We start from the raw sequence: 72089 nt of genomic DNA on the forward strand, positions 1-72089 counted from the left end.
GTACTAGCAGCTAGCAGCATGTACTGAGGAATGGCGTGTCCTTGGTCCTTGGCTCCTTGCCAAATGAATCAAATCTTATCGGATTATTGAAGTCGATATACAGAGGCATGTGCTGCCGGCGTGCGGCATATGCCATTGCTACCACCAACCACAAAGGATCTGATCTTTTCCTTCGGTTGAGGTCACTCTGGTCTCCAGGACAGGGTGCACGGTTTAAGAAGATAACAGATGAGCGTCTTATAATAAGATACACGCTCAGATAGCTAGGGTTCTTACTGTGGAAGAAACTGGTATGGATAGTAAACACTGCACTCAAACACTGAGATTTTTCTTGAGAGGGAAAAAACACAACTAGATCCAAACACTTTTCAGAGAACAAATTGAGTATGATTCAAATGTTTTTTTTTAAAGGCCATGACATTAGTTTGGGCCATACCTGGAGACACAGCCCAACACAAAAGTCCAGCCTAGTGGGCGTGATGTTTAAGCCTGGCCTGCCTTTAAGCAAAGCACGTACGGTGTGGGCTGGGCTGGCGAGGCCAGCTCATGTGCATGCATTTATCGGTCTATCGCATCCTTGTATCGTGTATGGGCTTCAAATGAACCGACACAGGTCCTGAATAATTTTCTTCCTGTGGGGATTCACAAGAGTGGAGTTAAGATAAAAGCTCCAATTTTGATGCTCATTGTTTAGCTAGGAGCTATGTTAATTTTTTGATAAGCAGATATATTTGGTTTAGTTCGCCTTTTGATAGAGTCTGTAAAAAATTTCATCTGGTATATGATAAAGGATGATTCTTTTGCTAAAAAAGGAAAGTTGGCAACGGTACAGCAAGGAGGACAGGAGTTTCCTTGCGGTTGCGGCGTCCCTGCACAGAAAGTAAGACCCGCGAAGAATTCCAGTACGGCTGTTTCGGGAGACTACTGTTCACTACTACAGAAAAGGCTTGTAGCAATGGCTCAATTTTTTTTAGGGGTGACTGGGGATGGAGGCGCCCCTACAGTGGACGTGCTCGGGACCCACGAGACCAGCCGCCCCTACAAATGGCACAGTAGGGCGGCTGGTGATACGAGTCGTCCCCTAAAAATGGGTCGATTTGTAGGGGCGGCCTCACTCACCAGCCGCCCCCGGTGTTGTGATTTGTAGGAACGGCTCAATCACCAGCCGCCCCTACAAATGCTGCACGTACAAAAGGCTGCAGCCCCTTGAGGTCATAAAATTTCTAGAGAGGAAAAAAAGAAAAAGAAAAAGAGATCCACGATTTCTAGTTCGGCCCAAGATTTTCAGTCCGTTGATCCACGATCGGGTGGATGAGATCTGCGTAAAACTCAAACCTAACTTCTTATCCCCTCCCCCGGCACTGCGAGTCGCCTCACGGCCCCACTGCGCGCCCCCCTGCCGCGAGCACGCCTCCCTCCCCCAACCTCCAGCGCGAGCGTGCCGCCCGTGCGCGACGACATCCTTCCCACAGCCCTGCACCGTGCCCTCTCCCCATAGCCCCGCACCGCCGCACCAGGCCCGCCCAGTGCCGCGATCCAGCGAGCCTCGAGGCGCGGGCAGCTGATGCCACGACGCGAGCAACAGGCCAGCCTCGACGCGATGACGCCCTAGTGATGATGCGATCGCCGGATCTCGTTGAGGAGGATGTGGGTCGTCTTCCGCTGGGGCTGCGTCGATCTATGAACTGCGGTGGCATCAAGGTATGAGTAGTCCAGATCTACGGTGACCTCTCTCCCTCACTTGCTTCCTCTCCGGCCACCGCGCATGCACCCCTCTCTCTGTCGCTTGCCTCACTTGATTCCTCTCCGAGCCGCTGGCTGCATGCCGCGCCATGGCCGTGTCCGTGCTCGCTGCGTTAGGTTGCTGCGATTTACAGGGCATAGCACTGATGCGGTGAGCTCCTACTTCTCATGGATGAATGCGTGAATCAAATTTGGGTATATTGACTGGAGATATGGGGTTAGGGTTGCTGATCAGTTCCGTTTTAGTGTTGGAACGCGGTCATATCTGTAGTCTTCTCCTTGAAATTTTAGCTGTCGTACGTAGTTTTGGGTATAATGATTGGGGATCTTGACTAATGGAATATACATTAATCCTGCATAATTGCTCTTGACTTCATGAAATATCTATGTTACACACTAGTACTTGGCTGTTATATCTATGTTTATATATACTGATGGTTTTTGTAGCCTTCAATTGCATGGAGCTCACCTATTTCATAAATTTATTGTTTATTTAGATATGAACGTCTGATCAAAATGCTTCTCGGACGTGCTTGTTACTATCTTGTTGACAACAAACTAATCAAAGTGCTGATGGAGGCCAATTCTCTAATTTTATTTTTCTATTGCTCTCAGATAACTTGAGTACCTAGCTAGAGAGTACTAAATCCAACTGTATAACTTGGTTTGATGATCAAAGCATCTTTCTTGTATGTAGTAATGATGGGAACAAAGTACTTCTGTCTCAGTCCAGCCACCAGTTCCAGTATACATCCGATCTCTAGCTTAAGCTGAATTATAACTGCTGCTGCCCTTAAATATATATGTGATGTGTGACATGCTGAATTACGACAAGTTAATTAAATATTTTTTGTCCAATCAAATGTTCTCAATTCTATGCATACTAGAGCTAGAAAACTATCAAATGTCCTCGACCGTGCCGGCTGCGCCAATAGCCCATGCCGATGGTGGTGACGGGGCTGCGTTCTCGGTAGGTCGGAGGACCTAAATCGCAAACGGAGAAGACGGAGGATCTGCTGACGGCGCGTCATCTTCGCTGCCACAAGCAAGCAGGTGCAGGCCACCGTCATGGCCACTGCCAGTAGCAGTCAGTAGACTAGTGAGTACCACTTGTTCGCTTCAGTTTCTACAGATTACGAATTCCATTTGCAGTCTGCTTTAGTGCTACATTGACATGATGTGTGACTGCAACTCTGCAAGTGGAAGGATTATTATAAGCTTCTGATTTTGTGATGTTCGATTGCTAGATCTGAGTGCCATTGATTTTGTTATTCTGTGATCTTTCACATAAAAATCATAGTCACCGTGAAATGTTATTACGATTACTGGAAAGTTTAATAGATGAAATTTGTTGTTTCATTTATCTGGACTAAACTGTCCACCTAAAAGTCATGGAATATTTATTATAATCTGATATAAATAAATGTGTATTGTCAGTTGAGTTTCAGTACAATCGCAGAAGAAGATAAGTCATGATGGAGTTGTGCATGAAAAATATATGTTCTGGTCGAATTTGAATTGTAAATTTAATTTTTTTGGTGAAAAAATGTACTATAGGGACGGTTCTAGACTGAACCGCTCCTACAAACAGGTATTATAGGGGCGGCTGGTACTACGACCGCCCCTACAAATCAATTTGTAAGGACGGCTGATAACACCATCCGCCTCTACAAATTGATTTATAGATGTGCAGCCTAGGAAATCGCCCCTATAAATACATGATTTATAAAGACGGTATGGTAGAGGACGGCTAGTCGAGCTGTCTCTACGGATCATCGTCAGCCATACCTACAAATATTTATTGGAGTAGTGGTTGACCCTTCCAAGGAGGGAATTGGAATCCCAGTTCGCTTTCTCCCGCCAGAGTCACGAGCTGCTGCTGCGGTTGCTTCCTTTGTGAGAGGCGTCAAAGCTTCTGGGTTCCGGCTCACGGAGTCACCGCACAAAACATCCGTGGAGAGGAAGACGAAGATAACCATTGACAAACGTGCGACAATCTAACAGCGAAACATCTCATAGCCACAAGTTCGTCGGCATTTTTGCTTTTGAAGAGCGAAGACTGTCCGCGTTCTGGCCTCATATAAATATGACCACGCCCATCCATTATATCATATAATAATGTCAATGGAGAAGAACAACATATACAGCACTTCCCACGACTAGAACTGGTCGCCGTGGTCATGCGTAGTAGTGCTAGAACTTATACTCTGAGTTAGACGAAGCGTACACCCAAAAACAAGAGAAGGAAAATACAACTCTTTAAGGAGTCTAGTTGAAATCTGAAGGAAATATACTGAGCCTAGTTGAAATCTGAAGGAAATATGTAAAAAAGTACATATGAAATACTTCCTAATAATTGTTTGTAGTAGTCGTTTCTTAGCGTATGGCTCAGCTATCGTACGCTAAACTAAATTAATCGAAAGGAAACTGTCATGTTTATTATCTCATTCTATAGAGAAAAAGAAAAAAAAATTAACAACAAAATGAGGATTTATGAAAAATACCTACACATGAAGGACTAGTTGAGCGTACGCAACACATCACAATTTAGCAACACATCACAATTTAGCTGCCTGTGAGCTGCATAATCAATAAGAAATAAGCACAATAGGTTAAATTGCGAAGTAAGTAGACAAACCCTCTTCACCAACGGTATTATAGGGGAAAGTAACCCTAAAATTACCTGAAAAAACAACTGAATCCAACCTAAATAAAATAGGTACACAAAACGGTTGCTAGGGTTTCATTGAACAGCACAACACACTGCATCTCCCTCTAGGACGTGGCCTGACACGACGAGGACAAACGATGCTGCCAGGAGGTTGAAGGGGTGGAGCCCTTCCCCAGCGACGAAGACCAGGAAGCGCCGATCTACACCGTCTCCGATGCCAGCAAGGGAAGGGGAAGGGGAAGGTGAAGGGGTAGAGGAAGAGGATGAAGAGAGACAACAGCACCTTTATTGTCGGAGGCCTCCCGAGCCAAGGACGGTTGCGCCCGTGCCACCGCGCTGGGGCTTACCGGTCTCGGGAGGGGTGGAGAGGCGGCGACGGCGGTGGGGAGAGGCGGCGACGGAGCTGGGAAGGGGAGGAGCACCGGCGCTGGGAGGGACTGGCGGCGGAGTCGGGCGAGCGGAGGCGTCGAGAGAAGGCGGTGTCTGCGCTGATGCTTCCGGAGGAAGGGGGGACGGGAACAGATATTTTAGACGATTACACATTAGAAATCGATGGGAGCCCGTACATCTTGAAATCTAACGGTGGAAAGAATTTAAGATGACAGTGTCCCATCTCCCTCTTGCGGTTAAACCTTAGGATTGTAGGGGCTAAATGAAGGATGATTCTTTTGCAGAAAGAAAGTTGGTAACGGGACAAGCAAGAAGGCGGCCAGGAGTTTCCTTGCGGTTGCGGCGTCCCCGCACGGAAAGTAAGGCCCTGTTTGGTTCCATGGACTAGAGACTAGAGACTAAAAGAAGACTAAAAGAGGGACTAAATAACATGTTTGGTTTCAGGGACTAAAAGAGACTAAAGAGGTTGTTCTTCTTCCTTTGGAAAGAGGTAAGGGAGGAGAGAGAGGAGGGATAAGGACCTGTAAAGTTGATACATTAGCCCTAAAAAGCCTCTCACAAGGAACTAGTGGACTAGAGACTAAAAGTCCCTCTAATAGTCCCTCTTATTTAGTTAAAAGAGACTAAAAAGTAGTGTCTAATCTCTAGTCCCATGCAAACAAACCGGCCCTAACACCCGCGAAGAATTCCAGTACGGCTGTTTCTAGAGACTACTGTTGACCCTTCCAAGAGCGAATTGGAAGCCCAGTTTGTCACGAGCTGCTGCTGCGGTTGCTTCCTTTGTGAGAGGCGTCAAAGCTTCTGGATTCCGGCTCACGGAGTCACCGCACAAAACATCCGTGGAGAAGGAGACGAAGATAACCATTGACAAACGTGCGACAATCAACAGCGAAACATCTCATAGCCACAAGTTCGTCGCCATTTTTGCTTTTGAAGAGCGAAGCCTGTCCGCGATCTGGCCTCATATAAATATGACCACGCCCATCCATTATATCATATAATAATGTCAATGGAGAAGAACAACATATACAGCACTTCCCACAGCTAGAACTGGTCGTCGTGGTCATCGCACGCTCCACCATCACCGCCGCTTCACCACAGGAACCATGGAGGGATTCTACTACGTCGCCGTGGTCACCTCCGTGCTCCTCGTCTTGCTCCACCACCTCTTGATGAGGCGCAAGAAGCAGCAACGGCTGCCACCTGGCCCGCGGTTCGCGTTCCCCATCCTCGGCCACCTCCCCTTGCTCAAGAAGCCGCTCCAGACCTCGCTCGCCGGCCTCGTGTCGCGCCACGGCCCAGGTTGTCCACCTGCGCCTCGGCGGCCGCCACGCCGTCGTCATCGGCTCGGCGGCGCTGGCCAAGGAGTGCTTCTCCGGAGAGCTCGACGTCACGATCGCCAACCGCCCGCACTTCCCGTCCGCGCGTGAGGTCTCCTTCGACTACTCGGTGCTCACCGTCGCCAACTACGGCGCGCTCTGGCGCACCATGCGCCGCGTCTCCACCGTGCACCTCCTCTCGGCGCACCGCGTCAACATCATGTCCGACACCGTAATCGCCCGCGAGCTGCGCTCCATGCTGCGCCGCCTTGCCCGCGCCTCCGCCTCCGCCTCCGCCGCCAGGGTCGAGCTGAAGCGGAGGCTGTTTGACCTCTCCCACAGCGTCCTCATGGAGATCATGGCGCAGACCAGGAACACCTACTCCGACGACGCGGACGAGGACATGTCCAAGGAGGCGCGGGAGATGAAGGAGATCATCGAGGAGATCATCCCGCTTGTTGGTGTGGCCAACCAGTGGGACTACATGCCCCTGCTGCGGTGGCTCGATGTGTACGGCGCGAAGAGGAAGCTCGCGGACGTGGTTAAGCGAAGGAACTTGTTCTTTGACAAGATGATCGATGCAGAGAGGCAGAAGCTGAAGCAGCTGGAACGCAAGAAAGGCGAGGCCGATGCCGGCGATTCGGACGAGAAGATGGGCATGATCGGCGTCATGCTGTCACTGCAGAAAACAGAGCCTGATGTCTACACGGACACCTTTATCCGCGCTCTCGTGCCAGTGAGTAGCACTACGCATGTTTCCATGTCATTAAATAATTCTACTTCTGTGCAGCTAATTATCATGCTTTCTTTCACTGATGCTTTTTTCCTGGTATCGTATCTGGATTGAAGAATCTGCTCGGCGTCGGCACAGAGACCTCCTCAACGACTATGGAATGGGCAATGTCGCTCCTGCTTAACCACCCAGATGTGCTGAAAAGGGCGCAAGAAGAAATCGAGTTGAACGTCGGAGGGGGTCGTCTTCTCGACAAGAACGACCTTCCCCGTCTGCCGTACCTCCACTGCATCATCAGCGAGACACTTCGCCTCTACCCGGCCGCGCCGATGCTACTGCCGCACGAGGCGTCCGCCGACTGCAAGATCCACGGGTACGACGTCCCGGCAGGGTCGATGATCCTTGTCAATGCGTACGCCATCCACAGGGATCCGGCGATATGGGAGGACCCGGAGGAGTTCAGGCCGGAGAGGTTCGAGCACGGCAGAGCAGAGGGCAAGTTTATGATGCCATTTGGGATGGGGAGGCGCAGGTGTCCCGGTGAGAATCTCGCAATGCGAACCATGGGTCTCGTCCTGGGGGTGCTGCTCCAATGCTTCGATTGGACCGGGATTGGGGATGCAGAAGTTGACATGGCAACAGCCACTGGCACCATCATGTCTAAGGCTGTCCCCCTCGAAGCTCTGTGCAAGCCACGAGCGAACATGTCTGCTGTTCTTCAGAAAATCTAGACTGGAATTGTGAATTTGTAGGTACAAATAAACAATAAACTACGTAATGTTTAGATACTCTGTATAGCAGTTTCTTCATTCTAAAGTTGTCTCCAAAACAAGTAGTTTCATAGGTTGTCTCATGTATTACTATTTTTTATGACACGAAGGAGAGAAAGAGGTGATAGAAAGAAATGACTGTTTCGCAAGTCATGAGCTAAATTTTTAGAATTATATGAGACAATTTATACACTACTCTCTCCGTCCAAAAAAATACAATTATAGAATAGTGTTATATTAAAGTATGTTAAGTTTGGCCAAATTTATATAAAGTATTAATACTTGTCATACTAAATAGGTATCATTAAATTTTATCCTATTTTAACACTTAGATACTGTGTATAGCAGTTCTTCGTTCTAAAGTTGTAACACTGCACATGTGTGTATATATATTACATTATATTATATTTCTTTGGGGGTTTATCAATCCAATTTAGAGGGAACTAGCTTCGACTCGTGTTCTATCACGATCTGGAATCTTATACCCCGTCTAGTCTTAAAAAAAATGATGTTTTAGTTTTGTATTTAGTCAAACTATTTAAAGTTTAACCAAATTCAAATACTAAAATACTAATGCTTTATATTATCAAATAAGTATCATTAGATTCGTCATGCAATATATTTTAATAATATATCTATTTGATGTCATAAATGTTAGCAAACTTTTCTATGGATTTAGTTAAACTTAATATAGTTTGACTTGAAAAAAAATTCGAAACATAAGTTTTTTTTAACGAAGGAAGTATTACATTAGAATTTAGGTGTTGTTTGTTTCTGCTTTGTAAACGCCAACATAAATAGGATCACGTCACGGCGCTATTTGTTCCACGTATTTGATACCCTTGATTTGTTTGTTTCGCGCAAGGGAGGCAAGCCTGTTCGTTTGGCTATGGCTTGTCGTAAATGATCGTAAATTTTCAGTCGGAACAGTATTTTTCTCTCACACAGATCAGTCAGCAATACTTCTTCACGAACCAACAACGATACGAACCTGTCAACCAAACAGGTTGGGGATCCGTTAGCGCCGGATGGTGGGCGGGATCACGACGCTTTTGTACGGGCCCGTAACGGTTGACACCGGTATCAATTACGGACTACGTGAACCAAACACGAGGAGGTGCATTAGATTGCGGCGTCAACTGTTTACGGGGTGAGAACCTCAAACCAAACAACACCTTAGTGAACGAATTTATTACATATGACTACTAAAAATAGGGTCGGACGTGGGCTTGAGGCCTCTAGGCCATGGCCCTAGTTGTAACTTAGTAACACTCACTACCTATATGTAGTATTGGCCTAAAACATCAGTCCTAAGAACAAAAATACTAAGGTCAAGCCTATGCCTTCCATCAGGGTCCTCCTCCATGGCCTCCTCCCTGGCGAGCGCCTCGTCTCCGGGGCTGATCCTCTTCTCCACCGCTAGACTGGGGACAAGAGTAGGAGAATAAGAGAGGGAAAATAAAAAAATAAGAGTAATTTGACTGGCAAGTAGGTCTTAGAAAAATAGAGGTCCTAATTTAAGGACTGGAGTGGGAGTTGAGCATAGTAAACAAAGTCCTTAAAAGTAGAAGTCCTCGAATTCTAGGGGCCATTGTTGGAGTTGATCAACCATATTTTACTAATGAATTATGTGCCAAAACAAAAGTATGGCCCTAGTATTTGGCAACCTCTAGCTTATATAGTATGGGTTGTTAGGATATATAATCTTATAGCAGTTGTCAAGACATTTTATTTCAATGATTTATACTAGTAAATATATCTGTACATTACAACATATGTACAATTTATTACGTGATGTTTGTGTTAATGGATAATAAGCTAGCAATCTTCGTTGTGTTTACTAGACTTGGCCTAATTTTGACGTAGATAATTTTTTAAGGTCTATGATAAATGCTAGTGCAATAAATGATTAGTCTCATATGACAAATTGAGATTAACTCAACTTAAATAGGTGGCTATCGTGTGCATTTGTTCTAAGTTTAAGAAAGATGGAAGGTAAGCCATACGCCTATGCGGGCCCCAACACAAACGGGTTAGGATGGCTAGGTGAAGAGATGAGTGGTGCAATACCAAAATGTTTTGCAGCTCTAGACTCAATACGAGATGTGAGAGTGATGGATGGCAAACCGAGAGAGGATGGAGAGACTAGAGACGCAGAGAGAGGGAGACATGGAAGAACTTACAGTATAGATATAACTCCGTAATATATTTTTTATTTGGTTATCGGGCGTCAGTGGCTGCGTATGCCAAATGACTTTCCGTGGTCGGGAATTATTATATGCGCAACTTTCAATGCGCTGAGAAGAAGAACCAAGTCTCTCGGGGCATCATATATGTGTAACTTTCTGAGGCAAAGTGACGCACTGACTAAACGTTGCACCACTACTGTGCAGAGAGCTCGTGGAGTGAAGTATTATCCGTGTAAGTTAACAGCCCAATCCCTATCGTCCTGTTTTATTTGGGCTGGCTTGGCTTATAAGCCATGGCTGAAAATACTGTTGACTAATTTTGGTATAAGAGAAAAATATTATTCGTTGACTGATAAGCCATAGCTTATAAGCCAATACGACCAAACAAACCAGCTGTATGTAAGCTATGTTCCAACACACGAGTGTTCTCCAAAAGTTTTCACTTTGGTATTATATACATTAACCTAAGTGTACAGCGGCTACCTCGTCTTTCCCACGACACTTCCTTTTCATGGTTCACGTGTGCCCTTCGGGAGGATCAGGCTTACGTGAATGCAATCCAAATTTTCCCTGCCCTTTAAAATTTTTGGCACCACTTGAGATCAATCGGTCTTGGAGAACTATACATCGAGCTATGCCATACGGACGAATAAGCATTCCCAATAATCACGGGGAAAAGGAAAATCACCGCAGCCCCTTTGCCTTACGAGAGTTTGGGAATCCCCTGAGACTGCCCCATTATTACATGGGCCAGGCAATGATAGCAATAGAGGACTGGGCTATTACGTGTACTATGTAGTTGGGCCAGATTGTAGGTTCTATCGGCCTAGTCAAACCAAATGTTGCTTTGGGTTTGGGTTGTCTGGCGCGGACTGTGTGCCGACTGCCGTGCCGCGGGACTTGCTGAGCCAGCGAGGAATGTGTCCCATCGTGTGGGCCTGTCGCTGAAGCGGCACCGTCAAGGCCTTGGCGCAGGCGCGCAGCGGTGGCGACGAATGTCCCGTTCCGCTTCTCTTATATCGTATTTTTTTAGCTAAAATAATATTTTTTTTCGTAATAAATCGGCTAACAGTACTTTCACTTCAGCCCTGGCTTATCAGTCAAGTAAATAGACGAGGCCATAGGCCACGGTGACGAATGAGATGGAGACGGAACGTACAGTAGCGATAGCGACCACACCCGCCGCAGAGCCAAGCCGAGGTGACTCGTCGGTGTCAGGCTCCAACGGAGAGGCTAACGACGGCAATGACGATAATCTAGTCACGTCGGAGGAGCAAGTTTGAAAACATCAGTGGACCTTACTCTTAATATACAAAACACTAGGAGTTGCATGAGGTCTTCCAAAAACACCCCATAACCCCCCGTAGTCGATGGAAATATCTGTGCACCATCAAGTTGCTCTCCATTGCTCCGGCGCTTTCGGGAAGTCTTACATAATGTGCACTAAAATCCATGAGACAGATAAAAAAGCACCCCCTGAAATTTCAGTAAGGACAACCAAGCCCAACCACTGCCCCCGCACAGTGCATCGGTTCGGTAACCGGACAGATCACGAGGGTAAGCGGCGTGACGTCACCACATCAGCAGGTGGCGCCTACCGCGACTCGCAGGGCCATCTGCTCCACACATTTTTCCGCGAGCAGGCCCCCGTCCTGGGCCCGCGTATCGAAATCCCCAGAAAGGTTTGGTGAGCGGGCCATGCGTTGGCCCATCCGGCTGCCGGGTCGTGGTTGCGATTCGGCCTATTCGCCAGCGCCCACGTCAAGTGTGCGCAGGCGCAGCGCGCCCGTCACGATTCGCGACGATAGGATTTTTTTTTTTTTTTGATCGGAGCGACGATCGGTGTTTGTACAGGAGCGTTCTGCACTTCTACAGTTCCCACGCCCACTCGCCAGTAGTTATTTCCTCCTGCAAGATCGCTGTAGTTTGCTCGCGAGCGCTCTGAATCCGCACGCGTTCATGACACATGTATTCGCTCGTAGCCTCAAGTCGCGCGCACATTTTTGGGTGGAGTTTGCCTTCCGGGGGTAATGGTCGACTACGTGGCGGTGGCGTCGATGGTTTGCTCAGTCCCTCTGGCACCTGGCCTGATTCTTGTACAGCCTGGCATTCACCAGACTTTCCAATGGACTATATTCCAAGATCTTGTTCTAACTACGCGCATATTCCTGGGCTAGAATATGCACCTCTCGTTTGGATTTCCTCAGGTGACAGATATTTTTACGTACAGGAATCTAGATCGTCAAATTGCTTAATGATTTTTTTGGCCCTGCTTGGAAACAACGCCATTTGGCAGACCTGTGCTGACATGGCAGACCTGTGCTGACATGGCAGATCAGTTACTGAAACTGTTTGGGATAGAAAGAAAAGTTTGGCAGTTCTTCAGTTTTCTGTGGTTTCTGGAGAATGAGGGCTCAACCCAAATTGGTGTAACTTGTTTCAGTTGCCGATCTCTCAGCATTCGTCATAGGTAGTACTCTCCTCGTCCATTTATTGTTGCAACAACATACCAGACTAAATAATGTTACTCTCCTCGTCCTCGTCCAAAAAGAATGCGATTCTAGGAATGAATCTGGACAAGTGCTTGTCCCAATTCATTTCTAGAATTTGCACTCTTTGGGGCGGTGGGAGTATTCCTCGATCCTAATACTATATCCTAATATACTAGGTAGCGTGCTCGTACGTTGCTACAGGATAACTAACAATTTATATTAAAACATACGGATCACACGATAAGAATAATACTGTTAAATTAATGCCAACGTTTAAGTGACATTTAATTCAAAAAACAAAGTTTAAGAATTTAATACAGTCACGGAGTGCGTGCATCGCAGGCTCACAAACTCTAGATCTTCCAGAGATTGGGTCGAATCCAACCTAGAGCCTCGAAACCCTACATCTTTTCCTGGACGGGCTTCACTTCGGATGCGCCGTAGCAATATCAACGATCTCCATTCAAGGACCAAGTCGTATGGATCCCCATACAATAGCTCAGACATGATATTTTGTTCTCCTTGTACTTGGATACATTTGTTCCACTGAAGCTTTTATTGAAATGTTTGACACGACATGTGTCTGATCACCGATGTTCCTCACCCTGGACCACTCCGGCGTACGGTCGTGGAGGTTGCACTTGTAGATCGCGCTTGTAGGTGAAGCTCCGTGTCTCTAGAACGTGTTCACCATGGCAACCACAATGTGCAGCTCACTGTTTGATTCTAGGTAGCTGCGTGGCAGCCCCGCAGTGGCAACAACGATGACAGCAGCGCGTGGTTGGAGTAGTGCTGACGGCGTTGCTGCTGTGAGACGGAGATTTCTCTAGTGCAGTCTATCGCCAAGAACTTGTCTTGGCAGTAGACGGGACCCCCACGGAGAACTCCAGTTTGGTGTCGAGCAGCGTCCATGCGCGTCGACTCCAACCCGGCAGAACGCGACCTCCGTGGATCACCCAGGCATGGCCATGGCCACGCACTTGCGACCGGCAGCGTCAGTGGTGCCGGAGCACGATTTCACGGAAGAACCGTCCCTCATGTCTTCTAGCTTGATGGCTCTCCTGCGGCATCCGCATCCCCGTAGCCGTTTGTGGGATGGACGACCCACCGGCCGTGGACTCTAGCACGTGTTCCGATGAGGACACTGCCGCGACGTGTTCGCCTGCTGGCGGCAGCTCAACGTGGGGGTCACGGGCACCGACGAATGGATTCAATAGCGTCACGGACGCTGCCTCTCGTCCATGAGCGCCAGCCACCCACACGAGGAGTCGCATGCCACCTTGCCGCGCACGTCGGGCAGCGTCTTGGACAAGACCTTTTCTTCAGGACATAGTAGAAGTCGACGGTCCGAGTCGGGGTCGAACGGGAGCAGCAGAGCAGCCCGAAGGTCGCAAACGGGACGGCGTCGCGCCATGGGGAGCAGCGGATCGGAAGGACGCCGCGTCATGGCCGACGTGAGACGCTGCCCGATGGACTCGAGGAGATTCTCTGGCAGGCCAAATCTCTAGCTAAGAGAGGTAGGGACATTCTCTTGGGATTGGGAGGCTGAGCCATGGAAGACAGATGACATCAACTATGGTTCACGCAAGAAACGGAGAAACGGCAAGCGAGGGCGATGGAACACGTGAGCGTGAACCAATGAAAGGAGGAAAAAGTTGTCCCTTTATAAATGAAAAGAGAAAGTAATTAAATGTAGGCAGATTTGGCAAGGTTCTCAGAAATGCAAAGAGATTTCTTTTGTCTTAATTCTCTTTCCTTCTGTGTTAATTCTCTTTCCTTTTGCTCATTGCCATGTATGCTGGTGCATGCAAACATGCAATGTGTATATGAATAGCACAATAATTTTCTACTTTCTATTTTGTCGTGATTCCTCTATCACATGACAGGCAATATTCAATCAAGGAGAATGACACAATCAATCAGTAATTAAGATGTCGTGGGATCGCAGGCGTGAGCAGACGGACGAACCAAAACAAATGTCGCACCAAACAATATGGCATCAAGCATCAGTGTATCAATGCCAACCATTGACTCATCCTCTAGAGTTTACAATATAAGCCATGGCAATAAATTACAACAATTCAGGGCAAGTTCAGTGAGAAATCCATCTTTTTCAAGGTTTAACTTCAGCGAGAAATCATCATTCTTTTTCAGATTGTTCAAAAATAAACAAAGATCAATCCACATATTTTTTGCAGTGCAGAGATACTTTGTGACCTGGCTTGGTGTTGTTGTTACGGGAACACCAATTCAGCGAGCGAGGTCTAGAAGTGCAAAGGCCTGATGCCAAACATCTAAATACCTTCTAGTGTAATAAAAAATTAGCAAGCCAAAAATTCAGTGGCCATAAAAAAGTTGACAGAGAAAAATCTAATATATTTTACCAGTAAAGTATCTAACATTGGTATACCAAGCTCATGAATTGAGACTGTCAATAAATAAATAAGGCTCGAGCTACTTGAAAACGAGATTGGTATAGACAAAGGGTTAACTATGCTAAAAAAAATGGCATCCAATGTGTAGGCACACAATATCGAAAAAATAGATGATTAACTATTACAAGAACGTCTGCAGCATTATGAACTATGGTTGTGTAACATCATGAACGGCGAGCGATGGAGGACGGGCGACGTCAATCGGTCTACATAGCGAAGACGACGGCTCGGGTGCACGACTCAGGTGGCGTCGAGGTAGCGGCGCGTAGCCGAGGATGACGGCTCGGGTGCATGGTGCGGGCGAACGACGAGGACTACGGCACGGACGTCGTGGAGGCGGCGGTGTTTCCAGGTGCACGATGCGGGCGAACGGCGAGGACGACGGCGCGACGTCGTGGAGGTGGCAGTGTACGTGGCGCTCGGGGAGGATGACGACGCGGGCGCACAGACCATACGATGGAGCAGGTCGTGGAGGGAGATCGCACGGAGGTGATCTTGCGGCGACCTTTGCGGCGATCGATGATGTAGCCACAGGTGCATCCACTGGTAGGCAGACGGTGGATGATCTATTGATGTTGCTTCTCCACTAACGACAAGGAAGAAGTAGGGGCGGCTCGATCGTGCAGGGCTTGAGGAATGGGGCACGCGACGATCGTCTCCGTGCAGCGACCAGTGACGCGCTTGAGTCCTACCAAGAAGACGCGTTCGATCGTGCAGCGACGAGCGACGATGGTCTTACGTGTTTGTAGCGCATGCAAATCAGGGTCAAGAATTTCATATTGTGGCACGAGGGCGGTAACGATCGAGTGTGAGACGTGGGTGATCGCTTTCCTTGTTTGAGGCAATTAGGGTCAAGACTTTCCGTATTTGTAGCGCATGCAAATCAGGGTCAAGACTTTCCGTATTTGTAGCGCATGCAAATCAGGGTCGAGACTTTCCGTGTTTTCTTCGCACTAAAGGACACAACATGCGAGAGATGTCGTGGGATCACAGGCGTGGGCAACGGACGAACCAAAATAAATATCGTATCAAAAAATATCCACGCTTTGTTCTTTTTAGTTGTAGGAGATTATATCGGATTTTAAGCTGTCTTTCAGTCAAATCGTTCTAAGCTAAGGAGAGGAATGCAAGAACTCTCACGAACGAAGTTGTAAGTCCGAGTTCAATCGTTCAGGGCTTCAGGCTTACTGTCAAAGAGGCTAATCTCTAGGATCTTGCGGGCTTGCGGTCTTGCAGCAGCTTCACAGGTTGCTTCCACTGCCGTCGTTTGGCTCCTCATCGCACACTGTGTTTGTAAATTAAGCTCGGCGTTAGCTTTTTTTCGAGAGCATTTTAGTTCCTGGTAATCCTTAAACTACTGGGGTTTGCTATAAGTTGACCACTTCTCCTCCCTCTTAATGAAATATGTGTCACAAGCACACATACACATTCGCAAAAAATCATTCTAAGCTTGAGCAAAAGTTTATAAAGAGAATATTAACACTTACCACATCAAAGAAATAATGTATCTAATAATGTTCATTTGATATCGTAAATATTATTATTCTCTTTCTATAAACTTAATCAAACTTACAACAGTTCAACGTATTTTTGGACGGAGAGAGTATACTATATAGTTTTAAAGACAAATATAACATAATGTTCCTGCAAATAGAAAGGTGGTGTAAGGAATTTTTTGCGCGTGTTTTCCTTGCACTATGGAAGTACTACTTTTTGGTGATGGCGTCTTCCAAACAACCACATGGAAATTCTTCATAGTACTGGTACAATAGTAAGAAAGGAAGGTTCTAGAATTGATGGCTCACTAGTCATCCGCGCGGCTTGACCACGGAAGGCAAACGCCCAAGCTTCTCCAGATATTGGTGTGTGAACAACGGAGACTATGACGAGTTGCAGTGTTGCACGTTGAGTGGAGCGCCGATAGGTGGCAGATGTAACAGGTACGATCATTTGAGCTTCAGAGATCCGGTGACGACGGGTTAACCGCGCGCGGGGATAAGAGAGCAGGACGTGTGAGAGGGAAATCTCTGAGGCGAGGAGGAGATAACTGAGGGGTGGCGTCGGATCGTCGGCGGTTGCTCATCAACGGCGTCTCTGTCGACCATCGAGTTATCCAGCTGAATAGCTGATGCCATTCAGAGGATCTTGGCATGAACAGTGTCTAATTAAGTCGACATACTTTTAGCGCCCTACTAGTGGTGTTCTGATGAAATATATTACGGATTCAGAATCATATTAACAGAGCTTGTGATGGTTTGCTCACCAAAGCTAACAACTTGTGCGTTGGTTGGTCTTGCAAAAGCTGCAAGCAGACAGTGTTCCGACTGTACAGCGGTGGGGCCGCTGCCTGGAAATTGCATTCGTGCAAAGACAATGCACGATGATACCTGATTGGTTAGTGACCATTCCCTGCTCGGAGGCCCAGAACGAAAATATCTGAGCTGAGTGAGGCCTGAGGCGAGGCAGCAAACGCAAACTGGTATAAGCCATTGCGACGCCGATTGACGTGAAACAGTTCACCTAAAGGCGCCGAATTGGCCAGGCAATTTTAACCGGTGGTGAAAACTCTGTTCCGGGGCGATAGCCGATAGGAACAGCAGCTGCTATAAAACCGGCGCACACGTGACCAGTCTTAATGAAGCCACTGTTATCATGTGGTGCCGCGTGTTTTTTGGGAAGCGGGTGCAGAGCTCACGCTAGCCGGTCATGCCGCTATCACCGCGTCACGGCGGCATGCCGGAAAAAAGAAATTTGCGAGATGAAAGGAGCTTGGGCACGCAACGCTCGGCGACCGTCCACATAGCGGGCGATAGGATACTGCAATCTGAGGAGGATACCTGATGTATCACCTGTTAGCTTCGTTCGATCTCGATCATAGATGCCTGAGGCACTGAGCTCACATGATCACATTCTGGATTGCCATCAGGCCATTGTTTATGTCCAACTTCTCTCTCTCTCTCTCTTTTTGAATAACTAGCAGGAGCACTGCTATATCATATAGAGTAAGAAGGAAGCAAAACCAGTTTACAGCAAATAGGTCTTACATTACTGTGACCACTTAAACACAAAAATTTGAAGGAAAATAAAAGAGACTCATGAAGGTAATGCTAGTTCCAGGGTGCATCAGTCCCCCCGAGAACCTCTTTTGGACTTGCTCCACAAGGTCGACTAAACCTCTGCAGGTCAAGAATGCCAGGACCACCAAGTATGTTTGTCTGGTTGCTTTCGGCCATCGAAACCAGACAATGCCTCCATTTGCCGAAGCTACCCTTTAAGAGAAACGATCTTCTGATCTATCTTTCTTACTGCCCACTTCTTTAAGGCAAACACTGTCACCTTTTTTTTTTTTTGAGAGAGAGAGTGTTTTCAGTAGGAAGCGGTCACGACACACCTCTTAGAGGGAACAACACATGTAATTCAATTAACTATGTGAACTGACAGGTTCAGAGCCAAGTTGAGACAATTTGGCAATACTCCGTATGTGTCAGTACTTTCAGAATTTTGACGTAGTAGCTAGACTAGATTGGGAAGTGGAGACCATTCAGATTTACTTTGTAGTTTGGGACCATTTAGCAGAACCAATTTGATTCTGAACATGTGGACATCGTTGAAAACCCTGTTCGCTTATGCTGAAATTTAGCTTATGCTGAAATGTTATGAGAGAAAATGCTGTCTAAATGCTAAATGTAGCTCAAGCGAACAGAGCGTTCATTGGTATCTACCGAGTTGATTGATGCTGTTTCACTGTCTGGACTTGCTGCCAAAACAGCAGGAGATGCAGGCGTATCAAAATCTTTACACCCCAATTTAGCGATCTAAACGCTGAATTGGAAGCAAACGTTAGTGGTTGACCACACAATGTTGGAACAGCCATCTTTACTACCAACCGTTTGACTGTAAACTCTTCAAAACCTTTAACACCGCTGGCTTGAACAGCAGCTGCCCAAAAGTCTGTACAGAAAGAACATCAACGCATCTAGACGCAAATGCAACTCTGTACTTCCATAGTTCAGAATTTTAACATATATACTCGATTAGTTTAGATCAGGTCTCCTTTGCCCAACAAATGATTCAGGCAGAGAAGGCACAGACAGCGACTTGGATGTTTCTCCCCCTGGTGTCCGGCGTGATTCTGAACCGTCCATCGTTTTTTATCTTACTGACATAAGTTAACACTGTGACCTGTCATCTGGCTAAAACCAAAAGACATAATACTCATCTCTTCCATTTTCTAACGCGTACCCTGTGCTGTGAAGTTGCCATCTAAGGTCATTTTCAGAATTTTCCACCTAGGCACTAAGCTGGAGCACAATCCTACCTACAGGGTACTGTCAGCACACACCAACGCCTCAAAATTGAAACCAAGAATACTTCGTATAGAATCATAGGAGGAAGAACCAAACAAGCATCGACGTCAACAAGTGGACAGAGCAAATCTAAGCGCACACCGCGGCTCTGTAGCGCGCCAGTGATGGCGATGCAACTTGCACTCCCTATCTTGGCAGCTTGCCCGTGCCTGGCCAGTCCCCGGCAGACACTTCACCCGTCGCTGGCGGCCCGGGGTGGCCCAGGCTCGCGTACGACGCAACCTCTTCCCCAGCCTAGAGCCCGTTCGACCGTCGAATTCGCAGCGGAAGCTAGCATTTGATTCGGCGCCGGAGATCGTCGGCAGGGCGAACCGGACGCCGGCGATTTGGGACGTGGCGCCCATCGGGGTCGGGCCCCCCTTGGCCGCCTTTGCGTCGCGGCCGTCCGTTGCGGGATATTTCCTGTCGGACACGGTGGCGGCGGCCGGAAAGGGACGCGGACGCCAAAAAAACGTTGCTTGCAGCGATGCCTTCGCGGAAGGAATTCTTGAGGAATGTAGCTGTCGTTGCAGGGTTGTGCCTTTATTGCCTCAAGGAAAATCAGCGGCCAGTCTCTCAGGCTCGGACTACACAACGATATTTCTCGCGTATCGTGGTCTCTTCAGTTGATTAGTTTGGTTGCTCACTGGTCACAAAATGTTATCTGAAGACGAGTACTACATTCAAGCAATTTATAGAGATCCGCAATTTATAAGGGCCACCTACTTCCGCTAACCGCTCTCCTAGTGGCAACCAGGGGATGCAGAGTTTTAAGTCTAGAGGGTGTTCATTTCATTTCTCTCTCTATCTCTTTTAAAATAGCTATGGAAAAAACTCTCTATTTTCATCCATTTAAAAAACCGAAAGCCCAAAGATGTAAACATAGTTTAAAGGTGCTAGAAACTGTACTTCGTGACACCTGCGTCTTCCGAAAGAGACGCTTTAAATTTTTGTCGTTCCATTTTTGCAACGAAGCACTTTTTACGCAACCTTTTTTAAAAGAAAATTGATATAGGTGTAACATTTTTTCTAAAACGAGGTGTAAGAAAATTAAAAATAGATCTCTTCCTTCGTGACAATTATATTTGTTATTTGGACTAATTAAAGTGTGGCTTGAAGGATTCCAGATTTTTCAAGAATGCTTCGAATTCAAATTCTCTTCAAATATTTTCTCTCATAATTAGAATATTTTATGGAACTGTTTGCCTAGCTTGCTGAATTAACTATAATAGGAAGAATCTAGGTTTGAGTGTTTCTCTGACTAGTAAAGCACGAATGTTGGTTTCCAAGTAGTTCTCCCTGAAACGTTTCGATCTTTATTTGATTTAGCAATAATGATTTTAATGATTCTAGTGACGATCTGAAACATTTATTGCCGCCAATGTGCCCTACGGCGCTGGTCGTGCGACCTCGCCCACTGCATGTCTTGGATCATTGTATGTGGTGCCCCTGTGACACGCCGCCTGACCTACCACACCGCCTATTGTCTAGCCTCACACCGCCGACTCCATCCTCCCTAATCCGTTGCCGACGACCTATCTTTATTTGTGCTCCGCCCAACCGGCGCCTTCCACCTATGGTGGCCACCGACGCTCCACCACCTTGCTGCCTTGCTCCACGCTAAAACCGCCACTCGGGATCTAGGTTGAAAGGAAAACGCATTTCCTAACCCTCCGGCAAAGGCGACACATGACAACCTACAACCCACAGGTCGTAGATTAGATTGTAATTCATCTTGCATCTTACTCGATTCCCTATATATGAACGATTGATATACTCCCACAGTCCCAAAAAAAAGTTATTCTAAATTTCGGAGAAGTCAAACATTTTCAACTTTGATCAATCAAATAATATAAGAAAATATTGATATTTATGGTGCATAATTAGTATCATTAGATGATATTTGTTATACATTTAGTTAAATTTTAATAAATTTGATCCATTCGAACTGAATTGCGACACTTTCTCTCTGCTAGGGAGTAATTGCGAACGATACCGAGTACTACTCCTGGTCTATAAAAGTAGTGGCACGTTCGGCTGGTACAAAAATTTCGTGTATAGTTTGTTCCGGTTGATTTTGACTGATTCAATAGTGTTCTGTAAGAGAGAATAAACCAAACCAAGCTGAGATGAGATAAGCCGAGCCAAACACGCTGAGTATCGCTGGCAGAAACTTACGCCCTAAATACGGAAAACCAGTGAATGGCAACAAACAACACGTGATTAGTCAGACCATGCAGCCATGCCACTCCGTGGGGACTGCCGGACAGGTCCCACTCCCATGCAGGCTCGATGACTTGTGTGGCACTGTCTGATCGCCGGTTTCCACCTCGGTGCATAATGGCGGACGCGTGTGAGACGGAGGCGGATCGGAGGGAACTTCAGCGAAGGGAAGCCTGGAGGCTTCGCATTTGCAGGCTTGCAGCACCATTGCCGCTGCTGATGGCACTTCGAGTGTTGAACAGAGTTTACACGTCGAGACTACCATCTCGTCTCTCGTCCTATAGTTGCCCTCTTGTCCCTCGTCCTTGTTGCCTCTTGTCCCTCGTTTGAAACACAGAATTTTCTTATTTTATGTGTTTTTTTCCAAACAATAGACTTATATTCCTGTCAAATCACACACTACTAGAGAACAGACTTTAGAACGATGTCCCAATTTAGCATTAGCCTCGGCATTTTTTGCCCCCGGGACTAAAGGACCCTTTAGTCCCGGTTGGTAGGTTCCCTGCCCAACGGTCGTCCGCGGGCAGGGATCTTTAGTCCCGGCTGGTATTACCAACCGGGACTAAAGGTTTACCTTTAGTCCCCGGTTGGTAATACCAGCCGGGACTAAAGCTTTTAGTCCCGGTTTGGGTTATGCCCCGGGAATAAAGATTAATATTTAGTCCCGGTTTGGACCCCTAACCGGGACTAATTATCCCGGCCTATAATTCTGCTCAATTCTTCCTCCCCGAGCCCGAGCCATTCCATTATTCAAACTCACTGCCTCTGTTCTTCAGCTTGCTGTTGTTCTTGCACTCTCCCCCTCCATTGGTGTTGCTCTTCGATTTTGGAGGTAACAAACTTAATCCTCTTATGTTTTATCAGTAGCTTATCTCATTTTGCGATGTAGATGCATGTGTAACTTTATATGTTGGACTTTATTATGATTTTATATGTCATTTTTAGCTCAAAATCACATGATGATTTGCATATATGTTTGGATAAACAAAAGTTAAATTAGTTCATCAAAATCACGCCTCGCTCGTCCTCGCTGGAGCACGCGCCATTCTCGTCCCCGGTGGCTTACGTGATCTTAGAATTAATTTTTCCATGAAATGAAAAACTTAGAAAATTGTTAGAAAATTGTAGAAAATCCGTACTAGTTGAACTTGCGGACCGTGTTCATGTCGGCGAGCATGTTCTCTGCCGAGCGGTAACGGACGTCAAGGAGGAGCTTTGATTCTACGAGGGAGAGCGGCAACGGTCGTGGAAGACCGTGTTCCCTTTCTCGTAGAATCAGAGCTCTTCCTTGGCCAAGTACGGTGCCGTCCGGTGGAGAAATGCTCGTCGAGATGATCACGTAAGCAAGGTCAACTAGTACGGATGGTTATTTATTGAAACATGTTTTTGAGCTATAATTTGATGGATATTTGAAAATATGAAATTTACACTAGTTTGCAAAAATAAGTATAGAAAGTAGATGACAACTGTTACTGGATCCTCGGCCTCTCGTTCGGTTGCGAAACGACTGAGGCCAGAACTCCCTCTCATTATCTGCGGCAAGTGTAAGCAGAAGATTGTGATGGAGTACCGAGTCAAGAGACAGGGACCCAACAAGGGTCGTGTTTTCTACAAGTGCCCGGATCGCGATGTGAGTTTCTTACGCATTTTATAATTATGGCTAATTGACCTGCTTTTCTTGAATATTTTTGACTAAATATTTTTTGGCTTTAATTTCAGTGGGAGGGCAATGGATGCGATGGTTGGTACTGGGAGGAAGATTATGCTACATACGTGCAGAATTTGGGTGCGCTTGAGGTAGCGGATGCTGCTGATGAGGCAGTGAGCCAGCAGGAGAAGCTTATTGATATTCAACAGAAGAATGATTTGTCTGTTTTAGTTGCGTACGATCACAAAATAATTATGTTACTGAAGTGCATTGTAGTTTTAGTTTGTTTAGTGATAGTTGGGATTGCTTACGTTGTAGCCAGGCTTAGTTAATTAATCAACCGTGTGTGTGTCATTTATGTTGTGTAATAAAATACTTAATTATGTTCAAGGTTTTCATAATTTGTCGTGTAATACAGATTATGTCACGCCATTGGATGTACAATGCCGATCGTCGCTCCCAAGACTTTATAGAGGGCTTGCACTATTTCTTAGGTGTGGCCGAGGCAAATAAGCGGGATGGTTTCATATGCTGTCCATGTGCCCTATGTAAGAATTTAAAGGAATATTCAAGCTCAATGAGTCTTCATTCACATTTGCTTAAGTCAGGTTTCATGTCAAACTATATATGTTGGACTAAGCATGGAGAAAGCGGGGTCATGATGGAAGAAGGTGAAGGAGAAGATTTAGACATTGATGACATTATTGCTCAGTATGGTGCCTTTGATGATACTACAATGGGGGGAGATGAAGAAGAGGTAGCGGTAGAAGATGATCTCGGTGATGCTCTTGGCGATGCCATTCGTGATGCACAACAAGAATGGGAAAGTGAAAAAGAGAAAGTTAAGTTGGAGCGCATGCTTGAGGATCATAGGAAGTTGCTATACCCGATGGCCGAAGAGGGGCAAAAAAAGCTGGGTACAACACTGGAATTGCTACAGTGGAAGGCAAAGAATGGTGTATCCGATAAGGCATTTGGGAATTTATTAAACCTCATAAAGAAGATGCTTCCGAAGCCAAATGAATTGCCCACCACTACGTACGAAGCAAAAAAGGTTGTCTGCCCTTTGGGATTAAAAATCCAGAAGATACATGCATGTCCTAATGACTGTATCCTCTACCATGGCAATGAATACGAGAATTTGGATGAATGCCCGGTATGTAAAGCATCGCGGTATAAGATCAGGCGCGATGATCCTGGTGACGTCGAGGGTGAACAACGTCCTAGAAAGAAAATCCCTGCCAAGGTTATGTGGTATGCTCCTATAATACCACGCTTAAAACGTTTGTTCAGAAATAAAGACCACGCAAAGTTGTTGCGGTGGTATAAAGAAGACCGTAAGGTAGACAATATGCTGAGACACCCAGCTGATGGGTCCCAGTGGAGAGCGATAGATAGAGAATTTTCAGAGTTTGCAAATGAGGTTAGAAACTTAAGGTTCGCCTTAAGTACAGATGGTATGAATCCTTTTGGACAGCAGAGCACTAGTCATAGCACTTGGCCAGTTACTCTATGTATCTACAACCTTCCTCCATGGTTATGCATGAAGCGGAAGTTCATTATGATGCCGATCCTCATCCAAGGTCCGAGGCAACCTGGCAACGATATTGATGTATATCTGAAGCCATTAGTTGAAGAACTTCTAGTTTTATGGAACAAACCAGGTGTACGTGTCTGGGATGAGTACAAACAAGAACACTTTGACCTACGAGCAATGTTGTTCGTAACCATCAATGATTGGCCTGCTTTAAGTAATCTTTCAGGTCAGACAAACAAAGGATATAATGCATGCACACATTGTTTTGATGACCTTGACAGTATATATTTGAAAAGATGTCGAAAGGTCGTGTACCTTGGCCATCGTCGATTCCTTCCTTTGAACCACCAAGTAAGAAAGAAAGGGAAGCATTTTAAAGGTAAGCCAGACCACCGGAAGAAGCCTCATAACCGAACCGGGGAAGATGTACTCGCAATGGTCAAGGATGTGAAAGTAGTATTTGGAAAGGGACAAGGCAGTGAATCTGTTCCCAAAGATGCTAATGGACATGCACCCATGTGGAAGAAGAAGTCCATCTTTTGGGAGCTACCCTATTGGCAAGTCCTAGAGGTCCGCAACGCAATCGACGTGATGCACCTGACAAAGAATCTTTGTGTGAACCTGTTAGGATTCATGGGTGTGTACGGGAAGCCAAAGGATTCACTTGAAGCACGCCAGGACTTGCAGTGCATGAAAGAACGAGACAACCTTCATCCAGAGAAGACAGGTGATGGACGTCATTACTTAAGTCCTGCTAGCTACACGCTTAGCAAAGAAGAGAGGGACAGCATGTTCGAATGTCTAAGCAGCATCAAGGTCCCATCGGGATTCTCCTCCAATATAAAGGGTATAATAAATGTGCCAGATAAAAAATTCCTAAACTTAAAGTCCCACGACTGCCACGTGCTTATGACGCAATTGCTTCCAGTTGCTTTAAGAGGAATTCTACCTCCACATGTACGTCTAGCCACCGTGAAGCTATGTGCATTTCTCAATGCAATTTCTCAGAAGGCAATCAATCCAGTGGAACTAGCTACTCTACAGAACGATGTGGTTCAATGTCTTGTCAGCTTTGAGTTGGTGTTCCCTCCATCCTTCTTTAATATCATGACACACATCCTAGTTCATTTGGTGAAGGAGATTAGTATTCTTGGACCTGTGTTCTTACATAACATGTTCCCCTTCGAGAGGTTTATGGGAGTCTTGAAGAAATATGTGAAAGTCCGTTCTAAGCCTGAAGGAAGCATCGCCCAGGGCTATGGAACAGAGGAGGTCATTGAGTTCTGTGTTGACTTTATTCCTGACATTGCTCCGATTGGCGTTCCCGAATCACGACATGAGGGGAGACTCAGTGGTAAAGGAACTTTAGGGAAGAAAACATATATTGGCATGGAAGACGATTATTTCAATAAAGCACACTACACAGTTCTTCAGAACTCGTCATTGGTGCATCCGTACATCGAGATACATAAGGAGTTCTTACGATCCAAGTTTCCAGGGAAGACTGAAGCTTGGATTAGGCGTCAGCACATGAAAAGTTTCAGTGGTTGGTTGCGAAAAGAATGTCAAGGCGATGACAATATTGATGAGCAACTGTATTTGTTGGCTAGGCAGCCATCGTGGCATATCCTCACGTACCAAGGGTACGAGATAAATGGGAATACATTTTACACAGTTGCCCAAGATAAAAGGAGCACCAATCAAAATAGTGGTGTTCGCATAGATGGCACAGATCCAAATGGGAATATACAAACATATTATGGCCGCATAGAAGAGATATGGGAACTAGACTACGCACCTAATTTTAAAGTCCCTTTGTTCCGGTGCCAATGGGTGAAGCTGACCGGAGGAGGGGTAACAGTCGACAAAGAGTATGGAATGACAACAGTGGACCTCAACAATATTGGATACAAAGAGGAACCATTCGTCCTTGCTGCCGATGTGAGTCAGGTGTTCTATGTGAAAGACATGTCTACAAAATCAAAGAGAGGAAAAAACGAAGACATCAACTCAATGATCAATGAGCCAAAGCGCCACATAATTCTTTCTGGGAAAATAAATATAGTAGGAATTGAAGACAAGTCAGACATGTCAGAAGATTACGAAAGAAATGTCCGAATTCCACCCTTCATAGTGAAGAAAGATCCAAGCATCATGTTAAATGATGAAGACACTCCATGGTTACGACAAGATCATAACCAAGGGTCATACGTCAAGAAGAAATTCACTGTTGTGCCCGCATGATACAACGATGCATGTTTAATATATTATGTTTTAGAGACGGATATTATGTAATATGTTTTCGGAACCCTAGATTGTCTAAAATTGAAAAGTTTTGAATACCAAGTTTGTTCATATCATCAATATCTACAATCCTTATATAGACCATTTTTTCATTTGAGAAAGCTTGAACAAAATGTAGTTCAATTTTCACAAGTGTGTGACATAGTTTTAGAAAGTCTATAAGAGATAAGGAAAATTGTGACTAGTGTTTGATAAAAATTTCTCAAATGGGAAAATGATCTATGTAACAATTGTAGATCTTGCTGAGATGATCAAACTTGGTATTCAGAGTTTTTTCATCTGAGGTCATTTAGTGTCTCATTTGAGCAAGTTTGACCAAGTCAAATTTGGTCAAATGAAAAAACAACACTTTGACCCTAGTATTATGGACTCTAAATGACTTCGAATTGAAAAGTTTTGAATACCAAGTTTGTTAAACTCAAAAAGATCTACAATTGTTGTTTTGGTCAACTTTCCATTTGAGAAAGTTTGGACGGTTCAAATTTATGATTTTTAAATTTCGACGCCTACAAACTAGTTTTCGGAACCCTAGATTGTCTAAAATTGAAAAGTTTTGAATACCAAGTTTGTTCATATCATCAATATCTACAATCCTTATATAGACCATTTTTTCATTTGAGAAAGCTTGAACAAAATGTAGTTCAATTTTCACAAGTGTGTGACATAGTTTTAGAAAGTCTATAAGAGATAAGGAAAATTGTGACTAGTGTTTGATAAAAATTTCTCAAATGGGAAAATGATCTATGTAACAATTGTAGATCTTGCTGAGATGATCAAACTTGGTATTCAGAGTTTTTTCATCTGAGGTCATTTAGTGTCTCATTTGAGCAAGTTTGACCAAGTCAAATTTGGTCAAATGAAAAAACAACACTTTGACCCTAGTATTATGGACTCTAAATGACTTCGAATTGAAAAGTTTTGAATACCAAGTTTGTTAAACTCAAAAAGATCTACAATTGTTGTTTTGGTCAACTTTCCATTTGAGAAAGTTTGGACGGTTCAAATTTATGATTTTTAAATTTCGACGCCTACAAACTAGTTTTCGGAACCCTAGATTGTCTAAAATTGAAAAGTTTTGAATACCAAGTTTGTTCATATCATCAATATCTACAATCCTTATATAGACCATTTTTTCATTTGAGAAAGCTTGAACAAAATGTAGTTCAATTTTCACAAGTGTGTGACATAGTTTTAGAAAGTCTATAAGAGATAAGGAAAATTGTGACTAGTGTTTGATAAAAATTTCTCAAATGGGAAAATGATCTATGTAACAATTGTAGATCTTGCTGAGATGATCAAACTTGGTATTCAGAGTTTTTTCATCTGAGGTCATTTAGTGTCTCATTTGAGCAAGTTTGACCAAGTCAAATTTGGTCAAATGAAAAAAACAACACTTTGACCCTAGTATTATGGACTCTAAATGACTTCGAATTGAAAAGTTTTGAATACCAAGTTTGTTAAACTCAAAAAGATCTACAATTGTTGTTTTGGTCAACTTTCCATTTGAGAAAGTTTGGACGGTTCAAATTTATGATTTTTAAATTTCGACGCCTACAAACTAGTTTTCGGAACCCTAGATTGTCTAAAATTGAAAAGTTTTGAATACCAAGTTTGTTCATATCATCAATATCTACAATCCTTATATAGACCATTTTTTCATTTGAGAAAGCTTGAACAAAATGTAGTTCAATTTTCACAAGTGTGTGACATAGTTTTAGAAAGTCTATAAGAGATAAGGAAAATTGTGACTAGTGTTTGATAAAAATTTCTCAAATGGGAAAATGATCTATGTAACAATTGTAGATCTTGCTGAGATGATCAAACTTGGTATTCAGAGTTTTTTCATCTGAGGTCATTTAGTGTCTCATTTGAGCAAGTTTGACCAAGTCAAATTTGGTCAAATGAAAAAACAACACTTTGACCCTAGTATTATGGACTCTAAATGACTTCGAATTGAAAAGTTTTGAATACCAAGTTTGTTAATTTTGGTCGAATTGAAAAAACAACAATCCTTATATAGGCCATTTTTTCATTTGAAAAAGTTGTACAACAAAAAATACTATATTTTCTTTATTTTTATAGGTTTAACAAAAATTTCCTGTCAATTTTGGTCAAAAACCGAGAAAAAATTGAAACATTGACGTTACAATAATGTGATAATAAATTTCCTATCGAATAATATTAGTTTTATTAATTTTAAGTTACAAATATATTTTTGCATTAACAAAATACTTAGTATTAGTAACATTTATATTCTATATTCATAAAAGAAATTAAAAACTATAGGTTACAAAATTTTCCTATTTACAATAAATAATTAGTTAATCAATAGAATTTTTTAAAATAAATATTGCAAAGTATTGAAGTTGCTATGGAATTAATTGATTAACCTAGTATTAAACAAAATCAAAATCCCAGGTCTTTCCAATTACGCTGGCGGGTTGCCAAAATTTTCGGTGCCTTCAGTCCCGGCCCAGACCAAGAACCGGGACTAAAGGGTGAGCGGCAATTTCGGTGCCCGCCCAAAATACTTTTAGTCCCGGCTAGTAACACCAACCGGGACTAAAAACCCTTTAGTCCCGGCTTGTAAGGCGAGCCGGGACTAAAGGGTTGGGCCTTTAGTCCCGGCTGGTAATACAAGCCGGGACTAAAGGGTTTTTAGTCCCGGTTGGTGTTACTAGCCGGGACTAAAGGGTCCCGGCCTATATATATCGAACGGTTTCATCTTCTACCTTTCGATCTACACGTCGATCATCGCCGCCGCCACCGCCATCTTCGATCTCGCCTCCGTCGCCCCAGCCCCGCCCGGCCGTACATCGAGCTCGTCTCTGCCGCGCCGCCGTCGTCTTCTACCCCCGCCCGGCCGCGCCATCCGCCCGGCCCCGTCTCTGCCCGCACCCGAGCCCCCTCCGTCGACCGCTTCCCGCGCGCCCGGCGGCCTCGTCGTCGAGCCCCGCCGTCTCCGCCGCCGTACGTCGTCCTCGCGCGATCGAGGTGCTCAGCTCGGCCCCGCGCGTGGCCGGCCAGCACGCCCTGCCGGCCCGCGCCATCCGCCTCGATCCACAGCCTGCTAGAGCTTAGCTTGCTCTCGGCCGGCCAATATATATTAGATTAAAATGTTAGATTTAATTAGTAGTTTTTGATATATGTTAGATTTAAATGTATTAAAATTTAATTAGTACTTTATTTAGATAGTTTTTTAGATAGTTTTTTATTATAGTATTTGATATATGTTAGATTAAAATGTATTAAATTTTAATTAGTACTTATTTAGATAGTTTTTTTAGATAGTTTTTTATTATAGTTTTTGATATATGTTAGATTAAAATGTATTATCTATTACTAGTTTATCTAATTTCATGTTAGATTTATTTAATTGGATTTAGTAATTATATATTCTATCTCTCTATATATATATATCTAGAGAGAGATTCTATATGTATACATATGGTACTTAATTAATTATTTCTATATGTATATATACATGTACTTATTTTCATGTGTTGAGAGAGAGAGAAAATTGTATCTAGAGAGACATTCTATGTGTTATCACATGCATATCTAGAGATATAGACATATGCACTTATTTCTATGTGTTGAGAGAGAGAGAAAATATATTGTATCATTCTATGTGTATATATATACATGTACTTATTTCCATGTTTTTGGATCGAAAGTGTTTTTGATTCGATTCCAAAGCCTATACCTTATTATTGTTTATCCTTATGAAATATTATGTGTTATTATATTTAATTGGATTTAGTAATTCTATATGTGTTATCACATGTACTTATGTTATGTACCATAATAATTCTATCTATGTGTTATCTTGAAGATACAAATGGCTGCTCCGGATGATAACTTGAGTGATGACATAATGACGGATATTATCAACGCCGGCACCAATGTGGATGTAGATGACACGAGTCAGTACTTTGCTGATTATGAGGATATCCTGAATATGCCGGTGGTTGAAGATCAACAAATTATCGCGCAAGAAAATACTGGCGAGGTATATTCGATTATCTATCATCTCTTATAGATGCATGCGTACGTATATTTGTTGTTAATCGTTGTGTTTCTACTCATGTAGCCGGTCTCTGGATCTACATCAACCACCGACAAAAGTAGGAAAGTCCGAGGGCCAAAAAAGCCATTAGAGGGCCGTTTCATAATATCAGAATTCGACACCGACACCGGCAAACCATTGGGACCACATGCTCAGACATATGTCAATCAATGTGGGTTCATTGTAAGGGATAGGATCCCAGTTAGTGCTCGTGAATGGAAGCAGAAGATATCCGCTCCTAATGTTAGTTTTGTATCTGATCGTGATAAGAACCTAGCTTGGAGAGATATCACTCAGCATTTCACATTACAAGCAGATGATGCTTTGAAGGAGCTAGTGAGGGATTGGACAATGAAGAAGATGGCAACATTGTTCCAGAGTTGGAAGAAGACATTGTATAAAAAGTTTATCTTGAAGAATGCTACGCCGAATTTCAATGCTAAGGCGTTTGTCAAGTTGGAGTCCCATTGGGATGCCTTCGTAGAATACAAGACATCTCAAGACAGTGAGGAACGTGTGATGAGGAATCGGCAGAATGCCCGACAGAAGCAATACCATCATCGCATGGGATCAGGTGGTTATAGGAGTGCTATTCCCAAGTGGCAGAACCTAGAAGCAGAGATTACTGCCAAGGGAATCATACCTGAAACAATAGAAAAGAACTGGCCTCAACGCGTGAAGAATTGGTTCTACGCTCATGGGGGAAGCCTAGACCCAGACACTGGCAAGCTAATTTTCGGCCAAAAAATTGAGAGAGCAACACAGAGACTAGCTCGTGCTAGGGAAGAAGCAGATAGTGGTGTTTTCAAGCCCAACAGAGAGAAGGATGAATTGACATATGCCCTAGAGAATCCCGAACACGGTGGTCGAACAAGAGGCTATGGGGCGGTTCCGTGGCTACACGCATTCCCAGCAGACAAGGATACCTACAGAAGCCGCCAGAGAAAGAAGGATGAGGAGGCAGAACGAATTCGTGCATTGGAGCAATTTGTTGATGAGTCACGACAAGCATTGCTTGAATCACGTGAACGAGAAAAATCTCTTGAGGCAAGAATGCAGGAGGAGATCAAGAGGCAAGTGCAGCTAGCAATGAGTCAAATGCAATCGCAATCAACGCCGGGAGTCACCATTAGCCCCGTTGGTCAGATGAAAAGCAGTTGTGCTTCTACGGAGCTGCCAGTTATTCAAGACGACGCTGGGTTGCGCTTCCCTGTTGATGACATTACCGAGCCTCTAACAAAATGTGAGCTGCACATTCCAGATGGTAATGCATCAATCATGGTGGCTGTCGGGGTTGTATCTCCAATAGACCGAACGAAGACACCAAGAATCCATGGGTCAGTTATTCAACCTGGATATGCTAGCGTCTCGGTCGATAGAGTGCTCAAAGGTTACAGCAATGTTCCTCTTGACATTGAAGGCGGTGATGGGGAGAAGACACTAGGAGAAACAGAGAAGACATTTATTCAATGGCGCAAACGCTTCATCATCATTCCTGGGGCGCCACCGCTTCCCCTACCTCACCCTAGGTACGAATGAAAGTGAATGAAATATTATTTTCCATTAATTTTCTATTGGCTTCAAAAATAATTGACACACAAATTGTTTTTATAGCAGGGTCTCTCCCCAGCCTAGCCTAATCATTCATTCCCCATCTCATCACAGCGTCGCGGGGGGCGAGACGACTTCATCCCCACGGCGATCGCCAACTCCTACACCGGCCCCATCGCCTCCACAACGATCTCCAACTCCTACACCGGCCCCATCGCCTCCACAACGATCTCCAACTCCTACACCGGCCCCACCGCCTCCACAACGATCTCCAACGTCTCCACGCCGGTCTCCACCAACACTGGCCTCATCGCCTCCACGCCGATCTCCAACACCGCCCCCACCCCCTCCACAGCGATGCACTACAAAGACGTCTAAGGTCCCGGCGGCAAAGAAGACCCCAAGAAAAAGAGTTATTTCTCAAGAAATACTTCCTAAAAGACCGATGAGCAAATAGCAGCTGAAGAAGACAAAAAAGTAAAAGATTTTTTTATAGATATCAAAAACAAGAGTCAAGCAAAGCTTAAGGAGAAGCCGTACTTTTACATACCACGAGATGTGCTGAGGCAGAAGGTCGATGCTCACAAGAAAAAGATGATTGAACTTCGTAAGCCTTCACCACTATCAGACTATGACCGCTCCCTCGTGAAGTCACATGATGCAGATAAGAAAAGGAAAAGAGCATCAGGGAAGGATGTCCCACAGCTCGGACAACAGAAGCAACCAATGCAAAATCTTGTTGTTGCTAATGAATATGGTTCCAACATAGAAGTCTATCGACCAGACAACTCTGGAGAAGTGTCGGTTCAAGCCCTTAATGCTTTTTTTAAAGATACTGGTTTAACCTTGGATCAATTGACGGGCAAAGCTCCAATCCAGAACCTGGAAGTTGATACCTGAAAGACTTATAAATATGGCAAAAGTCTATACAACCCTGCGGCTCTGAATGAATTGGGTACGCAAATGTACTTGCTCAACAAGTGGTACATGCAGGCGTGTGGCAGGGGTGAGCAGTGGATCTTTGTCAGATTTAGAGACCATCATTACTTCCATGGCGATGACATCTTACATATTAGTTTCGAAGAATTGCATCAACTATTCCACTTGGACGCTCTGGACAAATCAATCATGAGCTCCTTTTGTTTGTAAGTGATTCTTACTTTTATTTAATAAACTCACTTCCATGCGTACGTGTATATAATTATCCTCACATGTAACTTATATTTATATATAGATTCCAGATGTCAGAGCTCCAAAGAATACAAGACACCAGTGTTGGCTTCATTGATCCTTATATCGTATTCAAAACCGATATTATTGTCAAGGACTACTGGGTATCTGAAGCACAGACGAATATCATGAAGTTCTTCGTGAAGCAGCACGACAAGACAACAATACTTTTCCCGTACAACTTTGAGTAAGTGTTAATAATAATGTAGTCTACACATTTTATGTAATATCAATACAACTTATATGCATGTACGTGTGTGTATAAACCAATGCAGTTTTCACTGGATACTCATTGTCATTGAGTTAAACTCAAGTCGGTTACTAATCTTTGACTCGTTGAGAAAAGAACGGGCACTATACCAAGATATGATAGACATTATCCAGGGGTAATTTCGATCTCTCGCGCACAACTATTATTGAATAGACTTTGCCATAATTTATTAACGATCGTACATTATTGGTCGCACAGGGTTTGGAAAGAGTTTATTCGGCAACATCGCAAGGATTGCAAGGCACCACTTAATGTAGTTGAAATACCAGTAAGTTGTACTATATACACTTCCCCACGTGTTTAATTACTATATCGTACTTCAATTTACGTGTGAGATGATGAGAATAATCTTCTTCTCGTACAGTGGTGTTTGCGGCAGGAACCAGGTAATAACTTGTGTGGATACTACGCTTGTGAATTTATCACTGCGCACATAAGAAGAACTCCTGAAGATGTCCTCAGAGTACGTATATATCAATTTTTATTTATTTTTAAATGAATATATATACATATATGTGTATTAATACTTTTCCTTTTATTTCAAATGCAAGACTGAATGGTTGAAACGAAGGGTCATGCAAAAAGACCATCTGAAAGCAGTTCAAGAGTCAATAGCAGGATATCTTCTAGAAAAAGTGCTAAATCCCAACGGCGAGTTCTACTTTGATCTTAAGGAATAAATGATGTAAATTAAATGTTTATTGATATCGTTATTTTCGAGAACAAGATTATGAAAGTGTTGTATATATACATATATATATATATCTATAATATATATAGTTTCATACTTTATTCGAATATAATAATGCTCAAGATGAGAATTAGATGTAATTATATGCATGCGTGTATTTATATTAGCAACGTAGAATACGTACATAAAAACATATTATATATTAAACAAATACGTGTAACTGAACTGAAAACAAATTAAACAAAAAAAAGAAAAAGAAAAGGAACCTTTAGTCCCGGTTGGGGTTACCAACCGGGACTAAAGGGTGAACCATTAGTCCCGGTTGGTAACCCCAACTGGGACTAAAGGGTGCGCCAGGTTCGCTCGGCTGGAGGGCCTTTAGTCCCGGTTGGTGTTACCAACCGGGACTAAAGGTCCCTCTTTAATCCCGGCTCGATGACCCGGGACTGAAGGTTCCACCTTTAGTCCCGGGATCGTTGTCCCGGCGCGGTAACCGGGACTAAAGGCTGTTACCGCCCGGGACAACAGGTCCATTCTGTAGTAGTGACAATACAGTTTTTATAAAAACCCTGCATTTTTATTGGAACTCCTAAAGCTTAATCCCTGCAATAAATAAAATATACTTAAATTTCTATTCATTTTAACTTTATTCTAAAAATGGTAGTTCTCTAATTTAACCAGGTTTACATATATATCTTACAATGTCTCAGTTTCAAACATCCTACAATGCCGAGTTAGTTTTATTAATTAGTTTCTCCATTAAAATGTACTCCATTTATTTAAAATTATGACATTTTGACATTTCTAGATACATTTTTTTACTATGCATTTACACACAATGTATATCTATATACATAATACAAAACTATGTATCTATAAAAGAGCTAAAACGTCTTATGGCTTATAATGGAGGGAGTATTACTTGCATTTATAACTTGAAATGGAGGGAGTATTACTCATATATTTATTTTAAGTTGTGTGTGTATTACAAAAACTATGACATGCTACAGAATTTTGCCTTATGCATGATAAACTAAACTGAACTATAAATGGGAAAGCGGTACAAATAGCACCAACCATGTAGAGCACTTTTATCAGGTGTAAACATATTCGAAGATGCACTTTTATGTTTTCGCAAAAAAAAAGATGCACTTTTATCTATCCTTGGGATCAAATTGGGTGTAAGAAGTAAGATTTTTCGACTAATTTGTGAAAGTTATAAGCTCTTATGCTTCTTTCTCTAATAACTACTACTTCTGTTCTGAATTATAAGCTGCTTTGACTTTTTTGCTACATAGATTTTGCTATGTTTGTAAAAAAACATATGTTATATCTAGATATATAGAAAAATCACTGTACCAGAAAAGTCAAAATGACTTATAATTTGAAACAGAGGGAGTATCTGATTAGAGTTATGGTCTCTCATAACATGTTGCATGCGTTGTAAACATGGAATCTGCTTCATTTTGACAAACTATACACGATCATGTTTTCTCGAAAATGTCACATCTGAAAATAGATTTTGACAAACCATACACCATTATGTTTTCACGATAATTAGTTCTAGCCACGGCTAGATTTTGACAAGACACACAATTATGTGCTACACAATTATGTTCTCCAATGCTATAGATTGGTTGTGGTATAGTGAAGATTTGTCGGCTTCCTAGCTTTTTCTTGTGCACTACAGCATGTTTTGGGGGGGGGGAAATAGTATTGGGTTTGCTTGAGCTATATTTAAGCCACAACGGCTATTTTCATAATGTATCATTGAGAAGGACTACAGTAAAAAACTGTAGCCACAACACTTCCTTCAGTGCTACTGAACACATGCCTAAAGTGTAAACGGTCAGTATGTTCGGCTTAGCTGGATTAAAGCTGGCTGGTCGTTTTTGACTGATTTGTTGTGAGAGAAAAATATTATTTTAACTGGTAGTGTTTTGTGAGGAGGAAGCAGCCGGCTCCCGCCAGCCGAACGGACACGGCATCTATATGATACGACATGCGAACAGCTTGCGGCCAGAAAGCTAAAACACTGACAAACTAGAATTGTTCTACCGTAGCAACTGTATATGGAAGTTGGTGTGGTGTGTACACACAAAAGGAAAATAAAAAACAAATCTAGTAGACTTCTCGTAGGTGCAGATACTTCTTGTGCATTTTTTTAGCGTAGGACTATGTATTCCTACAAAACCATATCAAGGAAAAATCTACGTACACTTGTGCATTTTGTATTTTTGCGTAGGACTATGTATGCCTACAGAATAAGGAAAACTATCGACATTCATCATGGCCACACCCTGCACATCCTGATGATAGGAGTGGGAGCCCGCCCGTGCGGAACAGAGAGGCAGGCAGGCAGGCAGGCGGCGGTCTACAGATTCTTCGAGCACACATGCCGCCATCCCGGGAGGAGATAAATAGGCTCTCGGCCACTCTCTGGCGAGCCTGGCCTCTTCGTGCTAGACGAAACACGCTATGTCGTCTTCTCCAACCACTCTCTTTCGATTTAGCTTTTTTAAAAGGCGGGCAAACGAGTTGCCGGATTTTTATTAGACGAGCAAAAAGGAACAAGAAAAAAAATTACAACAAACAATGGGAGACCAAGCTTACCGTCACCACGGCACACCGGCCGACAACCCAACTAGATACCCACCTAGACGACAACTTAAAGTCTAGAAAAACACACTGAAGCCGAAAAACACAAAACCAGACCAACCAAACAGTGACCAATAAATGCTAGAACTACTCCTGTTATGGTCCAGCATGAAATCTTGTTGCGAACTGGTATTGCTCTATATCTTCCTTGTAAAGGAGTGCCACCTGACTAGGCTGCAGTGACTTGTTCTGAAATGTTCTTCGATTCCTTTCCTTCCATAAATTCCATCAAAAATAGATCATAATGTCATCAAACGACTTTCTCTGATCTTTGTCTGTCTTAATTCTGCACTTTCGCCAGTAGTTGTGCAGGGATCCTGTCATTCCGACAGGATCAATCACCGATAGGCTGAACCATCGCTTGATGAAGGACGAAACTTGCCTTGAGAAAGTGCAGTCCTTGCAAAGATGTATCGGTGTTTTTGGGTCAATACCACAAAGCTTGCATATTGGATCATTTGGTCAATTTCTTTTAACCAAATTGTTTGCCGTTAGGATCTTTTTATGCAACAAAGTCCAAGCAAAAAATCTACATTTGGGTTCCGCATTTGCTTTCCAAATCGGTTGAAGTTTCAGTTTGCTGAATGTGCCCTGGAATTGAATGCAGTAGGCGCTTTTGGCTATGTATTCCCCATCCACCGTCCAACGCCAACGGATGTTGTCCTCTATATTCTCGATTAGCTGGATTTGGCTCACCTCTTCCCAAAGGGTTACGTATTCTCTTATTTTCTATGCAGTGCCTAATGGAATGACATGTGATATCCAGCTGTTATCTTCCAAGGCCTTTTGCATCGTGAGATTTTTCCTTTTTGATTTCTTGAACAATGTTGGTGCAATCGCTTTCGGTGTTCGCCCACCAGAACCTGGCCAACTTGCCATCACCTACTGTCACCACTGTCGAAGCCGCAAATAACTCCTTGTCCCGGCCATCTACCGGGAGGTCAAGCTTGTTCCAAGCTCTATCTCGGTGCTTCCATTGATACCATAACCATCGTAGTCTCAATGCTCTTACGAAACGTTCAAGGTCCAGAACCCCTAAACCACCTTTCGCTTTGGGTCTACATGTTGTTGGCCAATTGATAATGGAATGCCCACCATATACCTTGTCTGGCGTTTCTCCCCTCCTTAGGAAACTCCTTCTCAAGCGATCGATCTTTCTTATTAACCATTTTTGTTCTGGGAATGCGGTCATATGATAAATTGGTTGAGATGATAGGACCATTTTTACTAGAGTCTCTCTCCCCGTCGAGGACAAGAACCTGCCCTTCCAACCTGGCAGTCTAGCTCCTATTTTGTCTATCAAAGTTGTACCTCTACCCTGCGTAGTTTCCGGACGTGTAGAGGAAGTCCTAGATATCTCCCAGGAAAACTGCAAATCTTGACTGGGAAATTTTGAAGTAATTGAGAGACCACTATGTTGTCCATTCTTATATGGAAAATTTCCATTTTGGAGATGTTGATTTTTAGCCCCGAGCATTCTCCAAAGAAGTTTAGTATCCTGAGTAGATGATCCAACTCTGTATTTGCAGGGTATGCAAAAATTGATGCATCATCAGCATATAGGGAGCACCTCAAATTAGCCGCCTTCGGTAGCACCGGTTTAAGGATCCCTCTTTGTGCTGCAGCTTCAATTATCCGTTGTTGTGGGTTGATGGCTAGAATGAATAAATGGGGGATAGAGGATCCCCTTGCCTTAACCCCTGTGCGTGTTTGATACCCTGGGTCGGCTTCCCGTTGATCAATACTTTTGATGTTGTTGTTCCAAGTAGGGCCGCTATCCAATCCCTCCATTTTGTGCTAAAGCCCAAAGCCTGTAGCACCTCTAGCAGAAAGCTCCAAGCCATGGAGTCGAAAGCTCTGGAAATTGTCATGGATACATCTCTTCTTGATGAAGGCGTTTTGAGCATGTGACACTAAAGAGTTCAAGTGTGGTGCTAATCTATTTGCTAGGATTTTCGTGATGATTTTGACAACACTGTTGATCAGACTAATGGGCCTATAATCTGATAGAGATGTTGTAAGTGGCAGAACCGCCTAAAATAACGCACTTACGGAGGCACTCGTTTTCCACCAGACACTAAGCACCCCGTAAGCAAGCTACAGCGGGCCGTTTCCATCGGGCACACCCCAAGGAAGAGCCCGAAAGATCCACATTTTTTCCTAAGGATCCAATAATGAGAACGAGTTATAATACTTAATCCATTTCATACCTCCAGAATTCTTAAAAATTATATTATTACATTTCCAAAGTCAGAGTGCGGAATGTTAAACAACAGAATTAAAAATAAACATCTATCGATAATGAACAAAGATCCGTCTGTGCCCATCAGAAGAATCCTTCACACAATAATACTCCTCAAGCATTACCTGCAACAGGGGTAAATAAACCATGAGTACACAATATACTCGTAAGACTTATCCGACTAGTGGAAATAATTTCCTGACTTCAAGGAACATGATAAGCTTTATGGTTTGTTGGTTACCCCGAATAAATGCCCCCAGCTGGGTACCCCGAAAACACACGTCCCGCTTACACCTCAGGCACAAGTAGGATCAACCCATCACCCTCCTATCATGGGATCTAGGTCCCCGTCTAAATTTGGACTCCAAGCCCCCACTCCTGAGTCCCGAACTCAGTGCAGTGCAAGGACCTCCACCATCCCCGCCTTCAATCAGTCGGTCTAGAAAAGAGCCGGAACCCACGACAAGAGAGCAACAAGTCTTCCCTACGCCCATACCCAAGTATGTGCTCGGGATAATAAATCTATGACTTGCCCAGAGACTTATGCAACGACCGGTCCTTAACTGACACAGACAGGGAAAAAGTGTAACCAAGCTATGCCCTATTGGTCGTAGGATACAACCTCTTACACCCACCAATACCCAAACCATATCCTTGCCCGGTCACCATTTTTTCTTTCCACCATTTTATCATGAGTGATCATAATTATCACCTATTGTGAGTAACGACAGGTTACTCACGCTAACGATACCCTGAGCAAAGCATCTACTCGACCTATACTAGTAGGACTTATAGGTAAGTATATATATACATGTAGTTTTCATAAAATACCTGTAACGTAAATGCACATCATATATTTATTCAGTAATCATTCAAAAATAGGGGTTATGCATCGGGGCTTGCCTTGGGCAGGCGGTGGGTCAACAAAGTCAGCAACAAACGGCTTCGGGGCTCCCTCCTATATGAGAATCTCCTCCTCGTACTCCTCAATGACCTCCTCGTAATCCTGTTCGTCCACAGGCACGAACTCTACCAACTCGTGATCTACATGCATGAAATGATGATGCAACACTTAGTAATATGGAAACAGCAACTCTTAAAATCAAAATACATCCAGCAAGCTACTAAGCTAGTCCTACCGATTAAGGTGCTAAGTTACCTATTGTTACCACTAACAAGTATAAAATACGACATGTATTATCTTAGCAACTAACGGCATTCTGTCTCTTAATACCGATTTACTCTATATATGATAAAACAGAGAGTAATAGCTACTCTATTTATCAACCTACTCTAGGGCTACAAAAATTATAGGGAGTACATAATAATTTAATGAACCCACTGTAAAAATTTCATAGCTAAAGCTATCACCGATTTGCCACAAAAAATTCTACAAATATGAAGCTAAATAATACTAAGCTTTCTAAAGTGAATTTATGAATCTATCATTATCAGAGCTAATTGTAAACTAACTACAACAACAGATAGATAGCATTTTTGTGAACCTAATAAATTTTGTTTCACTATTTTTGGACATCTATAAGATTTACTACAATTTATCAAAGTTCAGCTCAAAACTAAATTGAATAAGCCTATACTAATTCACTAGAAAATAAAAAATCAATTTCCACCGCGCGGCCCACGAGCGAGCGGAGCGGCCCACTCCAGCGCAGCGCAGCCCACGTCCGCTCGGCGCGCGCGCCAGCGACGCACCAGCCCGGTCCACGCGAGGGCGCGGCCCAGTTCGCGCGACGACGACCCACGACGGGGAGGACCCGCGCGCGCTGGTCATCTTACGAAAACACCCTCGGCCAACCCGATAATCACACGAGCACTAAGAGCACTATTCCGCCAGTTTGCTATCTTATAACTATGCCCCTCCCATTTACCATCTTTACCATGCCCATACCCCCCCCTTCGCACGCACCGACGCGGTGACGCTGGCACTGGGTGGTTACGTCGGCCAGGCCAGCCCTTCGTCGCCCTATCTACAGAGCCAATACCTGCCTAGGCGTGAACGCAAAGCACTAGGTGAAGGAAGCGCGAGCTGGGACGCCGCAGCAAGGCCGGACCACGGTGGCGGAGCTCCTGCACTAGAAATGGTGATGTTTCAGTGAGCTACAACAACGCCGAGGCAAATAGGACAGCGAGTGAACTTCAGGCACTCACCACAGACCCAGAAGAGGTGGCGATTCGACCGGAGGTGGCCCGAGCCTAGCTGGCCGCGTGCGCATGGACGGTACGGTGGCGCACGGTGGTGGCAAGGCTGCGTTAGGGATGGCTAGGCGATTAGGCAAAGGTGCATGGGGTGATGAGCAGGTGGATGCAAAGTTGGCGGTGCAACGAATTGAACGCGAGCAGCTCTGGAGAGGGGACTTTGTCTTCAACGCGTGCCACGACGGTCTTAACGACCCAGCAAGAGGAAAACTCCGAATTGGAGCACGGCACGGCAGTGCTCATAGCACGATAGGGCCAGGTGGTTGGCCGACTACACGATGGAGCTACAGGCAAAATTAATTGGACTGAGGTGCCTCCATTGACCCGAATTAGGAGGAGCGGGTCCAGCGACCATGGCGATAGAGGAACAGGGGGAGACAGGCGTGGCTTGGCTCATCGCTGCCATGGCGGGACGTGGCTGTCAATCGGTGCACAATCGCGTATGGCTATAGGGCGATGGGGAAATGGCCAACGCGCTCAGGACGGTGGGCTGCACGGCCATAAACCGCAAATCGACGATGGCGGCTCGACCCTGCGCGTCGGTCTGAGGAGGCAGCAGCGTAGCATCGTCGAGCGCTGATGTGATGGCAAGGGCAGGCGACAAGGTGATGTGCAGGCAGGGCCAAGTGTGGCCACACGCGCACGACACCGCATAGGCGAGCGCGAGGCGGTAGAGTGATAGGCGGACGTGATGGCGGTGACAGAGCACACGCGGGCGACTTCGCACAAGCGGCCACGGCTAGCAGCAGCGTAGTGACGCGACGCACGGGGTCAGCGACATGGCGGCAGTGGCCGAGCCAGGGCAGCGGGCCTGCGACGACGGCGGTGGTGGCTGAGCGGCTAGGTCACCGGGCGCGGCATGCGCGTGCGTGAACCGCGTGTCCGGGGTGCGACAACGGCGGTGCGGTGGACAGTGACCAGCAACGCGGCGCCAGGGACAGGACCGGTCAGCGTGGTGACACGCGTCCAGCTCAGTGATCCAGTTGCTACACCACCTATTTAGCACTCGAGATGGCATGTCAAGCTACTAAAACAAACCATAAAACTATGCCACTACTTAAACCGATTCTCTTATAAAAATTCCCAAACGTAGCCTCGTCAACCTGCTTTCTAACTTAAGAAACTTGACCACGTCTTGATCGGTTTCGCGTTGAATACGATTTTCAAGCTATTAAGTAAGCTAGCCAACGAATCCCGTTCTCGGCCGCAGGTATTTCACCGTCTCCTACGAAGTTTGTACTACAAACTTTATTAAAGTTCCGTATATGCGTTCTATAATATTTTCGTTCAATAAAAATTTGTTTAGAACTCTAAGCGATATAACGCGACATGAAATATAACATTCGTTTCGCATTTTCAATGAACGTTTTGAGTCACAGGAATTTATTTACACACTATAATTCATACACTCACACATAAATATGATGCTCATGCAGTGTTTTAGCAAAAAACTATACAGTATAACACCGAGGGTGTTACATTGTATCTTGTATTTTGGGCAACAAGACGATATTTGCTTCATTAATTAAGTTTAATCTCGTAGTCCGGTGACTGTAAAAACTCATGACCACCTGGACCAAGTCCTCTTTTATAATTGACCAGCATTTTTTGTAGAACATGCCGATGAAGCCGTCCGGACCCGGTGCCTTTTCAGAAGGCGTGTCTTTCACTATAGCCTCTATCTCTTGTTCTGTGAAGGGCGCGTCCAAATCCTCTAGATCATGATGTTCATATCCCAACTCACTCCAATTAATAGCTCTTGGTCTTGTGGTTATTGTCCCCAATAGGTTTGAGAAATGTGTATGCGCGAGCATGGATTTATTCTCTTGCGAGACCACCAGGCTCGTATCTCCCTTGAGTGCACCAATAAATGTTTTCTTTCTCCTTATGTTGGCACGCAATTGGAAGAAACACGTGTTCGTGTCACCTTTGCGAATCCAAGTAAGCCTCGAGTGCTGTCGAGCTCTCGCCTTTTGTATCGCTGCTATCCCTAGTGCCTTTGTCTTGAGGTATTTCTTGAATTCTAACACCTCTGGTGTTAGAATTCTAGACTCTTGAGCCCTCTCAAGATTGGCCAGTGTTATGTTGAGAAATGCCCAAGTAATCTTATACCCGCCCAGAGGTTTCCTCCTCCAGTTCTTGGGCGCTTTTGCGGTATGTATTAGTTTGACGTGAATGCGCAAGATGTCATCCTGTGTATTTACCGCTCTATTCCATGCTTCCTGTACCGTTTCAGTGAAACCTGGCATATGTACCCAATGCGCCTCAAATCTAAAACCCCTATAGAAATCCAAAATGACATCCCCCTAAAGAATGAGTGGGCAGTGATTGGAGCCCAGCGAAGCTAATGCTTGAAGGTCGGTTCTTGGGAAGATCTCCAACCATTCTGTTGAAGCGGACATGTGATCTATTTTGGTCATTGTGGGTGCCTACTGATCGTTACACCAAGTGAACCTTTTGCCTTGTAGGTCAATCGGTGCAAGCCCTAGATTATCAATGGTGTACTTGAAGTTATTGAGCATTGACAAATTGATGCGTGCATTGTTTTTGTCTTGTGCTTGGTAAATTAAGTTAAAATCCCCAAGCAGTAGCCATGCTGCCGTAGGTCCAAGATTTCTTGCATAAAAGCGATTTTATCTGCATCGGCCTAGGGGCCGTAGACTCCGGTAATGGACCAGGATGTATTCTCTGCGAGCATGGTGATCGTTGCAGTGACAGTGTTTGGCGTTAAGCTTGTTTGCTTAATCCTGAAGAAGCGCTCTGACGCCGCGATCAGGATACCGCCGAAAGCCCCTATTGATGGAAGACCGACAACGTTGTTTGCCATATCTGCTCCTACTGTCTCTGTCAAAAGAGTTTGGTTCCAAGCGGTGATTTTTGTTTCTTGTAGGCATACAAGCGTCGCACCTGTGGATAAGATCTGATTACGTACTGTCGCTCGTTTTGCTCCATCGTTCAACCCCCTCACATTCCAGCAGATGATGTTACAGTTTTTGGCTGACATAATTAACCGAAACAACAACTGACATCAATAACCAGCTTGTCCATCTGAAGGAAGACATGCGGTGATCGCCAAGCAACCCGGGGATGACCGAAGGCAACATAGCCAGCATGCCAGAGTCCTTCCCCAAGTTCTCGGTCTTTTGCTTACTAATCCAGCGCCGAAGGCTCCATGGCCAGCACACGTACGACCACAGAAGTCTCGAAGGTTCGAACATGGGCATGACAGTCCCAAAGAAGCCACGCAGGGCTCTACTAATATGACGAAACCTACGATATATAGGACGTATCGCCCTAAACCCCTTGCCTGGAGGGGTTAACATTGATTACTTGATCCCCTCATGACCAGCGCCTAAGCCTCCATGGCCGGAGCCACGGCAGCCTTCTTCTGAATGGCGCTTGTCTTCTGCTTCTAGCTTTCTGCTCAACGAGCATCTTGATGGCCTCCATCTTGGCACTTTTGATTAGCTGGTCAAAGTGATGCACATAAAAAATCGATGTCAGGGGTATCTTGAGTAGTGTCCTCACCCGACAGTTCCCCTAGCTTCTTTATCTTGAGTAGTTTCGATTTAGGCCCCGTTTGGCAGGGCTTCTCTACCGACTTCAGGAGCCGTTTGGAGCTGTTTTCTGCCAAACGGGGTAAAGTGAAATAGCTTCACTGGTGTAGCCCCTAAAAACATGCTCTCACAGTGATTTGGGGTGGGATGGAGCAAAAAAAAATGGCTTCTCTCGGCTTCTCCTCCAGGCCCCTAAAAATATGCTCTCACAGAGAAGTCATTTTGCCAAATGGTTTACCAAAACCGCTTCAGCTCCACTGATAAAGCTATTCGTGGAGCTGAAGCAAAAAAAAAAAATAGCTTCACTAGTGAAGTGAAACGGGGCCTTAAGTATTTTCCTTGATTTTTCATCCAGCACAGTTCCATTTGTAGCGACCTGACAGTACAAATTAGAAATTACTACTAAATTTGGCCTGGCCTATTGTTTTACGGACGCAACAAATATCTGCTTTCTGGGTGTCTATAAAGTTTGTCTCAAGGTGGTGTCGCCATTGCAGCACTGGCACTGGTACCAGCTACTCTCACGAGCTGCGTGGTGAGGTTGACCAGGACTCCTTCCGGATCCTGAAATAAGGCCACCGCTCGTTTCCTCTCACACCCCCTCCCTCCACTCCCTCCTCCCTCCCTCCCCCTTGCATTTAGCCTCCCGCGGTTCTGGAGCCGCGGGCCATTCCCAACCATCGTTGCGGTGGTGGCCGGTATTGGCCGAGACCCATGGGCATCCAGGTCGCGGCGGTCGTGACCCCGCCGCGGTGCTCTTCCCCCTCCTCCTCCTCCTCCTCCTCCTCTCCGGCGTCGCCTTCGTCCTCCGCCATTGCCACGTCGCCGCGGCATGCCGTTCTGGGCGTCAGGCTGGCGAGGAGCCAGTCGTCGCTGGCTGGCTGGAACGCCGGTCTTCTTGGCCGGCGGCGCGGCGGGCAGCACGTGATCAGGCGCGCTCTCAGCGCGAGCATCGACAGCGTCGGGAGCGACGGCGGGGACGATGAGGAGTTCCTGAGGAGGATCCAGGAGCTCGCGGCGGGGCAGCACCCGGGCGCCGCCGGAGGCTGCGGGTGGCCGGCGAGCGTGGAGCGGAGCGCGAGCAGCGTCGGGCTGCCGCTGTCCCTGCGGATGCTCAAGCGGCGGAAGCAGCAGCAGCAGCAGCAGCAGCAGCTGGAGCAGGGGCGGCGGGACGAGCGGCTCATCGACTGCGCCGGCGAGTCCGCGAGCTCCGCGGTGGGGCGCGCCTTCTCCTCGATGGTGCTCATCATCCGGGAGCTCCAGAGCTTCACGCTGCAGATGCGGGAGGCGCTCTCCTACGAGGACCTGCAGGGCGTCCTGGCGCGCGTCCACGCCGAGATGCACGCCTCCTTCGTCTGGCTCTTCCAGCACATCTTCTCCGGCACCCCGGCCCTTATGGTCTCCCTAATGCTGCTCCTCGCCAACTTCACCGTCTCCTCCATGGGCGACAGCGTCGCGGCCGCTGCCACCTTCCGCCCTCCCCACGCCGCCGTGGCGGCTGTGGAGATGGTGGACACCCAGCAGCCGGAGCAATCCCATTCTTACCAGCAGCGGTTCGACACCCCCGCGCTCAAGACGTTCTCCACCGGCCGCACGGCCTCGTTGGGCGGAAACGGCGACGGGGGCGGCAAGGTGCGGCCGGTTGCCGGCGCCACCGGCGACGGCCAGGCGGACGAGTCGTCGTACCGACAAAGCGGAGCGGTGCTGCCGCAGGACGTGTCGCAGCAGGCGACGCCACTGGGCGCGGGCGCCGGCTCGGAGGCGTCCGTGTCCGACTCAATGCCCGTGGAGGAGGCACAACAGACTGTACAGGACGAGCTGGTCATCTGGAAACGGATCTCCGATGAAGCCACCAGGATGCAGGCGAGCGTTCGTGCCGAGGAGCTGATGGACCCGGAAATTCTAGAGCAGCTCGTCGCCCCGGTGGAGGCGCCGAAGCCAGACGTGGCCTACTCGTCGGAGCACGTGGCCACGGCGCAGAGATACGAGCAGGCCGTGTCCGAGGAGCCCAACAGCTCGCTGCTCCTGGCTAACTTTGCGCAGTTCCTGTACCAGGTGCAGGGCGACCTCGACAGGTGAGTCGATCGGCGCCGACTGCCGCGCCGCGCGCGATGGTTTTGGTTACAATACAATAATGCTCTAGGTGGTGCATGGAGTCAGTCGCTGACGGATCGGAGCCGTGTTGTCTTTGCGCGCGTGCAGGGCGGAGCACTTCTTCAAGAGGGCGGTGCGCGCGGAGCCGGCGGACGCGGAGGCGCTGGGGCGGTACGCAGCGTTCCTGTGGCAGGCGCGCAACGACCTCGCGGCCGCGGAGGAGACGTACCAGGAGGCCATCGCCGCCGACCCCAGCGACGCGCACCACGCGGCAGCCTACGCGCACTTCCTGTGGAACACGGGCGGTGAGGACACATGCTACCCGCTCGACTGATGCGTGCACCGCCGCTACCGTCCAGCACAGATCATCGGTGCCTCTGCCTCCCATAAAAACTTTTTGAAAACAAAAAAGAAAGAGAAAAGATCACTCCGCCGCTCCACTCCACTCCACTCCCTCGGCAAGTCCACGCTCTTCTCACGGCATGTGCTTGAGCGGCCGGCCACCCGGGCCGCAGTACTAGACTACAAGTGAAGCTGAAGCTGATACACTTCTTGTTACTGGAACCGTTCGCTTGCTTTAGCATCTAGGCATGTTCTCTTCCCGTGGTTGCTCGTTTTGGGGTAAGTAGCGAGGAGCAATGGCCAACGGAAAACCGCGGCTCGCTGCTGCTTCCCGATCTGGAAACCCGGCGACTGCGAGTTGAGAGGCCGGGAACGGCGGCGACGCCCGGTTGTCGGTGGGTCCGTCCACTTGGCGTCCCATGGATGTTTGTATACTAGCACTTTTGCACGGTGTCGTCGAGATTTGCGAGATGCCGCTTTGTTCAGTGGAGCAGGAAAGTATATATACTTATATACTAGCAGCAATTTGCTTCTTGTAACTGTGCAGATCAATAAACTGTATAAGAAGCCCTCCATTTTTTCACTCAAGTGGCGGTATGCTAGTAGGACCAAATGTCCACTTTCTTTCGTGAAAAAATATGAACAGTGAGGCACCAGGCAATATAACAAGAGAGCACATTGCATGCTTCTTTCATTCTGGAACTTGGGAGTCGTATCTGGACGTGAACCTGTGCCGTGTAGACCGGAGAGATCTTTATCTTTATAGGAAATCATGTGAACCGGGGGTCGCGGCAGTTGACCATTAGTGGGCCGTGTTGCGCATGCAGAACTGAATTGTTAAATATAATTTGCCCTGCCCTCATGCTTTTTATAAGACTACTACTTTCACGGAATCCATCCCCCTGATCAAGTTCCGATTATATATTGAGTAGTTTTGAAGTTATGTTTGCGACTTTCGGCTGGACTCAACAAACTCAAACAAACAAATAAAAATTACAAATTCACAGTACTGAATCAACGACTGTGAGACCAAGGACCTGATTGCTTCGCTTCCAAAATTTACAATGTCAATGATTTGGCAAGCTATGATTTTGGCTAGTATTTGTTTTTTTACCAAAACTTACCAAGCCCTCACATTTGGCTTGCCAAATCTATGACAATGCTTTTGCCGAACTTTTAGCTTGTCAAATCTTTGACATGACAAATTTTGGATGTCAACTAAGCAGGCCCCAAATATCTGAAGAAACTGAACATAGATTTTCTAGAATGTGCAACGCACAACTTCAATAAGGAGAGAATTTCAACACACGCTTAATAAGCCAAATAAGAAACCCACCCACAAGCCTTCTATTCAGTTGGTCCTCAATTAACTCTTTTAACCTAGGAAACTTGGAACTCTGAAGTTGAATGCTAAAACTGCAAATACTGTATGTTATATGTGCATGATGAGGAGTGTGCGCATGCGCATCACCATGTAGTCGAGGGGTAATAAAAAGGACTTTTAAATCATTGACCAAAAATTTGGAAAGTGATATCATCCCTTGAGAATTTGCAATTTTGCATATCCGGCGAGTACATCTGTGATTGATCAATTGGCCGTTGATGGAAACATTCATGTTCCTTAGAACCTAAGGCTACGTAGTAATGCTGTACCCAATAACAATTTTCAACATTTAAAAAACAAAAGCAAAGAATATGTCTACATAATAAATAAATATATAAAGGAGAGAGAGGAAAGGCCACACCTTTCCATATGGCGCTGATTTTATCATTTCGTATATATAATTTTTTTTTTTGTAAGCACAAGGGGAAAAGAAAGAGTCCAGCCGGATTCCTTCCTTTCCTTCTTCTTCTTTTTAGTTTTATAAAGTAGCAATGTGCCGGAAATAGATGGCAGATTGATTCAATCAGAGCTGGGGAAAAAATCATTGATTTCAAACTTCCAGATACACCGTGCTGTAACTTCAGGAAGTCAAGTAGGAAGGTCTGCATCAGATCAGACTGTCATTATAGGCAGGCCTTTTAATTTGGAAACACAGATGGAATTTGCCGATATAGCAGCATTTCTTCCCAAAGTCGTTTGCACTTTCATCAGAATATGTGCCAGTTGCCTTGTAAGCAATTATTCTTTCTCGCTTGCGCTGTATCCATGCAATGATGTAGTAGCATTGTAGTTCTTCATCAACCCCGTACGAACGAACTAAATTTTGCGAAGTTCTTGAGTACGAAACATTCATCAGTAATCAGTAGCCATGGTTCAATCATGATCCATGAAAGAAGCAAATGCATATTTCCAAGGGAACAGCATTGTAGGTATCACGATCGCCAGCAACAGCTTCACGACTGGCATGAGGATTGACGAGATATCATGCTCTCGCAGTCTGAATCCAACCTGATCTGTCACTGCCTGACGAGTCGGTATGCTATCCCGTCTGCCAGTGTCAGAGCACAACAGAAACTTCAGCGGTAACGTCCTTTTCTATGGACACAAACTGCTCGGCGTCCTTGTGATGCGTGATGGTCTTCCTCACTTGCTCTCCAACGCCATGCTGGACACGAACCAACCGACTAATCCGCCAAAGACGAGCAGCCAAAGCCTGCAGGGCCATGCCCAGTTCGGACGAGAACTACAAGTCCTTGAGTCGAACTCATGTCACCTCATCAGAAACAGTGCTGAGAATTGATACGGTTCCGATCAAGATGTGTCTGTGATGGATGCAACCAACGGGGCCAGTCAGTCACTCAGCCGTTCTGCACTGCGTTGCAGGCCACCGGGCATGATCAAGCTTGCATTGTGCCACATGCCCGGCCGGCTTCGCCACTTGTGATATGTAAGGTTGTGCCTGAACTTATTCTGAACTAACTGTTCTTGATCGCGAAGAGATCACCGAACTAGGATCCGGAGTTTGCAGTCGTTTCCAAGAGGGAAAAATCCACGATCAAGTTTGGTTCACAACTTCAGATTGATGTTCGCTAAGTTGTTATCCATAGTCTGTCTCAGGCTTGCTTTTTCGAGATTGGACACTGGAGGTAGCATGTACCCCAATAGCTCCGGGTATTCTGATACCTTTTTTTTCGCGAAACACAACACACAAATGTATAGTGCCATTAAATCTTACAACAAATCTAGAAAAATACGAGTGTCTGCATCAAGTAGAGGACTTTAAACCTGAATGGACATGTTACCTTTTCTGATGGTGATCTGCAACAATATCTTTTTACGCATACTCATCACTTGCACTATGTCCTCCAACAAAACTTGCAATTATGATCACTGATCCCAGAATCTGAACGGTATCTTTTTTAAGCACTAAGAACTAGCGATGAGAATTTGCTGCGCTGAAATAGTGGTTGTTTTGTGTTCGAGAAAAAGAAATAGTGGTTGTTTTAGTTGACATGAGCATGGATTGAAATTTTGCTTATCTAGCTTCTCCCGAGTCCCACTGCCATGTCTACGTCCAACGAATCCTGTGAGGTACTAGCAGCTAGCAGCATGTACCGAGGAATGGCGTGTCCTTGGTCCTTGGCTCCTTGCCAAATGAATCAAATCTTATCGGATTATTGAAGTCGATATACAGAGGCATGTGCTGCCGGCGTGCGGCATATGCCATTGCTACCACCAACCACAAAGGATCTGATCTTTTCCTTCGGTTGAGGTCACTCTGGTCTCCAGGACAGGGTGCACGGTTTAAGAAGATAACAGATGAGCGTCTTATAATAAGATACACGCTCAGATAGCTAGGGTTCTTACTGTGGAAGAAACTGGTATGGATAGTAAACACTGCACTCAAACACTGAGATTTTTCTTGAGAGGGAAAAAACACAACTAGATCCAAACACTTTTCAGAGAACAAATTGAGTATGATTCAAATGTTTTTTTTTAAAGGCCATGACATTAGTTTGGGCCATACCTGGAGACACAGCCCAACACAAAAGTCCAGCCTAGTGGGCGTGATGTTTAAGCCTGGCCTGCCTTTAAGCAAAGCACGTACGGTGTGGGCTGGGCTGGCGAGGCCAGCTCATGTGCATGCATTTATCGGTCTATCGCATCCTTGTATCGTGTATGGGCTTCAAATGAACCGACACAGGTCCTGAATAATTTTCTTCCTGTGGGGATTCACAAGAGTGGAGTTAAGATAAAAGCTCCAATTTTGATGCTCATTGTTTAGCTAGGAGCTATGTTAATTTTTTGATAAGCAGATATATTTGGTTTAGTTCGCCTTTTGATAGAGTCTGTAAAAAATTTCATCTGGTATATGATAAAGGATGATTCTTTTGCTAAAAAAGGAAAGTTGGCAACGGTACAGCAAGGAGGACAGGAGTTTCCTTGCGGTTGCGGCGTCCCTGCACAGAAAGTAAGACCCGCGAAGAATTCCAGTACGGCTGTTTCGGGAGACTACTGTTCACTACTACAGAAAAGGCTTGTAGCAATGGCTCAATTTTTTTTAGGGGTGACTGGGGATGGAGGCGCCCCTACAGTGGACGTGCTCGGGACCCACGAGACCAGCCGCCCCTACAAATGGCACAGTAGGGCGGCTGGTGATACGAGTCGCCCCTAAAAATGGGTCGATTTGTAGGGGCGGCCCACTCACCAGCCGCCCCCGGTGTTGTGATTTGTAGGAACGGCTCAATCACCAGCCGCCCCTACAAATGCTGCACGTACAAAAGGCTGCAGCCCCTTGAGGTCATAAAATTTCTAGAGAGAAAGAAAAGAAAAAGAAAAAGAGATCCACGATTTCCAGTTCGGCCCAAGATTTTCAGTCCGTTGATCCACGATCGGGTGGATGAGATCTGCGTAAAACTCAAACCTAACTTCTTATCCCCTCCCCCGGCACTGCGAGTCGCCTCACGGCCCCACTGCGCGCCCCCCTGCCGCGAGCACGCCTCCCTCCCCCAACCTCCAGCGCGAGCGTGCCGCCCGTGCGCGACGACATCCTTCCCACAGCCCTGCACCGTGCCCTCTCCCCATAGCCCCGCACCGCCGCACCAGGCCCGCCCAGTGCCGCGATCCAGCGAGCCTCGAGGCGCGGGCAGCTGATGCCACGACGCGAGCAACAGGCCAGCCTCGACGCGATGACGCCCTAGTGATGATGCGATCGCCGGATCTCGTTGAGGAGGATGTGGGTCGTCTTCCGCTGGGGCTGCGTCGATCTATGAACTGCGGTGGCATCAAGGTATGAGTAGTCCAGATCTACGGTGACCTCTCTCCCTCACTTGCTTCCTCTCCGGCCACCACGCATGCACCCCTCTCTCTGTCGCTTGCCTCACTTGATTCCTCTCCGAGCCGCTGGCTGCACGCCGCGCCATGGCCGTGCCGTGCTCGCTGCGTTAGGTTGCTGCGATTTCCAGGGCATAGCACTGATGCGGTGAGCTCCTACTTCTCATGGATGAATGCGTGAATCAAATTTGGGTATATTGACTGGAGATATGGGGTTAGGGTTGCTGATCAGTTCCGTTTTAGTGTTGGAACGCGGTCATATCTGTAGTCTTCTCCTTGAAATTTTAGCTGTCGTACGTAGTTTTGGGTATAATGATTGGGGATCTTGACTAATGGAATATACATTAATCCTGCATAATTGCTCTTGACTTCATGAAATATCTATGTTACACACTAGTACTTGGCTGTTATATCTATGTTTATATATACTGATGGTTTTTGTAGCCTTCAATTGCATGGAGCTCACCTATTTCATAAATTTATTGTTTATTTAGATATGAACGTCTGATCAAAATGCTTCTCGGACGTGCTTGTTACTATCTTGTTGACAACAAACTAATCAAAGTGCTGATGGAGGCCAATTCTCTAATTTTATTTTTCTATTGCTCTCAGATAACTTGAGTACCTAGCTAGAGAGTACTAAATCCAACTGTATAACTTGGTTTGCTGATCAAAGCATCTTTCTTGTATGTAGTAATGATGGGAACAAAGTACTTCTGTCTCAGTCCAGCCACCAGTTCCAGTATACATCCGATCTCTAGCTTAAGCTGAATTATAACTGCTGCTGCCCTTAAATATATATGTGATGTGTGACATGCTGAATTACGACAAGTTAATTAAATATTTTTTGTCCAATCAAATGTTCTCAATTCTATGCATACTAGAGCTAGAAAACTATCAAATGTCCTCGACCGTGCCGGTGCGCCAATAGCCCATGCCGATGGTGGTGACGGGGCTGCGTTCTCGGTAGGTCGGAGGACCTAAATCGCAAACGGAGAAGACGGAGGATCTGCTGACGGCGCGCCATCTTCGCTGCCACAAGCAAGCAGGTGCAGGCCACCGTCATGGCCACTGCCAGTAGCAGTCAGTAGACAGTGAGTACCACTCGTTCGCTTCAGTTTCTACAGATTACGAATTCCGTTTTCAGTCTGCTTTAGTGCTACATTGACCTGATGTGTGACTGCAACTCTGCAACTGGAAGGATTATTAGAAGCTTCTGATTTTGTGATGTTCGATTGCTAGATCTGAGTGCTATTGATTTTGTTATTCTGTGATCTTTCACATAAAAATCATAGTCACCGTGAAATGTTATTACGATTACTGGAAAGTTTAATAGATGAAATTTGTTGTTTCATTTATCTGGACTAAACTGTCCACCTAAAAGTCATGGAATATTTATTATAATCTGGTATAAATAAATGTGTATTGTCGTTGAGTTTCAGTACAATCGCAGAAGAAGATAAGTCATGATGGAGTTGTGCATGAAAAATATATGTTCTGGTCGAATTTGAATTGTAAATTTAATTTTTTTGGTGAAAAAATGTACTATAGGGACGGTTCTAGACTGAACCGCTCCTACAAACAGGTATTATAGGGGCGGCTGGTACTACGACCGCCCCTACAAATCAATTTGTAAGGACGGCTGATAACACCATCCGCCTCTACAAATTGATTTATAGAGGCAGCCTAGAAATCGCCCCTACAAATACATGATTTATAAAGACGGTATGGTAGAGACGGCTAGTCGAGCTGTCTTTACGGATCATCGTCAGCCATCCCTACAAATGTTTATTGGAGTAGTGGTTGACCCTTCCAGGAGGGAATTGGAATCCCAGTTCGCTTTCTCCCGCCAGAGTCACGAGCTGCTGCTGCGGTTGCTTCCTTTGTGAGAGGCGTCAAAGCTTCTGGGTTCCGGCTCACGGAGTCACCGCACAAAACATCCGTGGAGAGGAAGACGAAGATAACCATTGACAAACGTGCGACAATCTAACAGCGAAACATCTCATAGCCACAAGTTCGTCGGCATTTTTGCTTTTGAAGAGCGAAGACTGTCCGCGTTCTGGACTCATATAAATATGACCACGCCCCTCCATTATATCATATAATAATGTCAATGGAGAAGAACAACATATACAGCACTTCCCACAACTAGAACTGGTCGCCGTGGTCATGCGTAGTAGTGCTAGAACTTATAGTCTGAGTTAGACGAAGCGTACACCCAAAAACAAGAGAAGGAAAATACAACTCTTAGAGCCTAGTTGAAATCTGAAGGAAATATATGAGCCTAGTTGAAATCTGAAGGAAATATGTAAAAAAGTACATAGGAAATACTTCCTAATAATTGTTTGTAGTAGTCGTTTCTTAGCGTATGGCTCAGCTATCGTACGCTAAACTAAATTAATCGAAAGGAAACCGTCATGTTTATTATCTCATTGTATGGAGAAAAAGAAAAAAAATTAACAACAAAATGAGGATTTATGAAAAATACCTACACATGAAGGACTAATTGAGCATACGCAACACATCACAATTTAGCAACACATCACAATTTAGCTGCCTGTGAGCTGCATAATCAATAAGAAATAAGCACAATAGGTTAAATTGCAAAGTAAGTAGACAAACCCTCTTCACCAACGGTATTATAGGGAAAATAACCCTAAAATTACCCTGAAAAAACAACTGAATCCAACCTAAATAAAATAGGTACACAAAACGGTTGCTAGGGTTTCATTGAACAGCACAACACACTGCATCTCCCTCTAGGACGTGGCCTGACACGACGAGGACAAACGATGCTGCCAGGAGGTTGAAGGGGTGGAGCCCTTCCCCAGCGACGAAGACCAGGAAGCGCCGATCTACACCGTCTCCGATGCCAGCAAGGGAAGGGGAAGGGGAAGGTGAAGGGGTAGAGGAAGAGGATGAAGAGAGACAACACACCTTTATTGTCGGAGGCCTCCCGAGCCAAGGACGGCTGCGCCCGTGCCGCCGCGCTGGGGCTTACCGGTCTCGGGAGGGGTGGAGAGGCGGCGACGGCGGTGGGGAGAGGCGGCGGCGGAGCTGGGAAGGGGAGGAGCACCGGCGCTGGGAGGGATGGCGGCGGAGTCGGGCGAGCGGAGGCGTCGAGAGAAGGCGGTGTCTGCGCTGATGCTTCCGGAGGAAGGGGGGACGGGAACAGATATTTTAGACGATTACACATTAGAAATCGATGGGAGCCCGTACATCTTGAAATCTAACGGTGGAAAGAATTTAAGATGACAGTGTCCCATCTCCCTCTTGCGGTTAAACCTTAGGATTGTAGGGGCTAAATGAAGGATGATTCTTTTGCAGAAAGAAAGTTGGTAACGGGACAAGCAAGAAGGCGGCCAGGAGTTTCCTATGCGGTTGCGGCGTCCCCGCACGGAAAGTAAGGCCCTGTTTGGTTCCATGGACTAGAGACTAGAGACTAAAAGAAGACTAAAAGAGGGACTAAATAACATGTTTGGTTTCAGGGACTAAAAGAGACTAAAGAGGTTGTTCTTCTTCCTTTGGAAAGAGGTAAGGGAGGAGAGAGAGGAGGATAAGGACCTGTAAAGTTGATACATTAGCCCTAAAAAGCCTCTCACAAGGGACTAATGGACTAGAGACTAAAAGTCCCTCTAATAGTCCCTCTTATTTAGTTAAAAAGGACTAAAAAGTAGTGTCAGTCTGTCCCATGCAAACAAACCGGCCCTAACACCCGCGAAGAATTCCAGTACGGCTGTTTCTAGAGACTACTGTTGACCCTTCCAAGAGCGAATTGGCAGCCCAGTTTGTCACGAGCTGCTGCTGCGGTTGCTTCCTTTGTGAGAGGCGTCAAAGCTTCTGGATTCCGGCTCACGGAGTCACCGCACAAAACATCCGTGGAGAAGGAGACGAAGATAACCATTGACAAACGTGCGACAATCAACAGCGAAACATCTCATAGCCACAAGTTCGTCGCCATTTTTGCTTTTGAAGAGCGAAGCCTGTCCGCGATCTGGCCTCATATAAATATGACCACGCCCATCCATTATATCATATAATAAATCTGGCCTCATATAAATATGACCACGCCCATCCATTATATCATATAATAATGTCAATGGAGAAGAACAACATATACAGCACTTCCCACAGCTAGAACTGGTCGTCGTGGTCATCGCACGCTCCACCATCACCGCCGCTTCACCACAGAGGAACCATGGAGGGATTCTACTACGTCGCCGTGGTCACCTCCGTGCTCCTCGTCTTGCTCCACCACCTCTTGATGAGGCGCAAGAAGCAGCAACGGCTGCCACCTGGCCCGCGGTTCGCGTTCCCCATCCTCGGCCACCTCCCCTTGCTCAAGAAGCCGCTCCAGACCTCGCTCGCCGGCCTCGTGTCGCGCCACGGCCCAGTTGTCCACCTGCGCCTCGGCGGCCGCCACGCCGTCGTCATCGGCTCGGCGGCGCTGGCCAAGGAGTGCTTCTCCGGAGAGCTCGACGTCACGATCGCCAACCGCCCGCACTTCCCGTCCGCGCGTGAGGTCTCCTTCGACTACTCGGTGCTCACCGTCGCCAACTACGGCGCGCTCTGGCGCACCATGCGCCGCGTCTCCACCGTGCACCTCCTCTCGGCGCACCGCGTCAACATCATGTCCGACACCGTAATCGCCCGCGAGCTGTGCGCCATGCTTGCGCCGCCTTGCCCGCGCCTCCGCCTCCGCGCCGGGAGCCGCCGCCAGGGTCGAGCTGAAGCGGAGGCTGTTTAACCTCTCCCACAGCGTCCTCATGGAGATCATGGCGCAGACCAGGAACACCTACTCTGACGACGCGGACGAGGACATGTCCAAGGAGGCGCGGGAGATGAAGGAGATCATCGAGGAGATCATCCCGCTTGTTGGTGTGGCCAACCAGTGGGACTACATGCCCCTGCTGCGGTGGCTCGATGTGTACGGCGCGAAGAGGAAGCTCGCGGACGTGGTTAAGCGAAGGAACTTGTTCTTTGACAAGATGATCGATGCAGAGAGGCAGAAGCTGAAGCAGCTGGAACGCAAGAAAGGCGAGGCCGATGCCGGCGATTCGGACGAGAAGATGGGCATGATCGGCGTCATGCTGTCACTGCAGAAAACAGAGCCTGATGTCTACACGGACACCTTTATCCGCGCTCTCGTGCCAGTGAGTAGCACTACGCATGTTTCCATGTCATTAAATAATTCTACTTCTGTGCAGCTAATTATCATGCTTTCTTTCACTGATGCTTTTTTCCTGGTATCGTATCTGGATTGAAGAATCTGCTCGGCGTCGGCACAGAGACCTCCTCAACGACTATGGAATGGGCAATGTCGCTCCTGCTTAACCACCCAGATGTGCTGAAAAGGGCGCAAGAAGAAATCGAGTTGAACGTCGGAGGGGGTCGTCTTCTCGACAAGAACGACCTTCCCCGTCTGCCGTACCTCCACTGCATCATCAGCGAGACACTTCGCCTCTACCCGGCCGCGCCGATGCTACTGCCGCACGAGGCGTCCGCCGACTGCAAGATCCACGGGTACGACGTCCCGGCAGGGTCGATGATCCTTGTCAATGCGTACGCCATCCACAGGGATCCGGCGATATGGGAGGACCCGGAGGAGTTCAGGCCGGAGAGGTTCGAGCACGGCAGAGCAGAGGGCAAGTTTATGATGCCATTTGGGATGGGGAGGCGCAGGTGTCCCGGTGAGAATCTCGCAATGCGAACCATGGGTCTCGTCCTGGGGGTGCTGCTCCAATGCTTCGATTGGACCAGGGATTGGGGATGCAGAAGTTGACATGGCAACAGCTACTGGCACCATCATGTCTAAGGCTGTCCCCCTCGAAGCTCTGTGCAAGCCACGAGCGAACATGTCTGCTGTTCTTCAGAAAATCTAGACTGGAATTGTGAATTTGTAGGTACAAATAAACAATAAACTACGTAATGTTTAGATACTCTGTATAGCAGTTTCTTCATTCTAAAGTTGTCTCCAAAACAAGTAGTTTCATAGGTTGTCTCATGTATTACTATTTTTTATGACACGAAGGAGAGAAAGAGGTGATAGAAAGAAATGACTGTTTCGCAAGTCATGAGCTAAATTTTTAGAATTATATGAGACAATTTATACACTACTCTCTCCGTCCAAAAAAATACAATTATAGAATAGTGTTATATTAAAGTATGTTAAGTTTGGCCAAATTTATATAAAGTATTAATACTTGTCATACTAAATAGGTATCATTAAATTTTATCCTATTTTAACACTTAGATACTGTGTATAGCAGTTCTTCGTTCTAAAGTTGTAACACTGCACATGTGTGTATATATATTACATTATATTATATTTCTTTGGGGGTTTATCAATCCAATTTAGAGGGAACTAGCTTCGACTCGTGTTCTATCACGATCTGGAATCTTATACCCCGTCTAGTCTTAAAAAAAATGATGTTTTAGTTTTGTATTTAGTCAAACTATTTAAAGTTTAACCAAATTCAAATACTAAAATACTAATGCTTTATATTATCAAATAAGTATCATTAGATTCGTCATGCAATATATTTTAATAATATATCTATCTGATGTCATAAATGTTAGCAAACTTTTCTATGGATTTAGTTAAACTTAATATAGTTTGACTTGAAAAAAAATTCGAAACATAAGTTTTTTTTAACGAAGGAAGTATTACATTAGAATTTAGGTGTTGTTTGTTTCTGCTTTGTAAACGCCAACATAAATAGGATCACGTCACGGCGCTATTTGTTCCACGTATTTGATACCCTTGATTTGTTTGTTTCGCGCAAGGGAGGCAAGCCTGTTCGTTTGGCTATGGCTTGTCGTAAATGATCGTAAATTTTCAGTCGGAACAGTATTTTTCTCTCACACAGATCAGTCAGCAATACTTCTTCACGAACCAACAACGATACGAACCTAGTCAACCAAACAGGTTGGGGATCCGTTAGCGCCGGATGGTGGGCGGGGATCACGACGCTTTTGTACGGGCCCGTAACGGTTGACACCGGTATCAATTACGGACTACGTGAACCAAACACGAGGAGGTGCATTAGATTGCGGCGTCAACTGTTTACGGGGTGAGAACCTCAAACCAAACAACACCTTAGTGAACGAATTTATTACATATGACTACTAAAAATAGGGTCGGACGTGGGCTTGAGGCCTCTAGGCCATGGCCCTAGTTGTAACTTAGTAACACTCACTACCTATATGTAGTATTGGCCTAAAACATCAGTCCTAAGAACAAAAATACTAAGGTCAAGCCTATGCCTTCCATCAGGGTCCTCCTCCATGGCCTCCTCCCTGGCGAGCGCCTCGTCTCCGGGGCTGATCCTCTTCTCCACCGCTAGACGGGGACAAGAGTAGGAGAATAAGAGAGGGAAAATAAAAAAATAAGAGTAATTTGACTGGCAAGTAGGTCTTAGAAAAATAGAGGTCCTAATTTAAGGACTGGAGTGGGAGTTGAGCATAGTAAACAAAGTCCTTAAAAGTAGAAGTCCTCGAATTCTAGGGGCCATTGTTGGAGTTGATCAACCATATTTTACTAATGAATTATGTGCCAAAACAAAAGTATGGCCCTAGTATTTGGCAACCTCTAGCTTATATAGTATGGGTTGTTAGGATATATAATCTGATAGCAGTTGTCAAGACATTTTATTTCAATGATTTATACTAGTAAATATATCTGTACATTACAACATATGTACAATTTATTACGTGATGTTTGTGTTAATGGATAATAAGCTAGCAATCTTCGTTGTGTTTACTAGACTTGGCCTAATTTTGACGTAGATAATTTTTTAAGGTCTATGATAAATGCTAGTGCAATAAATGATTAGTCTCATATGACAAATTGAGATTAACTCAACTTAAATAGGTGGCTATCGTGTGCATTTGTTCTAAGTTTAAGAAAGATGGAAGGTAAGCCATACGCCTATGCGGGCCCCAACACAAACGGGTTAGGATGGCTAGGTGAAGAGATGAGTGGTGCAATACCAAAATGTTTTGCAGCTCTAGACTCAATACGAGATGTGAGAGTGATGGATGGCAAACCGAGAGAGGATGGAGAGACTAGAGACGCAGAGAGAGGGAGACATGGAAGAACTTACAGTATAGATATAACTCCGTAATATATTTTTTATTTGGTTATCGGGCGTCAGTGGCTGCGTATGCCAAATGACTTTCCGTGGTCGGGAATTATTATATGTGCAACTTTCAATGCGCTGAGAAGAAGAACCAAGTCTCTCGGGGCATCATATATGCGTAACTTTCTTTTTTCTTGAATACACAAAAAAACTTACGTATTATTGTATTAAGTAGAAGAATTTAAACATACAACGCGCTTCTATCGAGCGCCAGGAGGAGGTTGACCTAACACAGCCGTAACTGGACCATCCTAACAACAGTTCTCTTGATTCGATATTACATAAAAGGAAACAACCAATACCGACGCAGCGGTGCGACCTAGGAGGTGGCCTTGCATCTTCGTGGTTGCCTAGACGAGCCCTTTCCAATGGCCGGGAAAAGCGCGTCCAGCGCTTCGGCGTTGGACGCAGTCAGGTTGCCATCGAAGATCTTAGTCAAAGGTCTCTAGCTCCGACGTGGATGGCGCTGATGGACCCTTGGTGTAGCCTGTACGCTGCATGATCAACATCTCGTCTCGTTTGAAAGTAGGTACTCGAGAGAGGCTCTGAGCCGCCAACCGTCTGCTCCACCACGGCAGCACCGGCTTGGCAGAAGGCTGCTTGGGAGGCTCACGAATCAGCGGAGAGGCCCTCTTACGCGTCACTTTGTTGATAAAGCTATCGAGGCGGCGTTTGACGGAGTCGTCGTTGCCCACAGTCTGGTGGGTATCCACTGACAGTGAACTGAGAGGGCCAGCATCCACCGTGGGGTCGACTGGTCCGAAGCCTGGCGGGTAGCTGTGCTCCGTGAGTGTCTTCAGTGAGCCCCCTGCCCACTGAATGGGGCGCGGGGCTAGTATTCGCGGCTCACAGGAGACCCCCGCTAGGTCCTCATCCTCCAGCTAGGGGGCCACCACCGCCGAGGCCTCATCCTGTAGCTGGGGGCGCAGAAGGTGACAACAGGCGCTCAAGGGAAGGCCACGCGACGATTCGACTGCCGACGAGCGAGGCTGCGAACTCCTATAACATCGGATCCTCCGTGATGTCGCGATCATGCGTGGCGTCCGGATACAACGTTAGCATCAATGGGTTGGGCTCCATGATGCCGGTCTCATTGGTCAGCTCACCATACCCTGCCTGAGCTCCAGCAGCAACTGAGGTGAAGGCCGGTGATGTCTGGGCGGCCCTGACCGACCGCCCGTGACTGTCATTGGCGACACTCGTTGCCACAGCGGCATTGTCCCCCATCAGCCGTTGTCAATGTCTCCGATGTCGACGCCACTGCCGCCATGCGTAGCCGCACTTGGCAGGGCTATAGACATACCCAGCACGGCTCCAGCCGGGCTTGATGTGTCGCCCTGAGTACGCGACCGGGTGCCCGAGACACGCTCCCGGTCAGGTCATCATGGCTGGCCTTCTATGGTACTAGATGTACCAGAGCTGAAAGGAGGCACCATCCGTCTCCTCCTCTTTCAATCTCGCGCGAGGTGTCATAACCCCTTGTATCGGAGGTAGTGTGGAGGCAGCTTACAGGTTGCCACCCTGTGCGTAGTGGAGAGACAGTTGAAGCACTTTCCGAGTAGGTCCGCCGGATAGCGGTCAGGGGGCTGCTGGTTCGCTGATACAACATGGGTGGGGCGCGCCCCGCCGGCACCGTATGACAACCCCTGTGATAGGACCTCACGCCAGCCATCGGTGTCCGGGGAAGAGATGCGCTGGCGAGCGCCGCAGCGCGGACCGAGCTGTATGTGAGCTGGTACCGTTCCACGACGACCGAGACGCTGGCGGGCAGGGACATGACCCTCCATTAGCCGCATAGGCAAGGTATTCACCAGCTATGGACACGGTCGGCTACGCTTTCTCTGCCTATGGTCGTGTCCCTGTCGACCGCGGTCTGCTCCAGCATGGCCCGAACCTGAGGCAGGGCTAGTCTTGGTGTTAGCGGGCGTCGTGACCGCCTTCGCTGAGCGATTCATGGCATCAAGGTAGCTTGAGGGGTGGCCGTCGTCAGACTCCTCACCATCATCACCCGCCCACCGACGGTGTTTTGGACGGCCTCCTGAGACTAGCCAAAAAGGAGTTGCAGCCGCCGATAGGGCTGAGGAGCATGGCGTGGCCGACGTTGGCGCGACGGTCTTGAAAGATCCATAGTTTGGTATTGGTAATTGAGTGACGACCTAGGTGGACTAATGTGTTTAAATGTGAGATACACAAGTGATTAGTCCACATGTACACTTGTGTGAGCAACTCATGCCATGACAGTGAAGATGGCTTAGATTTGTTGCAAGGCTCACACATGTGATGAAGGATCTCATTGCATATGAGACATGAGATTGAGTCATGTGACTAAGGTTTAGAAGATCAAGACAAGACTTGGCTTGATGGACCGGTTGCAAGCATGAAGGGCAAGTTGGAGGCTTTGAAGCGATGGACCACGTGGCGGTGAAGCTTGAGGAAGACCTGGCACCGATGGATGAAGGCAATGGTGATAAGCAAGTGAGGTCATGATTGATGAACCAACAAGGTCATGTGATGATATGAAGTGGATCATATCATTTGGTGATTGATTGGTGCATGTGTTGCATCGACATCGAAGGAGATGGAATGGAATGCACAAGGCAAAGGTATAACCTAGGGCATTTCATTTCACCGGTCAAAGGTTGTGTAGAGAAGTTGAAAGCTCTAGTTTGGTTTTGGTAAATTGATAAAACCCTAACTGCTAACCTAGTTTATCAAGTGATCATGAGATAGATAGCACATTCCAAGTGGTGAAGCAAATGAAGATCATGACATGATGATGGTGATGCCATAGTGATGATCAAGTGCTTGGACTTGAAAAGAAGAAAGAGAAAAACAAAAGGCTCAAGGCAAAGGTATAAATGGTAGGAGCCAATTTATTTTTGGTGATCAAGACACTTAGTGAGTGTGATCACATTTAGGATTGATAGTCGTACTATTAAGAGGGGTGAAACTCATATCGAAATGCAGTTATCAAAGTGCCACTAGATGCTCTAACTCATTGCACATGCATTTAGGATCTACTGGAATGCTAACACCCTTGAAAATGTTTGTGAAAATATGCTAACACATGTGCATAAGGTGATACACTTGGTGGTTGGCACATTTGAGAAAGGGTGAAGAAGATAGAGTTGAAAAGGAGTTAGTCACGCTGTTCACGCAGTGACCAGACGCTGGTCTCGGTAGGACCGGTGCATCCGGTCAGTGGCAGCAGAGAACGCGCAGGCATCGGTCTTCAACCAGACGCTGGCGTTGAAAGTGACCGGACGCTGGTTGGGTGCGTCCGGTCGCATTGGTGTGGCATGCACAGAGGAGGCATTGGGTGACCGGACGCTGGGTGAGTTCGGTCGAGCATAACCGAACACGTCCGGTCCTGATTTCTCGCTTCTGGTACCTTACTGGAAATGATCGGACGCTGGTGTTGGCGCGTCCGGTCATCTCTTGACTGTTGAGATTGGGTGATCAGCGTTTAAAGCCGATGACACGTGGCAAGCATCGGGCGATCGGACACTGGGGTCCTACGTCCGGTCGATCTGACCAGAGCATTCGGTGACCCCGAGCAGTGCCCAGTGAAGGGGTACAATGACTCTATTTCGTGGGGGCTTCTATTTAAGTCCCATGGCCAGCTCAAGCTCACTCTCTTGGCCATTTGCATTGACATAGCAATCTTGTGAGCTTAACCAAAGCCCTCCCACTCATCTCCATCATTGATTCAACATCTTTGTGAGATTAGGAGAGAATCCAAGTGCATTGCTTGAGTGTTTGCATCTAGAGGCACTTGGTGTTCGTGTTTCGCTGCGGGATTCATTTGTTACTCTTGGTGGTTGCCACCACATAGACGGCTTGGAGCAGCGAGGATCGTCGAGCGGAGGTTGGTGATTGTCTCTGGCTCCGATCATGGTGATTGTGAGGGGTTCTTGACCTTTCCCCAGTGGAGAGCCAAAATGTACTTTAGTAAATTGCTCATGGCTTGTGTGGTCCTCATCTTGTGTTGGTTGTGCGGCACCCTATTGAGGGTTTGGCGTGTGATGCCAATTAGCGTGTGAACCTCCAAGTGAGTGAATCACCACAACGAGAACTACCTTGCCGGCAAGCAAGTGAACCTCGATAAAAATCATTGTGTCATCATTTGATTCCGATGTGATTGGTATTCATTCTTGTGATTGATTGGCTCCTTCCTCGACATGGTGGTATAATCATCTTGCTCACTCTCTTTACATTACTGTAAACTAGTTGTCAAGCTCTTTAGTGTAGCTAGTTGTGAGAGCTTGTTAGTTTGGTTAGTGTGGCTGTTTATTTAGTTTTTTAGAGCGCACTAACTTAGTATAGTGACATAGCCATTGTGTGGATAAAAACTATATAAACTAGAATTGTGGTAGGTGGCTTGCATTTTTAGTAGGCTAGCGCAACACTCGCTTTGCCTCATAATTGTCTAACCGGTTTGCTAAGTGTTGTTGTAGAAAATTTTAATAGGCTATTCACCTCCCTCTAGCCAATAGGACCTTTTATAAGTGCATGACCTGGTTTAGTATAGATGGTCATACTATTAAGATGTTAGAGGCATTCAACTTTCAAATGCCATGAAGAACATGGATGTTGATGAATTAAGACCTAGGCAAGTGAATGATGATGAAGATGATCAAGTGCAAGTGCTCTCTAACTCAAATGTGCAAAATGATACAAATCAAGCTAGCACAAGTGGCTCACATGATAATTAACAAGATCAAGTGGCTAGTATATCATCTCACCTAATGATCAAGCAAGTGTAAGCAATCAAGTTCCAATCCTCCAACCAACTAATGTTGCAAGGGATCATCCATTGGACACTATCATTGGTGATATTTCAAGAGGTGTGCAAACTAGATCAAGATTGGCTTCATTTTGTGAGCATGTGTCATCTATTGAACCAAAGAAGATAGATGAAGCATTGAAGGATGTTGATTGGGTGAATGCTATGCATGAAGAATTGAATAATTTCACAAGAAATCAAGTATGGGAATTAGTAGAGAGACCAAAGGGACACAATGTGATTGGAACCAAATGGGTCTTTAGAAACAAGCAAGATCAAGATGAGATAGTAGTAAGGAATAAAGCAAGATTGGTAGCACAACGATATACACAAGTTGAAGGTCTTGACTTTGGATAAACATATGCCCCGGTTGCTAGATTGGAAGCAATTAGGATCTTGTTAGCTTATGCTTGTGCCCACAACATCAAACTCTATCAAATGGATGTTAAGAGTGCATTTCTCAATGGTTACATCAATGAAGAAGTATATGTTGAGCAACCTCCCGGTTTTGAAGTTGACACCACTCTTTTTATCAAGAAGATTGGAAAAGATTTATTTGTGTTGCAAATCTATGTTGATGACATCATATTTGGATCAACCAATCAAGACTTTTGTGAAGAATTTGGAAAGATGATGGATAATGAGTTTGATATGTCCATGATTGGAGAGTTAAGTTACTTCCTTGGTCTTCAAATCAAGCAATTAAAGAATGGTACATTTGTGAGTCAAGGCAAGTATATCAAGGACATGATCAAGAAGTTTGGCATGGGTGATAGCAAAGCCATTAGTACATCAATGGGAACAAATGGCAACTTGGATAGTGATGCAAGTGGAAATATGGTGGATCAAAAATTGTATCGGTCTATGATTGGAAGCCTACTCTATGTGACCACATCAAGGCCGGACGTCATGTTTAGTGTATGCATGTGTGCAAGATTTCAAGCCTCACCAAGAGAAAGTCATTTGAAGGCTACAAAGAGAATATTGAGGTACTTAAAGCATACAGAAAATGTTGGTTTGTGGTATCCCAAAGGAGCAAAGTTTGAGCTACTTGGTTACTCTGACTCGGATTATGCGGGTTGCAAGGTGGAAAGGAAGAGCACCTCGGGCACATGTCATTTGTTGGGAAGATCACTTATTTCATGGTCATCAAAGAAGCAAAATAGTGTTGCATTATCAACTGTCGAAGCCGAATACATGTCTGCCGGTAGTTGTTGTGCACAAATTCTTTGGATGAAGGCCACCTTGAGTGACTTTGGAATCAAGTTCAAGAAAGTGCCATTGCTATGTGACAATGAAAGCGCAATCAAGTTGACCAACAATCTGGTTCAACATGCAAGAACAAAGCACATTGATGTCCGCCACCATTTCATAAGAGATCACCAACAAAAAGGAGATATTTGCATTGAGAGTGTAGGCACCGAAGATCAACTTGCTGATATATTCACCAAGCCATTGGATGAGAAAAGGTTTTGCAAGCTAAGAAATGAGTTGAACATATTGGATTTTTCAAATATGTGTTGATGCACCCTCCCCACTCATATGACATGCCTCTCCTTCGAGCAATCCAAGGTAAAAGTTGATTGACATGGCATACATCCTTGCTAAGGACATGTTTAGTGCATCTAGACATTTTTCACATTTAATAGGCTCATTCATGAAAATCAAATGAATTTGATGATTGTATGGTAGCACTATTGCTTCTATGCTTATTTTGATCTAGCGGTAGCATATGATATGTTTGTGGGCTTGTAAACCTAGTGTTTGATCTAGAAAATGAGCTCTCAGTGTTTAACTCAACATGGTATAAGATAACCCTTATTTGGAGGTGTGAAGAAGCTTGTCCTTGGATCAAACCGAGTTAAGTATCTTTGGCAAGTATTCTAGATTGAACCAAATTTAGGAAAATGATCCTCACCCCATTGATTGACATTGATAATCTTAACCTATCTATAATTTAAGCATTTGTGGTCATTGATGACAAAGGGGAAGAAATAGTGTACAAAGATAGTGAATGAAAAGACAACAAAGGGGGAGAATTTGACATAGGGGGAGATATATGACAAAGGAAGGGGATCAATTAAAATTTTGAGCACACAAGTAGTGGGAGCAAGCTCATGAACTTGTATGGTACATTTGAATGTGCATTTCATATGTTTGCTTGCATGACACAAGCTTTAAATTTCAATATCCATGTGTTTTTGTGGTGTATGTTAGTTGTAGGTTTGAATGATGAAATGAAAATCTAGCTTGCATAGGTTATCTAGTGATTTCATTTCCATGTGGTATCAAGCTAACAATGGTGCTAAGGATAGTATAATGGTGCACTCCAATTGGTATCATGCTTCAAAGGTCCATCTTTTATACCTTAGCATCATTTGGTAGACATTGTCTCCTATATTTCCTATCTAAGCATATGTGCAAGCTTTAATCCAAACTCTTAGCACATATGTAGGGGGAGCAATTGCTACCATTTGGAGTTCATGAAACTTGTCCATATCCTTTACACATGGTAAATATGCTTGGGCAAGCAACATGGATTCAATTGAATTTCAATTCATATCTTTGTGAAAGGGTTGTCATCAATTACCAAAAAGGGGGAGATTGAAAGCTCTAGTTTGGTTTTGGTAAATTGATAAAACCCTAAGTGCTACCTAGTTTATCAAGTGATCATGAGATAGGTAGCACATTCCAAGTGGTGAAGCAAATGAAGATCATGACATGATGATGGTGATGCCATGGTGATGATCAAGTGCTTGGACTTGAAAAGAAGAAAGAGAAAAACAAAAGACTCAAGGCAAAGGTATAAATGGTAGGAGCCAATTTGTTTTTAGTGATCAAGACACTTAGTGAGTGTGATCACATTTAGGATTGATAGCCATACTATTAAGAGGGGTGAAACTCGTATCGAAATGCGGTTATCAAAGTGCTAGTAGATGCTCTAACTCATTGCATATACATTTAGGATCTAGTGGAATGCTAACACCCTTGAAAATGTTTGTGAAAATATGCTAACACATGTGCACAAGGTGATACACTTGGTGGTTGACACATTTGAGCAAGGGTGAAGAAGATAGAGTTGAAAAGGAGTTAGTCACGCTGTTCACGCAGTGACCGGACACTGGTCTCGGTAGGACCGATGTGTCCGGTCAGTGGCAGCAGAGAACGCGCAGGCATCAGTCTTCGATCGAACGCTGGCGTTGAAAGTGACCGGATGCTGGCTGGGTGCGTCTGGTCGCACTAGTGTGGCGCGCACAGAGGAGGCATTGGGTGACCGGACGCTGGGTGAGTCCGGTCGAGCATGACCGGACGCGTCCGGTCGTGAGTTCTCGCTTCTGGTACCTTACTGGAAATGACCGGACGCTGGTGTTGGAGAGTCCAATCACTTTGAGCAGCGTGTCCGGTCATCTCTTGACCGTTGAGATTGGGTGATCAACGTTTAAAGCCAATGACACGTGGCAAGCATCGGGCGACCAGACGCTAGGGTCCTGCCTCCGGTCGATCTGACCGGAGCGTCCGGTCACCCCGAGCAGTGCCTAGTGAAGGGGTACAATGGCTCTATTTTGTGGGAGCTTCTATTTAAGCCCCATGGCCAGCTCAAGCTCACTCTCTTGGCCATTTGCATTGACATAGCAACCTTGTGAGCTTAGCCAAAGCCCTCCCACTCATCTCCATCGTAGATTCAACATCTTTATGAGATTGGGAGAGAATCCAAGTGCATTGCTTGAGTGTTTGCATCTAGAGGCACTTGGTGTTCGTGTTTTGCTACGGGATTCGCTTGTTACTCTTGGTGGTTGCTACCACCTAGACGGCTTGGAGCAGCGAGGATCATCAAGCGGAGGTTGGTGATTGTCTCCGTCTCCGATCGTGGTGATTGTGAGGGGTTCTTGACCTTTCCCCAGTGGAGAGCCAAAAGGTACTTTAGTAAATTGCTCGTGGCTTGTGTGATCCTCATCTTTTGTTGGTTGTGTGGCACCCTATTGAGGGTTTGGCGTGTGATGCAAATTAGCGCGTGAACCTCCATGTGAGTGAATCACCACAACAAGGACTAGCTTGCCGGCAAGCAAGTGAACCTCGATAAAAAATCATTGTGTCATTATTTGATTTCGAGGTGATTGGTCTTCATTGGTATTCATTCTTGTGATTGATTAGCTCCTTCCTCGACACGGCGGTATAACCATCTTGCTCACTCTCTTTACATTACTGCAAACTAGTTGTCAAGCTCTTTAGTGTAGCTAGTTGTGAGAGCTTGTTAGTTTGGTTAGTGTGGCTCTTTAGTTAGTTTTTAAGAGCGCACTGACTTAGTATAGTGATGTAGCCATTGTGTGGATAAAAACTATATAAACTAGAATTGTGGTAGGTGGCTTGCATTTTTAGTAGGCTAGCGCAACACTCGCTTCGCCTCATAATTGTCTAACCGGTTTGCTAAGTGTTGTTGTAGAAATTTTTAATATGCTATTCACCCCCCCTCTAGCCATTAGGACCTTTCAGAAGTGCATGATCGGGTTTAGTATAGATGGTCATACTATTAAGAGGAGCAAACTTGTTTGCATATCAGTTCTTCTAGTGCCACTTGAGTGATCTAACTTTGCATACGTGTTAGGATCGAGTGGCATTGAGAAAAGAGTGCTAATCCTTTGGGAAAATGTTTGTGAAAAGCTAACACACATGCACAAGTTGGTAAACACTTAGTGGTGTTAACACACTTGCAAAGGAGAAGTTGAAAGGTGAAGAAAGGAAGTGAAACTAGGCTCGGAGTGGTGCCCTAGGGGCGCCGCCACCCCCTGTCCGGTGCACCGCCACCCCTATGGCGGTGACCGGCTAGAGGAGGCCGAGAGGAGCTAGTGCTGGGGCTGGCACCGCTAGTGGTGGTGTGCACCGCCCCTGGGACAGCGATGCACCACCAGGGTGTGTCCAGTGCCACCGCCGTGGGCACCGCTCCTTTATCCCCGAGAGCAGCCGAGTGGGGTTGGTCACCGGACAGGGCAGCACCACCCTATGTCCGGTGCCACTGCCACTATTTTCCAGAGATGAGGTATTTTGGGTGACTGGCTGGTGGTCACCGCCACCCCTGTCCGGTGCCCATGACTAGTCAACCTAGCTGCGATGTGACCGTTGAAGGGGCACCACCACCCCTAGGGCGGTGCCACTACCGTCGTGTCCGATGCCCTCGTAGAAAAGGGATCTTTGCTCTAACGGCTCTATTTGGCTTGGAGGCTATAAATAGAGGTGGAGCTCAGGCATTTGGCTTGTTGAGTACCCTTGGGATTGAGTGTCCATGCTTGGGGAGTGCTTGGGAGCCCTCTAACTCACTTGTTCTTGATAGTGATGATCCAATCAAGTGAGTGAGCGATTCTAGTACGATTGCATCATGACATTGCATCGAGTGGCACTAGGTGATCGAGTTACAAGCCGATGGTGCTAGTTACTCTTAGAGGTTGCCACCTCCTAGATGGCTTTGTGGCTTATGACTTTGTTGAAGCATGTGAGAAGATTGTGCGGTGCTCTAGAGGAGGATTTGTGAGGGGGATTGTGCTCACCCCACAGGGATCACGAAGAGCAACTCTAGTCGAGCATGTCATTGAGCTACCCTCACTTGGCTTGTGAGGTTCTTGTAGTGTCCAACATGTGGACAAGGTTCATGCAACACCTCTTAGCCGCTAAACCACCAAGTGAGCGATCGACACAACAGGGACGTAGCTTGGTGGCAACCAAGTGAACCTCGGGAGAAAATCATCATGTCAACCTTGTCTTTCCATTGGTTTGCATCCCTGTTACACAAGCTTGTATTTACTTTCACATACATTGTGCTTGTGTAGTTGCTCTTGCAATTAGTTGGCTTATGTAGCTTGCTAGTTACCTTCTTGCATGTGTAGCTAGAAGTAGCTCCCGTTGCGTGACTAATTTGGTTTGTGCAACATTGTTAGTCACATTGCTTAGTTTATGTAGCTATGTAATTTGTGCTCTCTAATTTGGCATTGGTTGCCTTGTTTTTTAGCATTGCTAGTGAGCTTAGGAGCTTTGTGCTTTTGCTTACTAGTTGTGTAGGAGCTCCCCGGTGTGCAAAGTACTAGCGGCATAGGTTTATGTGACCTTGCTCCTAGAATTGGTTAGGTAAGCTCTTGCTAGCCTGGCACCTTTTTGCTTACCTAGGATCTTTTATAAGGTACTTGAGAACTTAGATAGAGGGGTGTAGTCTTGGCTAGACCGATAGTTTTAATT

At 45.7% G+C, this 72089-nt stretch overlaps 2 protein-coding genes and 2 pseudogenes across 2 annotated transcripts; all 4 read left to right on the forward strand.

The window, feature by feature from the left end:
- Nucleotides 1-5827: 5827 nt before the first annotated feature.
- LOC136453569 (cytochrome P450 81Q32-like) lies at nucleotides 5828-7806 on the forward strand (annotated as a pseudogene).
- A 14810-nt stretch (nucleotides 7807-22616) lies between these two features.
- LOC136453571 (uncharacterized) lies at nucleotides 22617-26740 on the forward strand. Its single transcript, XM_066454129.1, has 6 exons — nucleotides 22617-22941; nucleotides 23031-23132; nucleotides 23378-24446; nucleotides 24543-25066; nucleotides 25220-25986; nucleotides 26107-26740. Exons 1-6 carry the CDS (start codon nucleotides 22771-22773, stop codon nucleotides 26738-26740), a joined length of 3267 nt encoding a protein of 1088 aa, XP_066310226.1. The 5' UTR covers nucleotides 22617-22770.
- Nucleotides 26741-45840: 19100 nt separating this feature from the next.
- LOC136450754 (uncharacterized) lies at nucleotides 45841-48644 on the forward strand. The gene is made up of 2 exons (XM_066451346.1): nucleotides 45841-47361; nucleotides 47489-48644. The coding sequence occupies exons 1-2, from the start codon at nucleotides 46001-46003 to the stop codon at nucleotides 47712-47714; spliced, it is 1587 nt and encodes a 528-aa protein (XP_066307443.1). The 5' UTR covers nucleotides 45841-46000; the 3' UTR covers nucleotides 47715-48644.
- An 8370-nt stretch (nucleotides 48645-57014) lies between these two features.
- Nucleotides 57015-59043, forward strand: LOC136453573 (cytochrome P450 81Q32-like; annotated as a pseudogene).
- The last annotated feature ends 13046 nt before the right edge of the window (nucleotides 59044-72089 follow it).

This window comes from Miscanthus floridulus, chromosome 5 (assembly GCF_019320115.1).
Source record: "Miscanthus floridulus cultivar M001 chromosome 5, ASM1932011v1, whole genome shotgun sequence".
Lineage (NCBI taxonomy): Eukaryota > Viridiplantae > Streptophyta > Magnoliopsida > Poales > Poaceae > Miscanthus > Miscanthus floridulus.

Bases quoted from the DNA above. Each gene is read 5' to 3' on its own strand.
- LOC136450754 (XM_066451346.1), top strand. From the start codon at position 46,001: ATGGGCATCCAGGTCGCGGCGGTCGTGACCCCGCCGCGGTGCTCTTCC. The intron at 47,362-47,488 runs GTGAGTCGATCG...GCGCGCGTGCAG, and splicing joins GTGCAGGGCGACCTCGACAG to GGCGGAGCACTTCTTCAAGA.
- LOC136453571 (XM_066454129.1), top strand. From the start codon at position 22,771: ATGACAACTGTTACTGGATCCTCGGCCTCTCGTTCGGTTGCGAAACGA. The intron at 22,942-23,030 runs GTGAGTTTCTTA...CTTTAATTTCAG, and splicing joins ACAAGTGCCCGGATCGCGAT to TGGGAGGGCAATGGATGCGA. The intron at 24,447-24,542 runs GTCATAGCACTT...TCCTCATCCAAG, and splicing joins TTTTGGACAGCAGAGCACTA to GTCCGAGGCAACCTGGCAAC.